General features: G+C 44.3%; 4 protein-coding genes, 1 long non-coding RNA gene and 1 pseudogene across 7 annotated transcripts; 2 read left to right on the top strand and 4 right to left on the bottom strand.

Annotated features, from left to right (window-relative positions):
• Positions 1-2,326: 2,326 nt before the first annotated feature.
• Positions 2,327-8,864, bottom strand: LOC136500625 (MADS-box transcription factor 51-like). 3 transcript variants are annotated; one of them, XM_066496023.1, is made up of 6 exons: positions 8,437-8,864; positions 7,062-7,158; positions 3,111-3,163; positions 2,948-3,015; positions 2,717-2,794; positions 2,327-2,619 (listed from the first exon to the last, which is right to left on the bottom strand). In XM_066496023.1, exons 1-6 carry the CDS (start codon positions 8,688-8,690, stop codon positions 2,519-2,521), a joined length of 651 nt encoding a protein of 216 aa, XP_066352120.1. In that variant the 5' UTR covers positions 8,691-8,864; the 3' UTR covers positions 2,327-2,518. The 3 variants fall into 3 exon arrangements, 2 of the variants coding, with proteins under 2 accessions (XP_066352120.1, XP_066352122.1); XM_066496025.1 differs by having other exon boundaries at positions 2,928-3,015; positions 8,437-8,858; XR_010770066.1 differs by having other exon boundaries at positions 2,558-2,619; positions 2,920-3,015; positions 8,437-8,862.
• A 32,495-nt stretch (positions 8,865-41,359) lies between these two features.
• On the top strand, positions 41,360-44,793 carry LOC136500131 (receptor kinase-like protein Xa21; annotated as a pseudogene).
• A 2,424-nt stretch (positions 44,794-47,217) lies between these two features.
• LOC136501969 (uncharacterized) lies at positions 47,218-56,811 on the bottom strand. Its single transcript, XR_010770391.1, has 3 exons — positions 56,227-56,811; positions 49,405-49,455; positions 47,218-47,737 (listed from the first exon to the last, which is right to left on the bottom strand). It is a non-coding gene; the product is annotated as an uncharacterized lncRNA (long non-coding RNA).
• Positions 50,448-51,463, top strand: LOC136501897 (uncharacterized). The gene is made up of 4 exons (XM_066497423.1): positions 50,448-50,573; positions 50,655-50,880; positions 50,950-51,146; positions 51,233-51,463. Exons 1-4 carry the CDS (start codon positions 50,448-50,450, stop codon positions 51,461-51,463), a joined length of 780 nt encoding a protein of 259 aa, XP_066353520.1.
• LOC136501895 (protein ANTAGONIST OF LIKE HETEROCHROMATIN PROTEIN 1-like) lies at positions 53,220-54,616 on the bottom strand. The gene is made up of 2 exons (XM_066497421.1): positions 54,381-54,616; positions 53,220-54,303 (listed from the first exon to the last, which is right to left on the bottom strand). The coding sequence occupies exons 1-2, from the start codon at positions 54,614-54,616 to the stop codon at positions 53,220-53,222; spliced, it is 1,320 nt and encodes a 439-aa protein (XP_066353518.1).
• Positions 56,812-60,668: 3,857 nt separating the features above from the next.
• Positions 60,669-70,192, bottom strand: LOC136501433 (5'-methylthioadenosine nucleosidase-like). The gene is made up of 8 exons (XM_066496970.1): positions 69,767-70,192; positions 69,582-69,651; positions 65,766-65,857; positions 62,499-62,605; positions 62,338-62,412; positions 61,922-61,996; positions 61,616-61,708; positions 60,669-61,223 (listed from the first exon to the last, which is right to left on the bottom strand). The coding sequence occupies exons 1-8, from the start codon at positions 69,810-69,812 to the stop codon at positions 61,026-61,028; spliced, it is 756 nt and encodes a 251-aa protein (XP_066353067.1). The 5' UTR covers positions 69,813-70,192; the 3' UTR covers positions 60,669-61,025.
• Positions 70,193-71,229: the final 1,037 nt, after the last annotated feature.

Below are 71,229 nucleotides of genomic sequence, written 5' to 3'. Positions count from 1 at the left end.
TACCTTCCCTATTGTTGTACTGGTGCCATTGGTGGCGGTAGGGTGATTGTGCGCCACCCTGACCCCTGTTCTGGTTACCCAGCAGCGTGAGCCTTTTGCGTTCGATTGATTGTATGATTGTTAGAGGTATAAGGGGGTGCACTGTGCCTCTCTTTATACAGGGAGAGAGGGCAGAGGTGTGTTTCTAGTCCTAGTCGGTTATAACAGAAGAGTCCTAATTATGTTACAGAATATTGCTTTCCTAGTAAGCCGACTAGGTTGATCCTTGAAGGCTTGACATCCACGCCACCTTGCTCCGTGTCCTTCAAATAGACCATGGGTCAGTCATGGGCCTAGCATAGAAGTCGACTCGATAGGGAACCCTTGAGGTCCTGTATCGACATCATCAATGATGCTGGTGTAGTGTCGATGGCCGTTCTTAGTGTCGTAGAAGAAGTCGGCCATAGTCTGAGGCGTTAACTTATTGTTGTGCGAGATGAGGCGTTTCCAGTAGCGACAGACATTTGCTGCAGAACAAGGAGCGGGCAGGGAGGCGGCGGAGGATCTCAACAATGACATCGTCCGTGAGGCTGGCTAGTGCGTTCCTCTTGTTGGGACCCTCCATTTCGTCAGTGTGCAGTAGGATGAGAGCTTGCTCAGTAATGAGATCACTGACGAGAAAAATAATCCAACAAAGAAAGGTATAAGAGGACGATAATTACAACGGTTTTGAAGGCAGAAGCAATGTCCCTATTTGTTTGTCTAGACAGATAGGTATAATCAAGCAAGCACATGACAATTAACAGGCCTAGTTGCACACAAACATTTACAGTAACAAAACTGAACATATGCAGAAAACCAATACATCAACAGAAAACCAACCAGTGCCACCTCCTAGTTCTTTTCATCATCATATCATTGGTCTAACTAGATCTCCAACGCTAGAATATTTCTTGTATACCTTATGTTCAAGCAAGGACAAAAACAATGAAGCGAACAGGAAAAGACGAGAAAGGAGACCTGAGGATCGGATCTGTCGTCTCTGCCGCGGCACACAACGGACACGAACGCTAATGCCATCGCGCTCCACCGGCAAGCCCCGCCGCCTAGCCTCCAAAAGGACGCTGGAGCCACCACAGCACACCGAGGATCCACCACCGCTGCTAGTCTAACGGGCACATATTTATTTCCACTTGAAGGAGAAATATCCAATATATATCAACCTGTAGGGCATCCACATAGAGAATATAATACTATTACGACTCCAAAGACATGTCAATACAACCAGACATCTAGCGCAATGGTAAAGACCGTGTATTCCTTCCTCCGGGTCCCGGGTTCGACTCCTAGACATTGAGGGTTTTTTTAATTTATTAAACCCCGACGCACAAAAGGTACAAGTGACACGCAAGCCGTTAGGTCCCACACATCGGATTGAGATGGAGAAAGGTCCCATAGGTACACATGACACGTGAGCCGTCGGATCCCACAGGTCACATGGTCCCACAGGTACATGTGACATGCAAGCTATCGGGTCCCACAGGTCGGATGAAGATGGAGAATGGTCCCACAGGTACACGTGACACGTAAGCCATCGGATCCCACAGGTCGGATGTTGAAGGGTCCCGCAGGTAAACGTCGAACGAAGAAAGGATCAAGCGAAGACTTTTATGACGAATTACAAGCGTCATGGATGAGTAACTGCAGATCCCACAGATACATGTCAGATGAAGAAGGGTCCCACAGATACACGTCACATGAAGAAAAGATCGAGCAGAGACTTTTATGATGAATTGCAAACGTCACGGATGAGTAACTACAGGTCCCACAAGTACACATCGAATGAAGACAGTATCGTACGAAGATCTATGACAAAACCCCACAGATACATGTCAGATGAAGAAGGGTCCCACAGATACACGTCACATGAAGAAAAGATCGAGCAGACTTTTATGACGAATTGCAAACGTCACGGATGAGTAACTACAGGTCCCACAAATACACGTCAAATGAAGACAGTATCGTACGAAGATCTATGACAAAACGTCATTCGTTACGGATCGAATATTGTTCATCACAGATATGTAATTAATTCAATGACAAAGCTCTGTTCATCACAGTATACAGATATGTAATTAATTCAATGACAAAGCTATGTTCATCACAATATTAAAGGAGATCATCACATATGAGTTACGCGAGTGATCTGTGACAAAACCCTATGCTCTTCTATGACGTTTTTTTGTAACAATACCTAATTTCATCATAGATAGAGGGTTGAAGGATCGTCACCATTGATCTTTGATGAAACGAAAATATTGATCATAAAAGCGCTCTTCTATGACGGTTTCAGATTCGTCATTAAGATTTTCGTCATAGAAATGGATATTTCTAATAATGTTTCTGACAGTTGCTGACCATGACCATGAATGGGCCCCAATTAAACCTGTTCCGAATTCCCTGCAGGCTTGGAGCTGGCAAGTATGTATATATACACATAGTCACACATACATATGGCTTATTTCCAATATATACACAGTCACACATACATATGGCTCATTTCCAGTTTCGAGCTACTCGTCTCTCTGGAGTCCACAGATATAGTCACCTCCTCCTTGTCTTCAGAGGCCTTCTGCTTTTCTGCTCACCAAAAATAAAGCACAACCACTCAACCAGCAGGATTAGGAATTTTAGTACTATATACGAGCTAGATATGGTAGAACTTTTTGAAACGTACCTTCTTTCTGCTGCAAAAAATCTAGTTCACACAAATGACAGGTTTGGGCAACCCAATCACCTTCATCATCAGTTTGTTCTGCAATCACCGAATTAAGATACTGTCAGAAATAATGTCATGTGTTCTGCACGAACCGTTGCATCTTCGTGATGCAGCAGGTCAAGTTCATGCGGTATATATACTACAAGACATATCTACAATACAGTATGACCCTTATAGCTGTCAGAGCACCGGTAATTGTTTCCTCCAAGCTTCTTATGTCGGCCATGCTCATCCCGTTTGCATTTGCTTCCATGGCCCTGGAATTTACTTAACCAATTAGATAGCAAGTAATGCAAAACATTGTACATCTTCCAAGAGCTAACCAAAGATTGTTCAAGTACATCATGTATACCATTGAGCAACGACATTTAGCTGATCAGGTAACCCTCCAGTAGATGGCTGCTCCTGAGCAAGTTAAGCAGGAGGGCAAGCACAAAAAAGACAGGCAATATTAGTGTATGCTGGGAGAACTTAAAGAAAGAAAGGTACTTGATCAGAAAGCCTACATGATATTTGACATATGAACTAGATAATATTCCCAGAATCCAAAATTAATTCTTATATCCACATTTTTTTTACAAAGGACAGCAAAAGCTTTGCCGCGGTATATACTAGAAGAAACTTATATGCACATAAAAAACTGTATCCAAAGTTGTGCAAATACTGGCCTTCCATCAGCACTAGATCAGCTTAAACAGAAAGGGAGGATTGGAATATAGATTCATAGTGCTGTAGTCTACTGACGGTCTACGGTCCTTTGAAAGGTCCTTGTGCATGGAATAAAACAAGAGCAATGCAAGATAGTTTCATTTTCAGAATCATATGGACCATTTGTGGAAGGAATTCATCAGTTAATTTATATGTAAAAAGAAAAACTTTATCCAAAACAGGCTAGAAATTCAATCTGCGTAGTACGTAGGCAGTAGCATTGTAGCATATATGCTGCAATTTCCTGGAAAGACAATATGCACAGTATGATTCCCCCCTCACCCGACCGAGAAGTGCAGATTTCTTTCCTTTTGCTTATTCATTTGGTTAATAACTTACTGCGTTAGAGTTTAATGAAAAAAACAAAGAGAACAGTACAGATTGAGAGTTTAATTAGTCGGCGCTGTAATAGGTTCATCATTTTTTTTTGAAACAAAAGGCAGGAGCTCTGCCACTCAATTAAGACGAAAGAAAGTAATAATGTACAAGATCGAAGGTTAGCCAACCGAGTAGCCAAAATGGCACCCGAGGGGCTAACCACCCCACGCGACGCGATTGAACACAAACACGACACACTGCCATGGATCATCGTTGCCGAGCATGGAAGCAAGGCTGCCAGCAGCTTGGACTCCCCATGGCAGACAACCCACTGGTCACCTCCCGACGGGTCCAAAGGAACAACCGCCACCGGTCATCGTTGCCAAGCTCAACCATCGAAGAGCAGCTCCGACTTCCAGTCGCGAACCCATGCCTCGCATCGAGGCCACGGCGATAATCCAGATACGACACCTTCAGGAAGGGAGCGACGCCGATGGCGCCACCGTCGTACGTCCAAAGTGGACCGGGTTTTCACCCTTGGATGACATGCTAGAGGGGAAACACGACGCCCCCAACAGGGAAGCGACGCCCAATGGCGTCGCCGTCGCCAATTGGCTTTCGCCCAAGAACCCTCTAGCACGAACGCCGGGTTGCGAAGCCGGACCCCCTGCCAGCCTTCACCGCCATCGTCGTTGTCCCGCCGTCCCACGGAAGCCCCTTCAGAGGAGCATCGACGCGCCGACTGCACGCAGCAGCCGCACAACTGCGTCGGCCGTAACCCCCTCCGTCCGGGTCACGCATAGCCTGACCAGGCTCCGCCGCTTGCGTCCCAGTGCCGCACGACGAGGCCGCCACTGACCATCTTCGTCGGCCCAGGCACCCGCCGATGTCGCAGCTGACCTCGCCGCCAGCCGCTACAGGGCGTGTGCCCCACCATCTCGGGCGCCGCCCCTGCCCTGGGACCGCCAGATCCGGACACCAGGCCCCGAACCCGGCGCCCCATGCCGCCGCCGCCGCCCCCGTCTTGTCCACAACCGCAGGCACCGCCCGCCGCCGGCCCCGAAGCCGAACTGGCCACTTGGAGTCCAGATCCGGCCTCCCGGGCACCGGATCTGACCTCACGTGGCCCGGACTGGCGGCCCCAGCTGTCGCCGCCGTCGCCGTCAAGAGAGGAGGAGGGGAACACGCGGAGGAGAAGGAGAGCCCGTTGTTGTCCCCTGCGCCAACTCAGGCACCAGCCGGCGCCGCCATAGCCGCGATGGCCCTCCACGCCGAGCTCCACGCAGCTCACGCGAGGGGAGGGGCCGTCGGCCTACTGCCGCACGCGCCGCCAAGAGAAAGGAGAAAGGCCCCGCCGCCGCCATCCCTGCCGGCCGAGCAGCCATGCCGGCGGCCAGCTCCGGCGGCGGGGGGAGGGGAGGGGAGGGGCTGCTAGGGTTTGGGGGGAGGAGCCGCTCACGTGGGAGCGACGCGGGGGGAGGGATGTGTGTGGTCCGTAATAGGTTCATCATGCTTTAGATTGTGTTTTCAGTTGCAGTGAAATTTTAGACCTGCTACAAATTTTAGGCCTGGTTATTCTAATAATTTCATGCTTCGGGGGACAATGGAAGATCTATCTTTATGGTGAAATTGTAAACCACATAGTACCACACATTGTGGTAGATAATATAAAATCTTTTCTTCGAAATGAACCTGTGCAGGTGAGCTAGGCCCAGGCCGGCAAAAGCTAGCGCTAGTTTAAATCAGAATCTTAACCTCAAATTTTTGTTCTTTAACCCTTTTGGTACTATAAGTTTGATGATTTCACACCTCGCAAGCACTTTTCAATTAAAATTTGCTTCATCTGATGACCCACTAGGACATCTGAACATAACTTTCGCATTTTATCACCACTTGACTACCTTCACTGCAAAGATTTTGCTAAATAAACTTTCACGTGCGTGTGACTGCTACCCTTTAATTTAAACTTCAAAATATTGTATTTGTCTATATATGTCCAACGTAACCATCACAGCAAGTTCACCATTGAGAAAGGCTTAAACAAGAATGATGGTTTCCTGAGATTTGAAATCGGAGAATAAAACCATTTCAGTCATTGGGTATACCTAACCTTTTGTGAATAGTGCGTACTCAATCTGAAAACGATCTAGTAGAAAAAATTCACAAAAATAGACTGTACGTACAAATTGTATGTGTGTTTTCATATTTTGTTCTTCAAGATGGAGGCAGTACGTTTAACAACCTTCCTAAGTAACTCTATCGATATATATAATGGGCATCTAGCTAGATCTAGAAAAATCATAAAACATAATGAAAAATCACAGAACAAATGTTCTAAAACCTGAAAAGAAAAATACTGGATGAAATATTATCGTTCTGGTTATTTAAAAATGGTGATTGTCGACCTTTTTGTATATCCTCTATACAAGTCTTGGGATCCAAGGTGCTGGAGACTCTATGGGCCATAATACTTGTTGTTTTAGAGTTAGCTAAGCACACAAGAATCATAAGGAGGTATATAAAATGACAATTTTACAGTCAATTAATCTCTCTAAAGTGTGCATCGATGGGAAAAGAAGTTATTAGTTAGTGATGCAATAAAGGAGGGTTAAGACTCCAAGGCCAAAGTTGCCTAGAAGTGTAGAACATGTAGTTTATAGAAGACTCTAAATATTTGGAAACAGATACGATGATGAGTTGATAGAGCTAGGGCTATGATCATCTAATGATCTTCATTGGAGTTGAGAAGTTTCTGGTCCTATAAGCTGGGCATGCGTATTTCCTACTACCTCCTTTTCCCTTTTTTACTTTTGGTGTATGTTTTAGACATTGACAGACTCATGTCTTGACTATTACGTACTCTTTTAAGCAACTTTTGTTGGAATTCTATGAAAATGTGTTATTACTCATAAGAAACCTCAGCTACCATATTTTCCATGTGAAAAGTACTAATAGTTCTGTGTATATTCGTGGCAAGAGCTTGTAAAGTCTGTCTGCATGCATCCATGTAAGCTCCATCTATATATTTGAGGTTGGGGGACGTATATGTAATTATGTTCACAGTACATTATATTTAAGATATATCATCATACTTTTTTGCGAAGGAGATAAATCATACAATGATGTGCTGATATTGGTCAAGTGTGCATAAATGAAATGACGAATTTGGTGTGTTGGTATAGATTTATGCATTCAGACAACTCATGACAACAGCATATATTATCACAAATAGCAATTGTCGATTGCTTATATATATTATCAACTATTTATGCTTGACCTGTATATTGCAGTCAATCCTTGAGTCTCGTGCTTCAATATTGAGATCGTTTAATGTGTTGGCAAGGTCCCAATATCGACCAAAAGTTTCTTCAATGCTGCAAGAGAGATACAATGCACAAAAATATTCTTATTAATTCAAAGAGAAAAGCAATTGTGGATACATAGCTACTGCAAAAACGATTTTCTAAGACGGGCCTTTAGCATTTTCAAAGCCGAGCAGCCTAACCGCCATGGTCTGTTTTAGTGGGCTATGTTTACAGGCGCTGTAAATCCATTAATAGAGGCAGACATCATAAAGGGCTCACCTCTGTTAATAGTTCTATATATGTTTCTCATAAAGAAAATACTATCGTAGCTCGATCATTAAGTAGATGGATGTTCCCTAAACTAATCACAAACTTCATACAAAATTAAAGATAATCTACCACTTAAAAAATATATGTGCATAATGTTCAAAGCACAAAGAGTGTTCACTACACAAAGGAACTGACTTACAAACAAATCACTTCAAATCTGGTTTGTTGTGAAAAAGCTCTCTATAATGCTTTGATTTGCCTCTAAAAAAAATGCTGTGATTTGCATTTGCACACATATTTCATGCACATGTTTTCGAACTAGCCATATATGCCATTTATTAAGAAAACATTGACCCTCCTCATGTAGTATGAGGCTATCTGCTTGTACAGTATCTATATTAGTTCCCAGTACTGTCGTCACTAAGTCATGTTGTTTACACAGTAGCCTTGGGCCCTTGGCTAATTAGAAGTTCTAGAACAGCACGATGGGATCTAAGCATGCAGTCTTGTTTGAGTGTTTCTCGTCAGGGCACTACCATATCTCATGATGAAGGTAATGTCCCACTGTGCATATACTGATATACAGTACTGGCATTTGTGAGATTGTTCTTGTTTGCTGTAGATCATTATAGCATGCTCTTTGCACAGTTCACGAGGCGTCCTGGAGTGGACAGATCCAGCTTGTTCTAAGCACTGCTGTCTGATAAGACATAGCTAAAAATACTGTTGGCTAATTTAGTGAGAGAAAAATATTGTTTGTCGACTAAAAATACAGCTAATAAGCGAACAGCGCGCGCCGGAACGCGGGGTTTCTAGACGAATCGATCAGCCGCGCGCGAACGCCGCAAAACAAAAAAATACAGCTAATAAGCGAACAGCGCGCGCCGGAACGCGGGGTTTCTAGACGAATCGATCAGCCGCGCGCGAACGCCGCAAAACAAAAAGAAGAAAACTAATTGACCCACAAAGAAAAGCGATCGAGCGAGCGAGCGATCTAATCGAAGGACGCCCAAAACCCCCACAGGAAGGCCAGCTTAAGCCTGCTGCATGATTGATTGTGTGAGAAGTTAAAATCACCTGGAGTCGGCGGAGGCGAACTCGTAGAGGCGGCCGGCGGGGGAGAAGACGACGAGCGCGACCTGGGCGTCGCACAGCACGGAGAGCTCGAAGGCCTTCTTGAACAGCCCGCTCTGGCGCTTGGAGAAGCGCACCTGTCGGCTCGTCCGGTCCTCGATCCGCCGCAGCTCCACCGGGCCGCGCTTCCTCTTCCCCTTGCCCTTCTCCTGCTGCGGCTGCGGCTGCCCCGCCGACCGCCTCGCCGCCGCCTCCATTATTCCTCCTTCCCAAGCCGACCTCAAACAGCAACCTCGCAATGAGAATGAACTTGTACCTTCGCTGCTGCGAGGAGCCGGACGGAAGGACGGATATAAAGAGAGGATCGGAACAAATCTTGGTGATGAGCGAGGCCGAGGCGGGCGAAGGCGACCCAGGGGCGATGAATCCCCTCCCTGCTGCGAAAGTTGTGGTCTTGTGGATAAGGGATGGCAGCAGGACTGCGGGAGGGGTGGGCTCCATGCCTCCTCCTGTCCTCCATCTCTGGCTCCACCTCGAGCGATGGGTAAAGGCTACACCGCCGCTCGCAGCCCGGCTGTTGCTGTCAGTGTCCGGACCCCTCCCCGGAAAGACGAAGAGCTCGGCGCAAGGACGCGTTTCGCAACGGTATTGGATGCTGCGAGGTCGCTACTGTGGACAGTGTGGTGTAGAGGAATTTGCCACCTAGAAATGGCAATGCAAGGTTGTGGCTTCATAGTTTTGTCTGCTTTGCCAAAGCCTCGTCTTCGCCCTAATGGAAGGGAAGCACTTCACTAGATCGACATGTCATCGAATAAAGCTGTGAATTTGTTTTTTTAGACGTTATTAATTACCTTTGTTGACCTGGTTGTGACGTTGACACACATCAACTGAGGCCTTTTCAGGATTAAGACAAGTGGTCACCGTATTACTCCCGCCGTCAAAAAAAAAAAGTATAGGATCCGTACTGGTCACACTAGTTTATGTTTCATCAAATTTATACTAAACAGTACTAGCATTTATATCTTCAAATAAATTGTTCTATAAATATATTCTATGACTAATCTAACGGTACTTATTTTGTATCATGAATGTTAGTGTTCTTTTTATATCAATTTAGTCAAAGTTCAGATTGTTTCGCTCCTCAAAAAGCTTGAGTTGCATTCTTTTATGGATCCATATTGTGTTGTCGTACAGTAACAGCTAGTTTGACATAGAGCCATTATTAGAAGGGCACCGGATTATATTAGTCTGGTGCTCGCTTCAAAGGGGGACCGGATCATCCGGTGCCGCCGATTTCTATGAGTAGGGTTCAAACGGCTAGTTCCTAGAGTGGGAAGTATTTATACTCCACCTCGACCGTAGCACCACTCTTGCCATTCAGAATAGTACGTGCCATACACGCATTGGAGAGTTCAAGCTATTGGAGTGATGAGGAATTGCTAATTGTAAGATTAAGGACTCCATTAGTGCTTAGGGAGTAGCAAGTGTGCCCCCACCTTCCTCATTAGGCTTATTTAGGTAAAGTGTGATTTTGTGCATGTTACTCTTGGTGATTGGCATCACTTACGAGACTTGGTGGTGTTGAGGAGCTTGGTGATCTCTTGGAGGCGATTGTGAGATGCCCAAGTCATGGTATAATTAAAGGGTTGTGGGTAATTCACCGTGCGGAAGCAGTGAAGAATTAACTCGTAGAGAGTACTTGGTCCTTGTGTGGATCAAGGGGCTCTTGTGTAGGTGCTCCAACTGAAGACTAGTGGAGAGTATCGACTCTTAGATATCTCGGAAAAATATCATTGTGTTCATAACCCTCTCTTTACATTGAACATTTACATTTGTGCAATCACTTACATGTTTTTACGTTCCTAAAATTGCATTTCCATATTATCTTAGGTTTGGAACTAGGTTGCAAAACTCTTGTGCCTAGGCTAGAAACACTTTTAGGCACAAGGGATGAATTAGGCTAAGGGATAGGTTTTAACTTCACGAGAATTTTATATTAGCCCAATTCACACACACCCCGGGCATCTTGATCCTTTCAAAATACAATTATGTATACTATATTAATCATGATTGGCGTTTTTTCGTTAACATTATATCCTTGTTGGCTCGACACATCTATGACTATTTAAAGTTTATGAAGCCCTCAAGTATCTTCTTTTGCAATCTAGTGTTCTTGCCCTACTTGTAGAGGGATCGATGATTTTACCCTTCCTTTTATAACTTTATGAATTTCCTATCCTGTTTTAAAAAAGAAACTGTCGTTTGCCCCTATTTTAGATAGATGTCGGTTGCATAAGAGCCTAACCCTCGAGGAGGTGTGAGATCTTTCATAGGGGTAGTATTGTCGTTTTTACCTTTTATCTTGGTTTTCATGTTAGATTCTAAAATGCACTCTCTTCGTTCTGAATTATAAATCACTCTGACTTTTTTATACAAATTTTGCTATGTATCTATAGATCTAACGAGTCAAAGCAACTTATAATTTGGAAGGCGGGTGGAGTAAGGGCCTAATTGGTTGGCTACCTAATTTTGCCATGCTGGGGATTTGGCAAACAAAAAATTGGGCGAAAAATTTACCAAAGATTTAACAAGCAAAATATGAGAAGTTGGTAAGTTTTGGTAGTCAACCAAATACTAGCCAAAATTATGACTTGCCAAATCTTTAATATGGCAAATTTTGATAGCCAACCAAGTGGACCCTAACTTATTTTGGGACAAAGAAGGGGCTACATGTGTATTTCTACGGTAACTTAGAGATCCGTAGTTTTGTGCATGTCATTAAAAAAATGGAAGGCGCGCGACGTGTGGTCATTTCTGCAATTATGAGGTTTACCATTTCCTGATGAAAAAAAAAACTTGCATGTGAACAACGTGCAAAGTACATCAGTCCATCACTCCCTGTCTCGGCACTAGACAGCAAGTAGGCAGCTTTTACGCGGTCAGGCTACAAGTGCTTGGTCCGCATTGCTTATTCCCACGTGCCAGAATGCTCCCTGTCTCGGCGATCAGCGTTGGACACCATCAGTCCATCACTCCATGACATGTACAGTACCAGTACCAGTTGTACCGATTGAGCCCATGCTTTTGCTTCTCCCCAGGAGGAAATGACGCTGTTGCAAGATTTTGCATTTACCACCGGACTAAAACTTTAGTTTATCGTTAGATAATATGCTAAATATAAACCAATTAGTTTTTTTAATGAGTTCTACTCATCAATTAGCCTCTATTAATTTTTATTAGTCCATGATTAATTCATATTTAGACTTTCTATTTGACAACCAAAACATGGTGGAAAGGGTCTGGAATAGAATTTGCTGAGTATTCCTAAGTCCTAGATAGAATATCGTTTTCTTTTATTTGATTAATTTTATATTAAATATTAACCGTATTTATCTTTCTAAATTCTAAATAAGTTTATTACAAATATATAATAATTAATCTAATAATATTTTTATGCATCATAATTATATTTATTATATATATTTAGTTAAAATTTAAAATATTTGAATTCTTAGAAAGTGAAAATGACACTTTTTGCAAGTCGAAGGGAGCAGTGACATGAACCATATTTTTCGAGGAATACTCTAGAGTGAAAAAAAAAAGAAAATCCTTAGAATCCTCTGAGCGTGCCAATAGCTTTGCTAGACGTCCATCTCCATCGATGTTCTAGACCATCAGCAAAGCAAGGGGGTGCCTAAGTGTTCTTTGAACACGCTGGGTGATAAGTCTTTTGTAAGTAGATCCGTGAATATCTTTTCTATTTTTATATGTTCAAGACTAATTGTTATGAGCATAACATACTGCTGGATTATTATCGCAGTATAACTTGAGTAGATTATGTATGTCGTCTACCACTTTTAACCTAGGCATAATTTTTTCAGCCAATTCACCTGCCCTGTGGTCTCATAACATGCTATAAACTCGGCATATATTGTGTACGATGTAGTGACGGTTTGCTTTGAACTTTTCTACGATATAACTCCTCCTGCGAGAGTGAATATGTATCCTGACATGGACTTTCTGTCATCTCCCACATAATCAGAATCTGTATACCCCTCTATGTGTAGGAAATCAGATCTTTTGTACGTTAGCATGAGACCATTCGTACCTTGTAGATAACACAAAACTTTCTTTACTAATTTTCAGTGTTCTATTCCTGGATTACCCTGATATTTGACAAGTAACTCGGTAACAAATACTAAGCCAGGACGAGTACACACTTGAGCATACTGTAAACTTTCGATAGCTGAACTATATGGAACCGCTTTTATTTGATCGATCTCATATTGGTTCCTAGGACATTGAAATTCCCCATATCTATCGCCCTTGACTATGGGAGCAGGTGAAGACTTACAATTTTACATATTGTATTTCTTTAGAACTTTTTCTAATTATGCCTTATATGATAATCCTGAAATTCTCTTTTCTCTATCTCGATGAATCTCTATTCCTAGGACGAACGAAGCTTCACCGAGATCCTTCATATCAAACTTCGAGAACAAGAACTTCTTTGTTTCTAGTAGTAGATTAACATCGCTGCTAGTGAGCAAGATATCATCCACATCCAAGACTAGGAAAATGTATTTCTCATTCTTGAACTTTACATAAACACAATTGTCATCTACATTTTCTTGAAACCCAAACTTTCTTATTGTACTATCAAACTTTAAATACCACTGTCTTGAAGCTTGTTTTAATCCGTAAATGGATTTCTTCAGGCGGCATCCCATACGTTCTTTTCCTTCCACAACAAAACATTTCGGTTGTGCCATGTAAACATTTTCTTCCAGATCCCTGTTTAGGAACGCCGTCTTTACATCCGTCTGATGTAATTCTAAATCGTAATGTGCTACAAGCGCCATTATAATTCTGAAAGAATTCTTACATAAGACTGGAGAAAATGTCTCATTATAATCTATAGCTTCTCTTTGTGTGAAGCCTTTCGCCACAAGTCACGCTTTGAATCTTTCTATATTTCCTTTAGAGTCATGTTTGGTTTTGTAGACTCATTTATAGCCTACTGTCTTGGCTCCTTTAGGAATTATTTCTAAGTTTCAAACACCATTGGTTTTCATTGATTTTATTTCATCTTCTATGGCTTCAAGCCACTTTGATGAGTGTGCGCTTCTCATGGCTTTTTCAAATGAAGTGGGATCACCCTCAATTTGAGATTCCTCACATTCATAAACTTCGTAGTCTTCAGGAATGGCTGATCTCCTGACTCTTTGAGACCTTCTAGGGGCCTTGTTAGATGACGCTTGTTCTATATGAGGCTATTATAGCTCCTCCTCATGTGTGACAATGGGTTATATGGGATCCTAAATGACAGGTTCCTCATGTTTATTCATTGTTGCCACAGGAGAGCTAGCAACAGGTGTTGTTACTACAGTGTCTTGTACTGTTGGTATAGCAACAACAGGTAGCTTAAAGAATGGTTCCTGAACCATTGGAGTGGGCACATATACCCACTTCTCTTTAAAATTAATTTTTCACGCTACCATGCTCTCCCTTATCATATCATCCTCTAAGAACACAGCATGTCTTGTTTCTATAAACTTTGTTTGTCTGTTAGGACAATAGAAGCGATAACATTTTGACTTTTCTCGATAGCCAATGAAATGGCAACTGACTATCTTGGAGTCTAGCTTCCCTATGTTTGGGTTAAAAACTTTGGCTTCAACTGGATAACCCCACACACGTAAATAATTAAGTGAGGATTTCTTTCATGTCCACAACTCATATAGTGTTTTGGGCACCGACTTGCTTGGCACTCGATTAAGGATATGACTGGCGGTTTTTAACGTCTCCATCCATAAACTTATCGATAGTGTAGAGTAGCTTATCAAACTTCTCACCATATCCATCAAGGTACGATTGCATCTTTCTGTTACTCCATTCTGTTGAGGCTCACCCGGTGTAGAGTACTGGGCAACTATACCATTTTCCTGTAAGAACCTTGCAAATAGTCTAGGAATTTGGTCATGTGGGGTGTGTCGACCATAGTATTCTCCTCCGCGGTCAGATCTTACTGCCTTAATCTTTAAGTTGTGTTGATTTTCTACTTCAGCCTTAAATATCTTAAATTTATCCAACGCTTCCGTTCTTTCCTTAATTAGATAAATATAGCCAAAACAAGAATAATCATATGTGAATGTTATAAATGAATCATATCTATCCACACTTTTCACAGGGAAAAGACCATAGATATCTGTGTGAATTATTTTTAAAATTCCTGCGCTTTGTTTGACATCTTTCTTTATTTTCTTAACATACTTTCCTTTTATGCAATCAATGCATTGTTCTAAATCTAAAAATTCTAAAGGCGGAAGAATTGATTTCTTAATCAATAATCAATCGCTCTATTCTCCTCCTCGAAATATGGCCTAAACGACAGTGCCATAATTTCGATGATACATTATAAACTCTCTTCTGCTTATTGCTTGCATTCATAGATGAGGAAGCATTCTCATTCTCAGTGCTCACAATATTCACATTCTCAGAAAGTGATAATAAATAAAGCTTGTCTTGTCGAAAGGCAAGACCAACACACTTATTATTATACACAATCCGACATTTGCCATTACTAAAATGGCAATCACAATCATCATCGTCTAGTCATGAGACACTTATCAAGTTTCTACACAAAGAGAGTACATAAACAATGTCTGAAAGTTGAAGTCTAAAACCATCATCTAATTCTAGAGAGAGATCTTCAATGGCCTCAACTTCAGCTTCAACTCTATTTGCAACTTTAATTCTTCTTTCTCCTCTTTATAGGGTCCTCCTCGTACAGAATCCCTATAATAAATTTGCAACATGAACAGTTGCTTCTGAATCAATCCACCAAGTAGATTTTGCATAACTTAAAAATAAGGATTCATCTATGAATGTAATGACATCCTCACCTCTCTTTAGAAAGTTCTTTAGGAAGTCTGGACAGTCCCTATGGTAATGTACATGCTACTTACACCATTTTCACTGATTCTTCTCAACTTGAGCATTGTTGTTCTTCTGATGGTGGTCATTTTGATGGGCTTTCTCTTGAGGTTTGGCATTCTTATTGAAATTCTTCTTTTTGCTGTCCTTCACAAGGTTAGCAGAGTCACCCTATGAGCTTTTCATCCTCTCCTTTTCTTGAATACACATTGTGATGAGCTTCTCTATATCTCACTTATCGGGCTGCATGTTGTAATTTACAACAAAAGTTTCATATTCCTTAGGCAAGGAAACAAAAATCAAATGAATCAGGAACTCATCCTTGAGCCCAAATCAATTGGCTTCAGCTTGGAAGCCATATTGCTCATCTCCAATATGTGCTCTCTGAGACCGCCACGAGTGTATTTCTCATTGAACAATTTCTTGATCAGAGTACTGGCATAAGCTTTTGAAGAGCCAGTAAATTAACCCTCCACTTTGTTGAGGTATTCTATGGCAGTGTCACAATCTAGGATAGACCCTCTTATCGCATATAAAATAGTAGACTTAGCCACCATCAAGCACTTACGGTATGAAATGTCCCATTTCTTGCGTTCGAGATCATATTTCATCCGCACTTCTGCATGATCTCGCTTTCGAGCAGTGAAATCAGCATCAGACTCATTTTCTTCCCTCACCGGATCCACTGGCTCAGTAGGACACGGGAAGGTAAGCGTTAGGTCATTCTCAGACAGCGCAAGTGCTAGTTCATACTTCTCTCGCCATACCCGATAGTTGCCCCCTTCAAGAGGCGGCATATGCGAGATAAATGCCATTGGATTAAGTCCTGAAAAACACAATCAGAGATAGTGAGAAAATATGTCATAATAATTGCATGCCTTAATTTAACGTTGGTCAAAATTAAAACATACAACATACTTCTACACTAATTCTACATCACCGTTGGGCAGAAATAGAATTAATGCATGGAAAAACTCATAAAAATTATTATAATATTGCTATTATCAACGTTGGTCAGAAAAATAACAATATCATAATTTACTGAACAAAAATAACTGCTCTTCAAATTAAATTCTCTCGTTGGTTCGAATTTAATTAGAAGATAATAAACATTAACTTTGCAGTGGAAACATGAAAAAATAATTTATCTACTTTTCAGAAGCATTTTACTGTACTCATCTACCCTCTGAAAAAATTATCCCATTGATTCAAATTTTGACAGAGATTTAAACTAGACAAAAAACATCAAAATTTGCTTCTAAAAATAATAAAACAAATTCTAATCGATACTGTGCAATTGGACTGAAACCACTCACGCGCTGCGCGCTGTCGTGGCCCAGCAGCAAGAAACCGGCCCACGGCGGCCGTTCGCACCACGGTCCCCCGCGCCCAGGCCACAACCTAGGCCTAGGTCGGGATTTCCCTCGCCCGCCTGGGCTGAAAGAAGCCCGAGCGCTTAGATTCGTTCATCTTGATCCGACGGACGCTCGTCGTTCTCGCGCGGAACAAAACGGCGACCGCGGCGGTTGCTCCCGAACCCTAATTCATTCTCGCGTCTGCCACCCCTCTCTACGCCGCAGCGCAACGAAAAAGAAGGAGCAGCAGAGCGGCGCCACCGCCGATCCCCTCGCCACCGTGCGCGCTCGCCGTAGGCTGAGTGTGCCGCCGTCGAGCGGTCTGGGCGATGGTGCCCTAGTCCCCCACACGCACTGTGGTGGGGCTCGCCCTAAACCCTAACCTTTCCTTTCTCCCCTTTCTCCGTTGTCAGCCTTCAGAGCAGCAGACATCGGAGAAGAAGTGCGACGTCGCCGTGGGTCCCCTCGCCGGAGCACGCGCTCCCTACTAGGTGAGCGCACCGCTGTCGAGCAGTCCTGTGACGGTGTCCTCGGTCGGGGCTCGCGCGCACGGCGACGAGCGTGGCTTGGTCGTCTTCCCACGTGTCGGCGAGGCGGCAGCAGGGTCCTTCTTCCCGCCCGCGGTGGTAGCAACGGCGGCGAGAAAACCAGGTAGGTCCTCCCCTTCTCTGTCCTTACTTTCTTGGGTTAGGGTTAGGATTTGGGGTTAGGGTTTCAGGTTAGGGTTTCGATCCGTTTCTACAAATCGAATCCCCTCCTTCTACTCTTCTACTCGGTTTTATATCCTGATCTGGATCTACACACTAGATAGGCTCTGATACCATTGATAGAAGCTTAGGATCACCTAGTTGCAGATCTAGCGGGTGCTTACTTGAATTTAGAACATGAGTAAACCCTAGAACATGATCTAGTGCGAGGAAACAGAGAGAGATGGGGTTGTGGAGGTAGCAAACCATCGGCCGCCTTGGAGGAAGACGAGATGGCCATCGCGTCGATGTCGGTGACGCACTGGAGGCGTGGTCGCAGAGCGGCGGTGAAGCCGGTGGCAGTGCTTCTTGTCGCTGGCAATGCCTCCTCTCTAGATCGGCTAGGGTTAGGATGTCGGTGGGATGTCTGGCGGCTCAGGTGAACCTCGTGCCTTGTGCTCCGGCCTCTACCTCCCTTTTTTTATGGCGTTGTGCGACGGGAGCCCACCAACTATAGTTAGGATTGGGTGTCCCTGATCAGGACGCGGATCAAGGCCCAATTGACCGTTGGGCCAACTGGTGGGATTAATCTAACATCAAGTAGCTAAGTTATTTTAAATTTAATAAAATCTATAAGAAAACTATTTAAAATATTAAATAGATATTATTAGGTCAACTATTGAATATATCCACTGAAGATGTAGATATTGATACTATTTTCTATAGATTTGAATTTAACTTGGTTCAAATCTAGAATTATACCAATACCATCACACGCTGTTAAGCAAATGGATATATACAAGACTGACCTGTGCTCTCTACTATTTATACAGTTTGACGCAGAATAATTAATTTTATCTTGATTGCACGCAAAACAAAGATCTGCTTGACTGGTTCCTTTTCAGTGATGGCGTCGCTGAACCAAATTTCAAACTTAAAGGTGGCAATCAACAGGGACACCGATTATGAGAAGGATAAGAGTGGACGGCAGGTACTGATTTCTTAGTTCTTGTTTACTGAACCTTCATCTATTGTTGCACGGTGCACTTTACTTATATAGATGAATCATAGTTTCCTTTTGATTTTTATTTGTGCTGAATGATATGCAGGTTAATGCTTCCTCACAAGTAGCTGTTGTTTGCTTGAGAGATTGAATAAATGTGTTAAATTAATAATAAGGAAAAGGTATGCATGCTGAGAGCTCTAATTGTTAGGTGGTGTTTCAATATATCTGTTGAATTAGGAGATGCTGTTTGCAGTTGTGTCCAACCAAACGCGAACCAAGGAAATCTATTTACCGGTGTAAATTGATTACGGACCAAAAGATCCAAACCAAACAGCACCAATATTTCTTTGGCATCGGGCATGCATGTAGTTTTTATACTTTTCATAAATCCAGGATTCTTTGTTGGCATATCACCTCAACTACATTTGCTAAGATATAACATGTTGCTAACATTTTGCATCTGCAAACCCATTTATCCGTTACCTCTCTTCACGCTCTAGCAAAAATTTGCTAAGATATTATTGTGATCTTTCTTGCAGGTAACGTGAACAAGCACGGGAGGTTTTTGTCGGTGCGGGACCCACGGGATACCCCGTAAGGAAGGGTGAAGATCTAGTCTAATTAGGATTCTTCCCCTGTAATTTTAGTAGCAGTATTACTATGTAATTCTACTAGGAACTCTCATTGTAAACCGACTAGAGATTGGAAGACAACAACTGTACGACAAAACACTTTACGATCAATCCAACGCAAAGGCTAACGCCGACTGGACGTAGGGCTATTACTCGATCAGAGATCGAGGGTCAAACCAGGATAAATCGACTGTCTCTTGCGTTAACCGTCGAGTTCCGCATACGCTGAAGCCCGAACATACTGCCCCAGGTACCCTCGTGGCAGGCTATCGATGGTCAAATATCGACAGCTAGCGCACCAGGTAGGGGCTTTCGGCGAATTTACATCCGAGAGCTCGACGGACCTCGTCACCGAGATCAATCTACTTGGCACGGCATGGTTGCTGTTATGTGCCGACAATCACAACTCGCCGGCTCGGCAAGATTCTCCAAAATACAAGATCGATCTACGAGAGAAGTCGCGGGTCCATGTACAAGTTGAATCCAGCGTAATGATGCTCCATACGAGATCGATCGGCGGATCAGCGCGCGTCTGCGTCGAGTTCAAGTCACGGTCTCCCACGCTCGCTTGTCCGTCGAGTTCAAAGGCATCTATTGAGGCAGTCCGCTTTTTGCTCGAGGCCGAGCGCTGAAAAGCGTGTCACAAGCGGACAGTAAGGGGGTGTTTGGTTCCTGCAGTAAAATTTTAGTCCCTGTCCCATCGGATGTTTGGACACATACATGAAGTATTAAATATAGACGAAAAAATAACTAATTGCACAGATTGTGGCTAATTTGCGAGATGAATTTTTTAAGCCTAATTAGTCCATGATTTGACAATGTTGTGCTACAGTAAATATGTGCTAATGGCGGATTAATTAGGCTTAATAATTTCGTCTAGTAAATTAGTCTCCATCTGTGTAATTAGTTTTATAATTAACTCATATTTAGTTCTTCTAAATAGCATCCGAACATCCGATGTGACATGGACTAAAATTTAGTCCAGGAAACCAAACACCTCCTAACTCAGCAGTCCGAAGCGGAGAACGAGGCCTGTTTAAATTGAGGCTACGAATCAGTATTTGATACTGTAGTACTTTCGTTTGTATTTAATAATTATTGTCCAATCATGGCCTAACTAGGCTCAAAAGATTTGTCTCGTAATTTACAATCAAACTGTGTAATTAGTTATATTTTTATCTATATTTAATACTCTATGTATATGTCCAAAATTTAATGTGATGGAGAGAGTGAAAAAACTTACAATCTAAACGAGAGCCAACTCAAGATCAAGGCGGTGGTGTCAGCTGGCCTGTTGTATCTGTCAGAAAGTGCGTTGCCGCAATCCAAAAGAGAGCCATCAAGACCATGGCAACCAGCTGTTCCCCACCGCTGCAAGTCAAATTAATGGAATTTGACTACGTACACTTCAAAAAGGCACTAGAAGGTTACGAATCATCCAGGCCTACGGGATCAAAGCCACGAGCTACACAGCCACAGTATGTTCAAGGAATCAAGCAACTAAAGGCTGCTCTACCAGAAATTTGCATCAAGTCGACATCCGGCCGCAAACTATCTCGTCATTGACTACTTCGATTTCGCGAAGAGAACTCGTCGACTACTCATCTCGACTAGAAAACTAGCCGGGGGCAGGCTTGACACCATTGGCAACTAGTCGGAATCGACTCCGACTAGTCAGCTTCATCAACGACCTGCCACGGCTTCGTCGACAATCGTTCATGAATCAAGCTAAGTCATGGTTTATTATTTTTTCAAATATTCTTTAATCATCATATATCTCTGGATATTATCCATATACCTCCGCGGCTCTACTACAGTTGCATCCCCGACTACTCGAGTCTTCTCTTAACGGTTGTTAATTTACCTGGGTTGCTGAGGCCTTAATCCGTGAAACCTACTCGTCGGAAAGGTACGAGAGGTGTTTAAACGTAACTGGCTACCTACCTAGGGAAATTACATGGCCTTGTAAGAGCAAGACGCGAAAAAATTTAATATGCATTTTATACTGTCTTCTCTTAATGGTTGTTAATTCACCTGGGTTGCTGAGGCCTTAATCCGTGAAGCCTACTCATCGGAAGGTGCGAGAGGTGTTTAAACGTAACAGGCTACCTACCTAGGGAAATTACATGGCCTTGTAAGAGCAAGACGTGAAAAAATTTAATATGCATTTTATAATGTTTTCTCTTAAACGGTTGTTTATTTACCTAGGTTGCCGAGGCCTTAATCCGTCAAGCCTACTTGCCAGAAAGATGCGAGAGGTGTTTAAACGTAACAGGCTACCTACCTAGGGAAATTACATAGCCTAGTAAGAGCAAGACGTAATTTTTTTTAATATGCATTTTATAATACTGGGACATACTTCCAACTTGATATCTTGTGTATCAATTATTACATACTTTCGTATGGTTACTTTGCAGGGAACCATTTTCTGGACCACGTCATCAAGTAAGGAGCTCGCCCATCGCAGGCTGCCTTACTTGGCCACTACTTCATTGGGTGAGACACACGCTCCACGCTGTCTTACTTGGTTGCTGCTCTACAAGTCGCTAGGACGTCCGACTACTCGGCCACAGTGATCGACTACTCGGTTGGGGTGATCAACTACTCGACAGCTAAGGCCGACCTTGTTGCGGTGATTTGAAAATTCTAAGGTGGGGGTGATACGGGGTCTCCGGTGAGGGGACTGCACACCCAAAGCCTTTTGACAGATTATCCAGGTTGCCTTACTCGGATCGGATCATGGTCGAACGACGGACTATCGAGGCTGACTTTTGCGTCAGCAAGATGAGCACAAATATGAGGATGCACGTGCATGTTTATATGTGCTTTCATTACTCAAGCGAAACAAAGGAAGAGGCACGGCATCCTCGAACAGAAAGCAGGCTACTTGAGAATATGACAAAAGATCCTATATCCGAGTTCTTCTTGAATCAAAAGAACCTGGATATATGCTCGGGGACTGTAGAGTACATATCCTCGGAAGAGATTTTCAGTTTTTCCAATGATAATGATTCAAGACCCTCCAACTCTTTGTTCCAAATAGCAAGAGGCTCGAGGGCTACACTCAGTGAGTGCACTTTTTCTTTGGAAGAGCGCACGTCACTCAGAAGACTTCTTCAAGACAGGACCACTTCAAGGCTTCACAGTCGAAAGAACCCGGACCAAGCTTGATTCACCAGGCAAAGCCTGGAAACAAGGAGGCTTTTGAGTTAAACCATGAAACGCTCGGGGGCTTATCGATGCGGGAACCATGGGGTACCTCGTAAGGAAAAGAGAAGATCTAGTTTGACTAGGATTCCTCCTATGTAATCCTAGTAGTAGTGCTACCCTATAATCCTAATATGACTTCTACATTATAAACCGACTAGGACTCTTGCCTCCTAGGACTATATAAAGGAGGACAAGGATCCTAGATCGGAGGTCAGGTCACAATGAACATAACGCAACAGAACACTTTACAATCAATCAAACGCAAAGGCTAACGCCGATTGGACGTATGGCTATTACTCGATCAGAGATCGAGGGTCTGAACTAGGATAAATTGACTATCTCTTGCGTTAACCAGTCGAGTTCCGCATACGCTGAAGCCTGAACATACTACCCTGGGTACCCCCGTGGCAGGCTATCGGTGGTCAAACATCGACAGCTGGCGCGCTAGGTAGAGGCTTTTTGGCGATTTTGCATCCGAGAGCTTGATGGACCTCGACAACATGATCTTCCCAAAGGGATCAATCTTCATCTTTGGTTCATGGATCTGCGAGGTGGGCGATGATGGCAAGCTCCAAGGCCGCCTCCTCAAAGATTCAGATCATCATCAGGACTCTTTTAGTTCGACGACAACGACAGATCAGCTTGTTGGAAGAATCACGCAGCTCACGATTTCCAATCCAACTCGGATTCCGCGACTTCACACATCCGATTCGAACTCAAGTTCCGCTTTCGAGATGAAGTCTTGTCCGAGTTCTTTCGGAAAACCGAGTTCTTTTCTGACAAAGCTCCAGAACATGACGTCAACCCATCAAGAGTACTACTCGGAGTTCACTGAAAGTACTTCAAAGAAGTCAGGTCCTCTTCTGTTCGAACTCCACAACATGGCAACACCTTATCAGATATAGACGAAGGATCCACCTATCCCGTGCTTAGAATGCCACTGAAAGGAGCCCAGGAAGGTCTCATTTTAACTATAATATCTCAAGACTACATCGTTCACTGGCTAGAAACCATTCCTAAGGATGACGACACCCAACTAGTCGACGATACGACAACAGCAATCCTACTCTACCAAGAAGGAGATTCGATCTACAACCTTGAAACCTCTACTGAAGTTATCAACAGTTCTAGCTGTACGGAAATCAATGACGATGACAGAACAACTCACGCTAGAGAAGTATTGATGATTCGCCGTCCTCGATCACCATTGATCCCCCTAGAAGCACCTGACGTAAGATCTTCAGATGAATCCGAATCTAACATATCACCATTTATCCAGGGGCACAATGGTGAAACTAAAAGTCAAAGGCAAGTGAGGGAAAGAAAGAATAAATTGAAACAAGGATGTCAACGCCGTGCTAAACAGCGAAAGGACATTTGGATCAAATATGAATTAGACCTAGCCGAGTACAATAGAAGAAAATTAGAACGAGAGGTCGAAGAAGGACGAGCAGCGAATACACCCTACGATAAGATCCGAGAAGCATTAGAAGAACTCAGAGCAACTTCACATTCAAATGAAAAACAAGAACAGCTTCGGGAATTCCTCCGATCAATAGTCCTTAGGACGCGTGATGGAAGAGCAACATCTCATGAATAGGAAGATCAAAATCAAAGGAAGTCCGCTTTCGAAAGACTTGGACCAAGTGGAAGTCACAATAGAGAGAGTTAAAGAAATCACAGTTAAAACAACCAAGTTGAGCAACCAAGAAAGGCCAGGAGCAAAGCACCTACTCAGACAGTCACGCAAAACTACTCCCATCAAGACGACAGTTGGCAAGAAGAGGGCGCAGAATCAGAATATACGGAAACCAGAACGCACGATAGATTCCCCTGTTTTGCAAACAGACTTGCTTCAGTACGACTACCTCATAAGTTTAAACCATCCAACCACTCCAAGTACGATGGCAAGACCAAACCAAAGCAATGGCTCAGGATTTACTCATAATCGATTGAGTTAGCCGGGGGAGACGATGACATCAAAACCTTGTTCTTTTCCATGGCCCTAGAAACCATGCCACTTCAATGGTTTGACAAATTGAATCCAGGATCAATCAGAAGTTGGGAAGACTTGCAAAGAGCTTTCTGTGAAAAATTCGCAGGAATTATTACACATCCAATCACCCATGTAGAATTAAAAGGACTCAAGCAGAAAGGAGATGAAAGTCTCAGAAATTACTATCGACGATTTGGCGAACTACGAGCTCAAGTACGTGACATCACACAACGAGAAGTGATCGAAGCTTTCTCTCATGGAATCGTGGCTAGGTGGCAATTTCAAGACTTCTGCAAAGAAAAACCAAGAAACAATGAAGAATTTAGAAGAACAGTAGAAAAGATGATTACTGTAGAGGAAAAAACAAGGGAAAGATTCCTGGATAGAAACAATAGAGACAACCCGGACAGGCAAATCCTCGAAACAATAGACATCAGGAGAGAAAGCGAGGTCCAGACAACACAGTAGCAATGGCTGACAAATCAAAGAAATTTACCAAGCCTAGAAGATATGATGACATTGAGAACATACGTTGCCCCTTGCACCCCAATGGAAAACACACCATCGAAAATTGCTACACCTTCAACGAAAGATACACTAGAAAAGATAGCAAGGGAAACAATAAAGAAGACAATCAGAAAAAAGGAGACAACCATGAAGACAAGGGATTCCAAAAATCCAAAGAGATAGTGGTAGTAGTCTTTGCCAGAGTTCTAGATTCCAGAAGCAAGCATCAAGAAAAACTAGCGTTACGAACCATCATGGCAGCAGAACCTGCTACTCCAAGATATCTCAATTGGTCAGGAATACCTAATCCAATTTTCAAGAGAAGACCAATGGACCAGTGTAGGAAATGCAGGGCATTACCCATTGGTTCTAGATCCAACCATTGCCAGCATGACTGTTATGAAAGTACTAATCGACGGAGGAGCCGGACTCAACATCATTTTCTCAGAAACTCTAAGGAAGATGGAACTACAACTCACCGGAAAGATCACACCAACAAGCACGCCTTTTTATGGCATAGTACCCAGCAAGGCAGCAATGCCACTTGGACAAATCACTCTACCGGTTACTTTTGGGACTCCCTCAAACTACCACACAAAATTCATCAAGTTTGAAGTCGTGGACTTTGATTCATCATATCACGCAATCCTCGAGCACCCAGCACTAGCAAAATTCATAGCAATACCGCATTATCTGTACCTATTGCTTAAGATGCCAGGGCCTAACGGTGTTCTTTCTCTTCGAAGTGATTTAAAGCGTGCATTTGACTATGATGTTCAAGCAATCCAAATTGCAGCAAAAGCACAGGTAGACAACGGAAGAAAAGAAATAGCCACCATTGCCGCAGAAATAAGCTAAGAAGAACTATAGATACCGGCTAAAAGACCAAGCATCCTAGCACCACCAAAAAAAGCCGACGTCAAGCAGATCGACCTAGGCACCGATGATCCCTCAAAAATGGCAACCATCAATGCCCACCTATCAGCAAAATAGGAACTCGCGCTCACCAACTTTCTTCGGGACAACAAGGATATCTTCGCTTGGAAGCCGGCCGACATGCCAGGGGTCCCAAGAGAGTTGGCTGAGCACAGAATTGATGTCAATGAAGGCTCCAAGCCTATAAAGCAACGACTACGATGATTCTCTCCCGACAAGAAGGCAGCAATAAAAAAGGAAATTATAAAACTAATGGCAACTGAATTCATCAGGGAAATCCTCCATCCAGATTGGCTAGCAAATCCAGTTCTGGTATAGAAAAAGAACATGGACGAGTGGCGCATGTGTGTTGACTACACGGATCTCAACAAACACTGTCCAAAGGATCCGTTTGGACTACCACGCATTGATCAGATAGTTGATTCAACAGCAGGATCTGCCTTATTATCCTTTCTTAATTGCTATTCTGGATATCACCAAATCGCACTAAAAGAACAGGACCAAAGCAAGACATCTTTCATCACTCCATTCAGCGCCTACTAGTACAAGACCATGTCGTTTAGACTAAAGAATGCTGGAGCCACCTACCAAATAGCCATCCAAACATGCCTTGGTGATCAGATCGGCGAAAACATAGAAGCATATGTGGATGACGTGGTTGTAAAAACAAAGAGCCCAGATACACTGATTGAAGACTTAAAACAAACCTTTGAGAATCTGAAAAGATGGAGATGGAAATTGAACCCAAACAAGTGTGTATTCGGAGTTCCTTCAGGACAACTACTCAGATTCTTGGTCAGTCATCGCGGAATACAAGCAAGCGCCAAGCAAATTCGAGCCGTAACAGAGATGGGCCCACCTCAAAGCATCAAAGACGTACAAAAACTAACAGGCTAGGCTGCATGGCGGCACTTAACCATTTCATATCAAGACTCGACGAAAAAGGGTTGTCTTTCTTTAAACTGCTAAAGAAGACAGACAAGTTCGAATGGACGGAAGAAGCCAATGAAGCTTTCAAGAAACTTAAGGCATACCTCACCTCCTCACCAGTCCTCACACCTCTAAAGAAAGACAAAGATATGATGCTATACATTGCAACAACTTCTACTGTAGTCAGCACGGCAGTAGTAGTGGAAAGGGAAGAAGAAGGGCGCATGTACAAAATACAACGCCAAGTATACTACATCAGCGAAGTACTGTCAGAATAAAAAATTCGGTACCCACATGTGCAAAAACTACTCTACGCTCTGCTGATTACTTCACGCAAGCTTCGTCACTATTTTGAAAGCCACAAGATTACCGTGGTAACAGATTTTCCACTAGGAGACATCTTACATAACAAAGATGCAACAGGACGCATATCCAAGTGGGCAGTTGAACTCGGTGCTCTCAACAACGATTTCACCCCACGGAAAGCAATTAAATCTTAAGCCCTTGCTGATTTTGTTGCCAAATGGACAGAAATTCAACAACCCATGTCAAGCGCCATCCTTGATCATTGGAAGATGTACTTTGATGGATCACTCAAGCTAGGCAGAGCCGGTGCAGGCGTCCTCCTAATTTCTCCAGATAGAAAACAACTAAAGTATGTCCTTCAGATATTATGGCAAGCCACCAACAATAAAGCAGAATATGAAGCTCTCATACACAGGCTAAGAGTAGCTATTACCCTTGGAATCAAGCGATTACTCGTATATGGCAACTCGGCAGTAGTCATCAACCAAGTCAACAAAGATTGGGATTGCACTAAAGAGAACATGGGTGCTTACTGTGTAGAAATCCGAAAACTCAAAAAAACATTTCCAAGGATTAGAAATTCTACATATCCTGTGGGATTCCAACATTGCAGTAGATGTTCTTACCAAGCTTAGATCCGATAGGGCAAAGGTCCCACCCGGCGTATTCATAGAAGAGTTATCAGCTCCCTTTATCAAACAACAAGGTGAGATAACCACAGAACTCACAGCCAAAGGCAGCCAAATTCTAGTGATCAACACTTCATGGACACAGGTTTTTATTGATTACATCAAAGAAAATAAGTTGCCAGCGGAAAAACAGGAAGCCACACAAGTCGTTCGCAGAAGCAAGAACTACGTCCTAGTAGGGGACAAGCTATACAGAAGAGCTGCATCATCAGAAGTACTACTAAAATACGTCTCATTTGAAGAAGGCAAACAAATCCTAGACGAAATACACTCAGGTTGCTGTGGAAATCATGCTGCTTCAAGAACACTAGTCGGCAAAGCATTTCGCACTGGTTTCTACTGGCCAACCGCTTTGAAAGATGTAGAAGAACTCGTCAGAAGATGCAAAAGTTGTCAGATGTTCGTAAGACAGACTCACGTACTAGCCCATGACCTCATCTGCATCCCACCCGCTTGGCCTTTCTCTTGCTAGGGGCTGGATCAAGTAGGACCTCTCAAGAAAGCAAAGGGTGGTTTCGAGTACATCTTTGTAGCAATTGACAAGTTTACCAAGTGGATCAAATACAAACCACTAGCAAAATACAGCGCAGCCAAAGCAGTCGAGTTCACCCAAGACATCATGCACCGCTTCGGCATGTCCAATCAAATAATCACAGATTTGGGATCTCCCTTCATAGCTATAGAATTCAAATGTTGGGCACTGGATTGTGGCTTCAGCATAGATTACGCGTCAGTCGCACATCCAGAAGCCAACTGATAGGTAGAAAGGGCTAATGGACTCATACTAGCCGGATTGAAACCAAGACTATATGAAGAACTAGTAGACTATAGATCAAAATGGATTAAAGAATTACCCAAGGTTGTATGGGGGCTACGGACTCAAATAAGCAGAGCCACCAGATACTCACCTTTCTTCCTGGTATACGGATTAGAAGCCGTACTACCCGCAGACTTGATCTGGACGTCACCAAGGATAGAGCAATACGACGAAGGAGAAGCATAACACACCCGAAGATTAGAACTCGACAGTACAGAAGAAGTCAGAGTAAACGCTACCCTACAATCAGCAAGATACCTCCAAGGACTAAGACGCCACTACAACAAGAACACCCAGTCTCGATCATTACAAGTCGAAGACCTAGTACTAAGAAGAATACAAAAAACCGACGGACGCCATAAACTACTCAGTCCATGGGAAGGTCCTTTTATCGTCACAAAAGTCATCGGACCAGGCACATACAAGCTCATGGCTGAAGACGGGAAAGAAGTCAATAATACATGGCACATCAGTCAGCTACGAAGATTCTACGCATGAAAACAACTCAAGGGAAAATATGTATACAAGACACAGGAGATCAACGTTCATGATCAACAAAAACAGCGCTATGTATCATTGTAACACATCAATATTCATGATCAATAAAGATGATTATTTCTCGACAAACATATGTCTCATGGCTCTCTCTGAGTTGTTTCTAAAATGCAAAATGGCTGAAAATACGCCTGAGCATCCTGGCCAAGAGCAAAATAGATGAAAAGACGCTTGAGCCCGCCGATGAGGGTAGCTAACAAGCTAACACCCAAAATAAAATGCAAAATGGCTAAAAATACGCCTGAGTATCTCGACCGAGAGCAAAATAGCTGAAAAGACGCTTGAGTCCGCCGATAAGGGTAGCTAACAAGCAAAAACTCGAAATAAAATGCAAAATGGCTGAAAATACGCCTTAGCATTCTAGCCGAGAGCAAAATAGCTAAAAAGACGCTTGAGCCCGCCGATGAGGGTAGCTATCAAGCTAACACCCAAAATAAAATGCAAAATGACTGAAAATACGCCTGAGCATCCTAGCCAAGAGTAAAATAGCTAAAAAGACGCTTGAGCCCACCGATGAGGGTAGCTAAGAAGCTAACACCCGAAATAAAATGCAAAATGGCTGAAAATACGCCTGAGCATCTCGCCCGAGAGCAAAATAGCTGAAAAGATGCTTGAGCCCGTCGATGAGGGTAGCTAACAAGCAAAAACCTGAAATAAAATGCAAAGTGACTGAAAATACGCCTGAGCATCCTGACCGAGAGCAAAATAGCTAAAAAGATGTTTGAGCCCGCCGATGAGGGTAGCTAACAAGCTAACACCCGAAATAAAATGCAAAATGGCTGAAAATACGCCTAAGCATCCCGGCCGAGAGCAAAATAGCTGAAAAGACGCTTGAGCCCGCCGATGAGGGTAGCTAACAAGCTAACACCTGAAATAAAATGCAAAATGACTGAAAATACGCCTGGGCATCTCGGCCGAGAGCAAAATAGCTAAAAAGACGCTTGAGCCCGCCGATGAGGGTAGCTAACAAGCTAACACCCGAAATAAAATACAAAATGGCTGGAAATACGCGTGAGCATCCCGGCCAAGAGTAAAATAGCTAAAAAAACGCTTGAGCCTGCCAATGAGGGTAGCTAACAAGCTAAAACCCAAAATAAAAGCAAAACGACTGAAACTAAGCCTGGGCTTAGACCAGAGAAATTTCAAGACAAGACCCTCCAGCTACTTGTTCCAAATAGCAAGAGGCTCGGGGGCTACACTGGAGATACCCAAGAATACAAAGACCTACATATAATGAGTTGTTTACATGGCACAGAAGAAGGCCAGACAAGCACTTGACAGATCAGCAAAAACCTACATATAACGAGTAGTTTACATGGCACAGAAGAAGGCCAGACAAGCACTCAACAGATCAGGAAGGGTTGTCAGCACAAAGATCTATATATATAACGAATTGTCTATATGAGACAGAAAAGTACTCGACAAATCAAGAAAGTTTGCCAAAATAGCGCGTAGAATTGTTTACAAGGCTAAGACGAAAGCAAGACAAAGTACTCGGCAAGTCAAGTAACTCTAGCCAATTGGACAAATCATCCAAGGAATAAACAAGGCATCCAGACAGAGAAGACACCAACAAAAATCTTCATTCAAAAGAAGCATAATGTCATATTACAAGGCACGGGCCTAAAGGTCAAAAACATCAAGCCTCATCATCAGGAGAAGGGAGAACAATGTTAAGATTATCTACTATTCTACTAGCTAAATCTTCAACCTCAGGCTCTATCCTCTCAACGGCATCAATGTATTCTTGACTATCAGCTTCCTCTGCTATCTTGGACAAAGGAACCGCTAGAGAAAGAACCTGGACCTAGGCAAGGACATTCTTGGTACACAGTTGAGCGCACCTCTTCACAAACTCTTGGAAATGAGTCAGAATTCGAGGAATCAACTGAGCCCAAGATTGCCCGTCATCCGCTGGAGTTCAAAGAACATCAGCTATAGAACGAAAGGATTTCCACAAAGCCTTCCAGTTTTCAGTAGCCGTCACCAACTTGCCAGACAAGTCTTCAATAGTTTTTTGGGCCTACACAAGATCTCTATCAGCCCCATGCCTAATCAACTTAGCAAGCGTGAGTTCCTCCTCAGCATGAGTAATTACCTCCTCAGCCTTGTTGTGACTTGTACGAACAAGAGTCTTCATTTCTTCAACTCCCTCCGAGAGCTTCTGCTTTTCAACCCGGAGAGCTAGATGAGACAGCAAACAACAAGTCAGCAGAAAGGAGAGTTTGAATGTAGAAAGAAACAAAAAGAACCCTCAATACCGTTGCACTCCTTCACGGCCTCCAAGTTCTTCACGACCTCCGAGTTCTTTTGAACCTCCTGAAGAGCGGCATCCCTCTGATTCTCGATCTCAACAGCCCGGGCACGAAGAGATTTTTCTTCATCCTAATGCGTTTGACGCTCAGCCTCCATCTCGGCCCGGAGGAGGTCAAGATTAGCTTTCAGGGCGCTCACTTCTGAAGACAACTTTTTCTCGTTTTCAGACGAGAAAAAAAAGCCGGTATGATCATGAGAGAAGGACTGAGCAAAAAGATACAAAGAAAAATAAAGAATGAGGACCAAAGAAAAGCGAACTTCCAAAGAAGGAACGGTGAAAAAACTTACCTGAAGCTTTTCTCCAAAAGAAGTCGCAAGGGATGATAGGCTTCCCCAGGCAGCAGTTAACTCTGATAACCGATGAGTGGCATCAAACTACTGCACCACATCATTAGCGAAAGGAGGACCACCGGAGGTAAGAGAAGGAGAAGGAGAAGCCAGCTGAGGCGAAGAGGGCACGACCAGAGCAATCTCCCAGGAAGCCGGGGCCAATCCTTTAGAAGGACCCGCCGCCATGGCCACGGTCACCTCCGGGGCAACCAAGTCTGTAGCGGCACTGTCACCAGAAAGCTTCATCGCCCCCGCAACCACTTCACCAACAGTACGTTGCGAGTTCTGAAGCTCAGTACTTGGTAGCACAATGGAGGGCTCAGAAGAAGTCAACGAAGAAACAAGAGAAGACGAAGAACTGAAAATTGATAAAAGAAACCGCCAATGAGAACAAGAGAAAATGAGAACATAAGCAAAAAGGTGAAGCCATAACCCACTCACCCAGCCACCTTCTTCTTTGCAAAACAAAAAGAGGACCTCGCAGGAGGGACCACGGCGGCAAAAACATCCCCGCCACTTGGTGGCAGGAGCGGTATAGCCGATACTGGAGCCCTAGAAGAAGCTGGTATTGGAGCCTCAGAAGAACTCGGCACCAGAGTTGCGGAAGAACTCGGTACCAAAGCTACCAAAGAACTCAACACCGGAGCTTCAGAAGAAGCCGGCGCAGGAGCCTCAGAAGAACCCATACCCGACGTCCGGTTACTACAAAAAGATCAAGACTAAAAGTCAAGACAAAGAGGAGAAATTCAATGGCAGGGAAATATGAAAACAACTCATCGCCGCATGATAAGGGGTACTTCATCATCCTCTTCCCCCTTGGTCTCAACCAAGGTCACCAGGGCACCCGCTAAAAAAGAACAAAAGTACTCGGTTCAAGATAAAAACAAGAAAACAAAGGGATAGAGAGTATTAAATATGCTCACCTAAGAGCATGCTAGCTACAACTGGAGTACCTGGATGAGTACTTGGCTTGCGAGACTTCTTGGAAGCAGGTAGACCAGATGAAGACCCATCCGTTCGCCCCCTCTTCGAAACACTACGAGGACCTCAAGGGACTAGACGAGGAACATATTCTTCATATACATCAACAAATCCAGAAGAAACCCTAGGAAACACTGTGGAGATTGGGAACTTACTGGTTGCACAAGCCCCCGCAAGTTTCTCCCTAGTGTTCACCATGGCAGGGAGAACATCAAGAGGGATCGGGTCAACAAAGTTGCGCCCAAATTCCTACAAAAAAGAATGAAACAACAAAACAAGGAAAAGTTAAGCAAAAAATGGATATAGTCGAAATACAGGAAGTACCCGAACGAAGACAAAATGACTTACAGCTGGAGGCGGGTTGTTGGTAGAGAACTCGGAGACGGTAAGCGGGACAATGCTTGCTCCTTTCAACATCTTCTGGAGACGCTCGAGTACCTCTTCATCGGTCAACTCAAGGGCTAGGACCATGCATGAAGGATCCTCAGCCCTAGAGTACTCAAAGCCAAGGTGCTCTCGCTCTTTCAAAGGCTAAACTCGACGACGAAGGAAGCTCGAGACAATACCAAAACTGATCAAACCCTGCTGTTTCAGCATACTAATCCTATCAAGGAATGGCTGGATTGCCTGAACCTCAGTAGACGTCACAGGGTTCTTATCCCATCGGTCATTGACTAAGGGACTAGGTCTAGAGTGGACAGCAAGAGAAGGGATTAGATTGGCGGCATAAAACTAGTCAGCACGCTAATCTCTTACAGAATCAACCAGGTCATAGTCAAAGAACTTGCTCTTAAGACCCTGGCGAAATTGAATCCCACAACCACCAAGAACACTGGTTTCTTCACGGCGGGGTTAGGGTTTCAGGCGAAAGAAGTAACGAAACAGAGAAAGAGAAGGGGGAATTCCAAGGAAAGCTTCACAAAGATGAACAAAGACAGAAAGGTGAAGGACTGCATTAGGAGCAAGATGATTCAGGCAAATCCCAAAATAGTTGAGAAATTGATGAAGAAAGGCAGAGGCAGGAAGACAAAGTCCATCGTGAATGAAAGAGACGAAAAGAACGATATCACCAGGACCTGGGGCAGGGACCCGATGCTCGCCTAGAACTCTCCATTCAGCAAAGGCCTTGCTCTGAATCAAGCCGTCGCCGACAAGCTCGTGAAGCTGCTCTTCGGTTGTTGTCGGAGTCGGCCAAGACTTCTGGGCAGCCCTCATGGCCACGAACTCCTGATTCTCAATCACGGAGAGTGAGGACTCCTCGTCCATGAAGGTTGACTGGGACTTGCTTGCAGTTTTCTTCTTATCCATGTACTAACGGAGGCAAAAAAGGAACTAGGGGAAGAGAAAGCTTGGACGGCGGCGCTAAGACAGCGGCGGTAATGGCGACGATGGATGTTTGAGAGCTAGGGTTTCAAGGCAAAAGAAGGGCAGTAAAGAAAAAGAAGATGAAGGGTCTTTAAATAGATTTTTATAGCGATAAAAACGGCCCACCAGGCCCGTTAAAGCACCGTGTGAAAACGCAACGGTCCATTTACCGACATAGCTAAAATGACGGAGGGCACAAATCCACACAACGGTACAATTCAACGGGTAGATTTCAGACTTATCCATCTAGCACTACGGCAGAATTATCAGATTACTGCAAAAAACAACCCGTCAACCATGAAGAAAAGAAGGGCTGCCTCACAAAGAACATAAGAAGTCGGTAATTACGGAAAGAACTCAGTAATCTCATGTACGATAGGGATTACAGCACAAAAGTAAAGAACAACTCAGAAGACAAGATTCGTTCCATTACAAGCGACTTAAAAAATAGAAGATTACAAATCTTACAAGACCCAACGAACTCGGTACCACGAAAAGCAAAGTAGCAAATAGGAACACGGACACGGCTAGGCTCTGGAACGACTATGTGTCCCAAATTGCTACTCGAAAGGACAAACCGTCGTCGGCTACACTGTTTTCTTCAAAGGACGGATGCAGTGCATCTAAGGCAGAAATCAGCAGCATGGCAGGACAACATGGAGCAGAGAAGGCCGACAGGCATCTGTCTACCCAAGACCAATGTGATGCTGGATATGGTGTTGATCTGCGTTGGACAGTCTCAAGACAGACGACGAGGGTCAACCCAGAACTGCCAGATGAAGGAACGAAGCCCACATCATAAGACTTCCTCCAACTACCGCCACGTACATCCTAGTACAATGCTGCTGTAGGATTAGCCTATCTCTAATCCCTATCACAAGACTTCCTCCAGCTACGACAAGACACACAGGAACTATAAAACACGCCCGAGGGCTGCTCTACTTCACAAACTACCATATTCATGACCATGAAGGTTTCAACAGAATGTTCAATGGATGAAAACAAGCACTCTAGGAGGGTATTTATAGATCAAAGGAGCGGTGCACATGGACCAAGAGCATTAATGAAAGCCTAACAAAGGACACAGTGAAAAGACAGAATTCAATGAAAGAGGACTCAGACATGAAGGAACAGTAATTGAAGACGAGCATATGCGAAAGAATATACCAACACAGTACAACCCATGAACAAAAGGCATTTACACTCAACCATCACCATACAACTACATATGACAACAGCAGACTACCAGAGAACACGCCAAGGCTCTGCATCTGATTTCTTCCTGAATAAAACAACCTGAATATATGCTCGGGGGCTACAAAAGGAGAGGTATATAGTCTTTTCGAACAACTCCGATTCAAGACCCTCTAACTTTTTGTTCCAAATAGCAAGAGGCTCGGGGGGCTACACTCAGTGAGTGCACATTTTTCTTCGAAAAAGCGCACGTCACCAAAAAGGCTACTTCAAGGACTCATGACAAAAAGAAGTTGGACCGAGCTATATCCGAGTTCTTTTTAACAAAAAACCCGGGTATATGCTCGGGAGCCTTTCGACGAAGAATCGGGACGATTTCAAGAAAAGACCCTCAAGCTCCTTGTGCCAAACAGCCAGAGGCTCGAGGGCTACATCCAAATAGGAGCACTTTTTTCTTCAAAAAGATACACACCACGCAAAGATCTCATGAAGCGCTGTACGGTTTCGCTCAAGAAAGCACTCGGACGACGCTTGTTCCTACTCAACGAGACTTGAAGGAACAAGACGAGGCTTCCAGAACTCAACCATGAAGTGCTCGGGGGCTTATCGGTGCGGGACCCACGGGATACCCCGTAAGGAAGGGTGAAGACCTAGTCTAATTAGGATTCTTCCCCTATAATCTTAGTAGCAGTATTACTCTGTAATCCTACTAGGAACTCTCATTGTAAACTGACTAGGACTCTGACCTCCTGGCTATATAAAGGAGGGCAGGGCTCCTTAGATCGGGATTGGAAGACAACAACAGTACGACACGACACTTTACGGTCAATCCAACGCAAAGGCTAACGCCGACTGGACGTAGGGCTATTACTCGATCAGAGATCGAGGGTCTGAACCAGGATAAATCGACTGTCTCTTGCATTAACCGTCGAGTTTCGCGTACGCTGCCCGAACATACTGCCCCGAGTACCCCCGTGGCAGGCTATCGATGGTCAAACATCGACAGTTTTCTTTTCACAAAGTTTGCCTTCAGCTAAGCACTTGTTAATTGTTATGCAATGAAGAATTCTCTATTATGCAACAGATTTGATATTTGTTATTACCAAAATTAGACATGTGGTTCACTTGCAACCAACAAAGGAGTTTCAAATGTCTAACATTATAGTAAATAAAAAAAGGGCTTGTTAAGGAAGAGAATGATTAATGATAAATGTTTGTTTCATAAATTTTTAGGGCGTTCGGCTGATCCAGTTTCAACATATTCTCTCTCACATAACACTATTGAATCAACCGAAATCAACCGAAATCAGCTAAAACTGTATCAGCCGAACGCAGCTTTTGTCTGCTAGAGAGTCGACCTTGCAAAGAAACAAAAAAAACTCTAGCAATGAAGGATGTGCAAATGTTGTTATTTATAAAGTATAAAGTATTCAACATATTTATGCATATCGCAATGATCTAAGTGAAATATGAAGTCATTATAGCCTTGTAATGAATGTTGCAATTAAGTTGACCTTGTGCACGTACTCAGCTTCGATGTAATTGGTTTTTTGTTCTTATTTTGATAATTTGCATTGTTAGAAAAAAAAACTAAGAATTGAGAGTTTTTTAATATTGCTCTATTATAAAAAATGTTTTAATATATACATGTACCGCACATGTGTATATTTACTAGTACTTTATAATAAATTAAATTTGATATAATAAAACATAACACTGTTCTGGAATGGTATTCTATCCGGTGCTCTATATATTTATCCGGTTTTACCCGCCAGCCGAGGCCGAATCGACCAGCGACCTTGCCGCGAAGGCACCTGGAAAAGAGCAGTCTCTCTCTCACCGTAGTCCGTACAAGTCATGTCCTGTGACATGACAATTGACATCAGATAAGCTCTGCTAGGAAGGTCTCGAAGTTCACAGCCGTCGGTGATCTATCCTATCCGTACTGACGTGGCCTTGTTTAAATCCACAACCTAAAGTTTAGGTCGTACTCGTACCACAGTTTTGCAGTAGTACCGGGGGCACTGTGGCGGAGCGTGGCACCAGCCCAGAGAGCAGTAGAGCAGGAGTACTATTTACTATGCAGTCTAGTATGCTTGACGCCAGTGCATGCAACGCACGTCACGACACGGCACGCCCGCCGGCCGGCCGGCCGGGTGCCGGGGCTCGCGCGTGTGGCCGCGTCGACTTGGTGGACACCCGTGGCGGCGTGTCCTAACAAACGGACGTCCGTCGTCGGCTCGTCGCCGTGGCCGCCTCCTCGGCGCTCCGCGACGACGCGTCGTCGGTGGTGCCCTGGCGCGTGGCTGTGCGCTCCCGGCCCCTTCGGTGGATCTCAGCGGTTGCGATGCGGCGCCGCGGTCTCGCGGAGGCGCCAGGACAGAGGCTTTTACCTGTGTACATTAAAAAAAAATGTCACACTCTTACGTATTCCTTAAAAGTTGATCGTCACCTACATACCCTCGCTCGAATTTTTCTTTTCCCTCACGCCATTCCGTCGGCATTTGCTCCTAACGGTGGATAACGGCTCTAGAGAATGACTCAATTGCCCTTGGGCTTGTATGTGCGTCTGAACTTTTTCGTTTCTCCTGTGCCATTGCCAGACCAATTGGCTTTGGCGCCAGACCTAGCACAGCGTATGCACGCACGTGGCGAATTCGGCAGCCAGCGCTTCCATGGGCGCGCACGTTATCTGGGTCGTGATTGCTGGTGTCACGGACCGCACAATGAAGTAGCGGTTAAAATGTCACTATCTAATTCACTCATGTCGTCGTCTATTCTGGATAATGTATCGTTTAATTTTCTCTTTGTTTTCCTTTTGCAATCTATAAATGGCACAATTCTACCGGTGATCCTAGAGAAAACCTGCAGGCCGGTAACGTGCTGGCCCAGGACAACGGTCAAACGTGTCTGATGTAATAAGTATAGATTTTGGCGTGTTTGACTGGACCAAAGCAAGCATACATCTATATCGTTGAAAATAATACTAACGCCACGTCCTTTTAGACCAAACCATAGTCTAATTCTCATGCAGATCGGCGGCGTTGATTAATTATTTATTTATTTTCGTGTCTTCATTCTGGGCTAGTTCTTCGTCGTTAAAGAGAGATGTTGACAGCAGTCAGCGTAGGGGCAGATGATACCGGGAAGCTAGCTTAATTTGCAGTCACCGCCGTCTGGAGGATTATACTATTTATTTATTTATTTCCATACGTCGATCACAATCACAAGTGAATTCTGCATTGAAGATTGAACCACCAGCAGCCGTCTTCGTTCAGTGACCGGGCTCGAGAGAAACAAAATATCTAGACATTGATTAATTTTGGTAATGGATATGATATTTGGTTTCTTTAGATTAGAAAAGGCGTATGAAAGTACAAGCGCGCGGACTACAATGCCGTCGATTGACAAATTAACCAAAAGGATCGACAGTGCAAGAAACGACGACGACACCAACTCATTTGATATGCATAAACTTTTTTCATTGAAGATCGATTAGTTTTGAAAAGAAAAAACTTGGAAAAGAAGGTTTCAACCAAGCACTTTCACACCTTAATTGTATGGCTGTTGCATCATTGCATGCATGCATGCCTTTTTGACGTCGTACCTACCTGCACTTACAATACGAAAAAACAAAAAACAAAAACATATGGATCCATCCATCGCCATGCATGACGACCAGACGATCTCCGTGTCCGCGATACACATACATATGAACCGATCGATGCATCGCCTTTTGCGACCACCTTTTTGTTCGCATTTGCCGGTTGGGTCGACGACACGGACACGGCCCGATCCAATGGCGATCGTCGTCGATCACGCGTTGTTCAGTGGAGCCCAAAGCAAGACAGCAAGAGCGAGTGGTTTCATATATATATACGAGTGAAACGACACAGAAGAAGCAGGCAGACATCAGAAAGTGGCTACGCCGTTGTTTAATCCTAACGGACCGACTCGTGCTGTGCCGCTTGCGCGACAGCAAAATGCCAAACTCAACTCAAGGAGGGGCCCTGGTAGTGGGAAGCTACGCGTAGTACGTTGTTGAAGCTTCGCGTGTCAGGGGCCTTTTGCCTTTCTGTGTTTGGCGTCAGAGGTGAGCGCAAAGCTTTTCTCGACAGGTTTGAACTTTGAACCGGATTAGAGTAGTGTGGCCGTGGTCGTGGTCGTGGTCGCGCCGACAGCGTAGCTAGCTAGTCCCGCGTTCCCATGGAATTATGAGAAAATGTGCGTGCGTCACAGGCCCAATTCTATCCGTTTATCTCCTGGTTAATTTAAACCCATATATAATTCATGATTAGAGAACATATATAATATACTACCCCGTTCCGGTATACCAGGCGTGCTCCCATTTTTTGCTTAGACCGTTTTAGCAGGCGTGCTCAGTACTTTGAGGTGTGATTTAATGTAGCAAGCTAATGCATGCATACATTAACGTGCGCACGCGTAGCCCACGGACCGGACACGGGCGGCACACCCCGCCCACCATCCTCCGCGGTCTCCGCCCCTGTCACCCAGACCCGCGGTTCGTGACACCAGCAATCACGGCCCAGATAACGTGCGCGCCCATGGAAGCGCTGGCTGCCGAATTCGCCACGTGCGTGCATACGCTGTGCTAGGTCTGGCGCCAAAGTCAATTGGCCTGGCAATGGCATAGGAGAAACGAAAAAGTTCAGACGCCCATATAAGCCCAAGGGCAACTGAGTCATTCTCCAGAGCCGTTACCCACCGTTAGGAGCAAATGCCGACGGAATGGCGTGAGGGAAAAGAAAAATTCGAGCGAGGGCATGTAGGTGACGACCAACTTTTGAGGGGTACGCAAGAGTGTTGCATCTTTTTTAAGGGTACACAGATAAAAGCCTCACGAGGACAAGGGCGTCATCAGAAACAGCCCAACAGCCCATAGAGACCCAGAGCAGGAGTTTTATGGGCTGTGTGGTGCCACCAACTGCAGATGGGCCGTAGTCAAGCGCGTTTCAGCTGCCCTCGAGCATCTGGAAGCTCTCAAAAAAAAAAAAAAAAATCCAGCAACATCTGGCATGTGGTTCACGCGTTGTGAAGCCATAAGGGAAGGTTAGCTACGAGTACTCCTAGTTGACAATATTGCCTACGGTGAAATGATCGTGAGACGCGTCCAATAAAGACGGATGATGGCATATATGGACAACAAGTTTGGGTGAAAACTTGACCAAGCGTATGGTGGTCAAGTTGGATGAAAGATTCCCAAGGGTGCGTAGGGCCGGCATAATTTCTTTCTCGTTTCGCAGGAGACCGACGACGACCTCAAGTCAACTGCAAACACCGGCCGACGTATATGTGACGGCCATTCATTAGCTAGGCAATTAGCCGGTTGCATTGGACCGGCCGCTGATTTGAGCTCATATTTTCAGCATGGATCGGTGCAACAGAGGTCTTCTCTTCGAGGCTCCTCTAGAACTGTTCTGGCTCTTCTTTTTATTTTAAAAAACAGCTCGTTTGTTAGAGCTACTTTGAAAGCGGAGCCGAAGCCAGAGATGAAACCTACCAAACAAGGCCTCGTTTAGTTCCGCAGAATTGGCGCCGCCCAAGTTACTGTACCAACATGCGGTGCACTGTATCGTTTTGTTTTTATTTAGTAATAATTGTCCAATCGTTGACTAATTAGGCTCAAAACGTTCGTCTCGTAAAGTACAACCAAACTGTGCAATTAATTTTTGATTTCGTCAACATTTAGTACTCCATACATGTACCGCAAGTTTGATGTGACGAGAAATCTTCTTTTTGCATAGTGCCAAAGTTTGAAATTTGGGGTGAACTAAACATGCCCCAAGACTAAGGGCGCGTTTAGTTCTGAAAATTTTTGGCTTTTGGCTACTGTAGCACTTTCATTTGTATTTGATAAAAATTATCCAATTATGGACTATTTAGGCTTAAAAGATTCGTCTCACGATTTCTCGGCCAACTGTGTAGTTAGTTTTTTTTTCGTCTACATTTAGTACTCCATGCATGTGCCGCAAGATTCGATGTGACGGAGAATCTTGGAAATTTTTAGTTTTTGGGTTGGAACTAAACGGGGCCTAAGTCCCGAGTTGGGGGCTTCATGAGCTGAAAATTAAAGCAATTCTCATAAAATATAGTTGTAGTACGTGTTTCAGTTAGTGCATGTGAGCATGTGGCGGCTGAGGCGCGGCGGTGTCTCGGGAATGGCTCTCGGTCTCAGCCGGATACAGGATACTGACCGGTCAAGTCATCGGATACAAGTTCTTTAATTATTCACGTATTTCCGCCACGGTTCGCTACTAGTACTCCCTCATACCCATCGATATGATCGATCGCGCGCTCAAGAAGCACCACAAGCTAGAAAGAAATCTGCACGGCAGTAATGGGCTCGGCGAGCTTACTGCTGTTGCCGCTCCTCCTGCTGTCCGCCTCCGTGTCCATCTCGGTACCCGTGACCGCCGGACAATCCGGCGACGAGGCCGCCCTGCTTGCGTTCAAAGCCGCGGCGATCAACGGCGGTCATGGTCATGGCAACCCGCTTGCTTCGTGGAACAGCAGCAGCGTTGGTGACTTCTGCGGTTGGGAGGGAGTCCTGTGCGGGGCTAGGGACCGCCGAGTGGTGGGCCTCAACCTGACCTCCCGTGGACTCACCGGCACCCTGTCTCCGGCCATCGAGAACCTCACCTTCCTCAGGACACTGAACCTGACCTTCAATTGGTTTGAAGGGAGCATCCCTCCGAGCATCGGCCACCTGGTACGTCTTCGTAAGCTTGACTTGAACAACAACATGCTCTCCGGAGCACTGCCTGCCAGCCTCAGCTCCTACGTCAGCTTAACTTTCTTGGGAGCCAGAACTAACCAGCTACATGGTCGTATTCCTGTTGAGCTTGGCCGCAAGCTCACAAACCTTCGAATCCTCTCTCTGGGAAACAATAGCCTGACGGGCTATATCCCAGTATCACTAGCCAACATGTCATCTCTACACATTCTTGATCTGCGTAGAAACCGGCCAGCTGGAAGGCCCAATACCAACTGAACTTGGCAGCATTGGAGGCCTAAGACTCCTTTATCTCCAAAATAACAACCTCTCAGGTGTGCTTCCACACTCTGTACAATTTGTCTATGTTGCAAGATTTCTTTGTAAATTCAAACTCGTTGTCTGGAACTATCCCTACTAATATCGGCGATAGGTTCCCCAACATAGAAACTCTCAACTTTTGTGACAACAAGTTTCATGGAACTATCCCAGTTTCACTATCCAACCTCTCTGCTCTCATGAACATTCAGCTTTCTAAGAACAATTTCTGGGGACCCGTTCCTCCTACTTTGGGGAGATTGAAAGGTCTCCGTTCCCTAATGGTATATGACAACAAGATAGAAGCGAATGAGGAGGGGTGGGAATTCATCACCATGCTATCGAACTGCAGTCAGCTTCAGGATCTCGATCTCAGCCATAACTCCTTCAATGGAAAACTTCCTAGTTCAGTTACAAACCTATCGACAACTCTCAGATATCTTATGTTAGGAGAAAATAGAATTTTCGGGTCTATTCCGACCAACATTGGCAATTTGGTTGGTCTGGAAATATTTGGCATTGAGAATACATCCATATCAGGAGCGATTCCAGAGAGCATTGGTAGGCTTGAAAACCTGGTTGATTTATACCTTTACAACACTAACTTGTCAGGCCTCATACCTTCATCACTAGGAAATCTTACACAGTTGAATTTGTTTGGTTTATACAATGGCAACCTAGAGGGGCCAATTCCAGCAAGCTTCAGGAACTTAAAAAATCTGGTTGCCCTTGATCTTTCAACGAATCAACCGAATGGTTCAATCCCTAGAGAGGTTTTCAAACTTCCTGCGCTCTCATTCTACTTAGACTTATCATATAATTCGTTGTCTGGAGTCTGGACCACTTCCTACTGAAGTTGGTAGCCTGACAAGCATTAATCGACTGCTTCTATCAGGAAACCAGTTGTCTGGCAACATACCTGATAGTATTCGAAAATGCGAATCATTGGAATGGTTATTCCTAGACCAGAACTCATTTGAGGGCAGTGTACCGCAATCTGTGAAGAATTTAAAAGGCCTTGATATACTCAACATGACCATGAACAAGATGTACGGGAGTATTCCTGATGCCCTTTGTAGTGTTGTTGGCCTACAAGAATTGTATCTAGCACACAACAACTTGTCAGGTTTGATCCCCACATGTCTTCAGAAGTTGACATCATGGTCAAAATTAGATCTGTCCTTTAATGATTTACAGGGTGAAGTGCCAAAAAAGGGTGTTTTTTTAAAATGGAATGAACATGTCGGTTCAAGGGAACGATGGGCTTTGTGGCGGAATACCTAAGCTTCATCTAGCTCCATGTTCCATATTTGCTTCAAAAAAGAAGAAAAGGCATTTATCGAAATCCCTTATGATTACCCTAACATCAATCAGCGTGCTTGTATCTTCAGTTTTAGTAGTTATACTTATTCAGCTGATCCACAAGAAGCTCAGAAAAAGGCGTGAAACTCAACACATATCCACAACTGAGGAACAATATGAAAGAGTTTCTTATCATGCATTGTCAAATGGAACCAATGGGTTTTCCGAGGCCAATTTGGTTGGACAAGGAAGCTATGGCATGGTTTATAAATGTACTTTACATGATCTGGGCACTACAATAGCTGTAAAGGTTTTTAACACAAAGCAGTCTAGGACTACTAGAAGCTTTGTGGCTGAATGTGAGGCACTGAGAAGCGTGTGTCACCATTGTCTTATTAAGATAATCACTTGCTGCTCAAGTATCAATCACCAGGGTGAAGAGTTCAAGGCACTAGTTTTTGAGTTCATGCCAAATGGTGACCTGAAGAGTTGGCTCCACCCAGAGTCTGACACACTTGCTCAGACAAATACTCTTAGCCTTGAACAAAGGTTACACATTGCTGTCAATATCTTCGATGCTTTGGACTATCTTCACAATCACTGTCAGCCATCAATCATTCATTGCGATCTCAAGCCAAGCAACATCCTTCTTGCAGAAGACATGAGTGCTCGAGTTGGAGACTTTGGCATATCAAAAATCCTTCCAGAAAGTGCTAATAGAACCCAACAAAATTCAACTAGCACAACTAGAATAAGAGGCACCATCGGTTATGTTGCTCCAGGTAATTGATATAGTTATTTTGGTATCTGCACATTATTCCTAGTTCTTTTATGAACATAGCGTAGTGACTTTTGTTCTTTTGCACATTCATAGAGTATGGCGAAGGTTCTTTTGTCTCGACACAAGGTGATGTTTATAGCCTCGACATATTACTTCTTGAGATGTTTACTGGAAGGAACCCAACAGATCAGATGTTCAGTGATTCATTGGATCTGCACAAGTTTTCAGAGAATGCACTTCCAGAGAGAATATGGGAGATTGTTGACCCAACAATTTGGATGCACATAGATGCTAACAACAGAGCTACAAGAAGTAGAATTCAGAATTGCTTGGTTTCTGTTGTTGCTCTTGGAATATCCTGCTCGAAGAAACAACCTAGAGAATGGATCCCAATACAAGATGCAGCTATTGAAATGCATGCTATTAGAGATTTGTATCTTAAATTTGTCGGATCTCATTTGGTGGATCATGAAGAGTAGCACCTTCACGCTGCTCGGCTACTGGAGGAGGCCGCGTTGCGTTTTTTGCGTCGTTTGGTTGGTTATCTATTTGTCCGATTGGTCTCCATTAGTGTTGCTCTGGTATTTGTTTAAATTCAGCTCGTGTTAGATATTCGTCGAATATGTGTACAGTTTGGTTACGCTACGACTTGAGTTGTATTAGGGGCTAGGATAGAGTTGGAGTCGAACTCTGTATCCTAGCAGGCCATAAATATGAGGCAATCCCTGTTGTAACCATGATATGACTCGGCAGCTGGTTTGGATGGCTACGAGACCGCGGGATCGCCCGGATGCCGGTGTAGCCGCTGTTTTATGGGGAGGAGCGCCCATAATCATTGCCCCGAGGATTAGGCACATCACCGAACCTCATTAAAAAACATCGTGCCTTGGTGTCGTTCTTGTTTGTGTATTTTCTTCTATGGTGGTTATGCTTCCGCGTTTATCGGTTAGTAGATCCGTTTGGGTCTGGAACTAACCATGCACTCTAACAAGTGGTATCTACAGCCAGCTTCATAGAAGAAGATCATGGGAGGTGCAATGTATATGTTCCACACCGCGCAAGGCTTGCACGAGTGTCCGAGAAAGGACGTACATGGTGCAAGGTGGAGCATAGCGGCAATCGACGACACAATCGGTGTAGTTGGAAACTTCGAGCGGGTGGCTCGGACCGCCCAATGGGCTGCAATCAACAGGGATTTGTCTAGACATAGAGATCGGGTTGATGACGGCTGGTGGCAGCTGTTCGATAAGGGTCGGTTAGATGTGACAGCCAAGTTCGACGGTGCGGCTGAAAGACGTCGTGAATGAAGACGGCGGCTTTGACTCGTGGTCAGACTAACGGGTGGTTGATCTTGATCGGAGTGGTCATTGCATGATTAGCAATGATGGTGGTAAAAGCCACGGTCATGGACTGTGTTGTTTTGATGGAGCGGTGGGTGTACTTTTGGTGCTGCAGATGTCCAGGTATTGGTAGGCGGCAGGCCTGATGTGCGGTAAGGAGTCTCTTGGATGGATCTTGTCTTGGGTGTTTGCATGGTGGATCAACCCGATGTCGGTGTAGCTGCTATATTATGAGAAGGAGCGCCCATAGTTATTGCCCTGAGGATTAGGCACGTCACCGAATCTCATTGAGAAAACATCGTGCCTCGGTATCGTTCTCGTTTGCGTATTTTCTTTTATGGTGGTTATACTTCCGTGTTCATCGGTTAGTAGATCTGTTTGGGTCTGAACTAACCATGCACTCTAACAGCTCGGACGCGTTTGTGTTTGGGACTTGGGCTAAGATAGTTTGTAATAATGTGGTCTTATTCTACCCTGAGTAGATGAAGCCGGATTTTTATCCTTTATCTGATTATCTGAAAAAATGAAGAGTAGCAACAGTTCACAATGATTTTCCACTATAATGAATACGTAGAACTAGAAATGGGAACGATGCCTACAGACGATCATTTACCTAAAACTAGTATAATGTCCGTGCTAACGCTATGGTGATATTAGATAATTCAAATCATACTCAAACATGGAATGAGATTGACTTATGATTCAAAAAAAATGATACGAACACACAAAAAACCCAAGCCAAGCCTCATATCTATCCAAGCTGACAGACTCAGAGTCCGACTCAACAGAAGTACGAGATGCCAAGCTTTGACAAGCTCGTTTATAGGCATGTTTCATAGAGGATTTAAACATCAACATCTTTTGTTTCACATGCTTGATCTCTATAGCTTGGGAAACCAAGGCAATGATCCCAAATATACAGGAAAACACATCTTTGAGAAAGCATGCTTAGGAGTCAAAATTGTTTGACAATTTATTAAAGGCCACCTGGTCACCACAATCCAAGTTATCTCCATAGTAGCAGGACACTCATAGTAGTACCAAAGCCATGATATCTCTTGGACAAGTGTCATTCTCGGTGGGGTTTTCAATTGCCAACAAAAACACAATGGTATGATGGTTGCTTCCTCCAAATAGTTGCTTCAAATGCTAGGGTGGCATTCAGTTCCAGTAACTCTGGGTGGTTCAACATATCATGTTTTAAACTTTTGCAAGAGTAACCAATAATGACACAAACTGATTTAATATTGTATACATCAAAGCAGGTGATGGCCAATGAAAATCAGTTTTCATACATGTCTATATCAGAATAGCATGTTGATCTGCTTGTTTCATAGCACCTTGTCACTTTTCAGATTCTAAAGTCACTATCCTCAAGCGCAAACAAAGGCAAATCAGGGCCCTCAACTTGCACTAGTGTGCTGCCACTCAAATCCTGAAGCGTCTCTAGGTTCACATCTTTGTCTTTTTCTAGTTTGAATAATGGTAGCCATCATTGAAAGCAACATCTGTGCAGCAGCTATATAAATTTAAATTTCCCTCTTGTCCATCTAAATGAAAAAAATTACTAAGCTAAAAGTCATTCATCTCAATGCCACGTAATAAGCATAGATGGCAGTCACTGCAATGCCCGTACACACATATCATGTATATGTTCATCTCAAAAAAATGTCCTTTTAGAAAAAGTAAATTTATTATAATTTCCATGTCCACACAAGTTACATCATTCTTCCAATATTTTGTTATTTAGATGCTCAGATCTCATTCTATCTCTCTAATCTATTGGACCACATAAGTAATTCTTTCTTTCTCTAGGTTCGCATCCTTTTCTTTTTCTAGTTTGAATAATGGCAGCCATCATTGAAAACAACATCTGTGCTGTAGCTAAATAAATTCAAATCTTTGCCCTCTTGTCCATCTAAATAAAAAAATACTAAGTTAAAAGTCATTCATCTCAATGACTTGTATTAAAAGTCATTCATGTCAATGACTCATATTAAGCATAGATGACAGTCACTGCAATGCACCAAGACCCTAACTGCAGCTAAGCTTTGAACTGATACTCCTGCTTGTGGTAGTCTGGCTGGAAAAGAAACTCTTAGAAACAACTTATTCCAGAAAATAAGACCATGGCTTGGAATATGAAGACAGCTATACAAGTATAAATTTTTTGTTTGCAACATAGATCAGTTTCAATGAAAATATCTTTTCACCAACAACCTGAAACCCATTACCAACCGTAAGAAAGCAACACATGCTATGAACCGGCAACTTCATGGTTGATAAACTTTGAGTAATAGGCAGCATGAATCAATTGAAGCAAATTAATGAATACAGACAAAGAAAGTATCTGCTGGGAATTTTCCGATGGCAATAACTTTGCTCTATGTTACACGGATACGTCCAGGAAGGCGCGTATCGCGTACCCGATACATATCGGATATGGATACGTGTCCGATACGCCAAGGATACGTATCGTCGGAGTATCCGAATTTTAATAATTTTTGTGAATATTGGATACGTGGGCTGATACGTATCGACCTTATGGGATACGGCCCGGCCCAATAACAGAGTCACATATCCTTTGTCCCCGACACCCTAGCCAGCGATGCCCGCACTCTTGCACGCCCGTGAGGCCACGACTCGCGCTGCAACACTGCGCGGTGACGGCGCATCCCCCGCTCGCCGCCCGTCGGCCGCCAGCGACAAGCCTCCGCCTCGTGCTCACCTCCCATCCCCGTCCCATCCCCACCCCATGCCGATCATGCCGCTTCCGCCAGCCCCTCTCCACCACCTGCCATCGGAGCGAAGGTCGCCGCGCCGACCGCCAAATCCTCCTCATCCTCCTCCCTCTCGTCCCCATCCGCCGCCGCCGCCGGCTGGGCTGGTGCGGAGTGGACGGACGGACGGAGATCCACACGCCTCCGGCTCTGCTGCGTCGTCGCTACGCCGGCTCAAGGTCAGTTCCCTCTCCTCCCCCACCGTGGCCCAAGTCTCCAGCGGCCCAACGACCCACCGCCACCGCCGCCGCGTGGTCCATTGCGTACTCGCTAGCTGCAGCTTGCTTCCCGGGGTTAGTTTTTTTAGATGGATTTGATGCGCTGCTAAATGTATGCAGTTCGTATTGATGAAGTTAGTCTTATTGATGAAGTGCAGTGCTTGTTGCTTTGCTTGTATGGAGTATTAGTCTATACTCTGTTACTCCTGTTAGTGAAATTGCTAGTGTATGCAGTTCGTATTGATGAAGTTAGTCTTATTGATGAAGTGCAGTTCGTATTGATGAAGTGCAGTTCTTGTTGCTTTGCTTGTATGCAGTAGAGAGTAGATGGCGTCTCCAAATATGAGCAGTGCTAGTACTTGGAGTCTTGGAGAACTCGAGAATGGACAATTGAAGATTTGAAGAATGGAGATGCTTCTGAAGTTCCGGTCTTTGCTTTGGCTAGTACTTGCTATTGCAAGGTAATTTACTACTTTCACTCTTTCACAATTTTAATATGCGCTATTATCTATATTTATTAAAAAATAGTAAAACGTATCCGCGTATCGGGTTTCTTAGGAAATTGTTGTATCCGTGTATCTGTATCCTTCCGATACCGATACACGTATCCGTATCCGTGCAACTTAGACTTTGCTTATTCTTTTGTCAAACAAAGCATGTAGTATGTTTAGTTGTTTCTTATTTGAGAGTAAACATCATCAGTACGTATAAAAAAAGAACTTACAAAGTAAAGAACAGACTTGGTGACATACCTGGAATAATAGCAAGGCTAGTCTCTAGCAAACTAAATTTTGCATCCTCGCCTGAAATCATTTTGAAAATAAAAACAAATGCATTCATTTTAGTGAAAGAAATAAGCAAAAGCTTTTCCCCTAAGCATAAGACTGTCTCCAACCGGGTAGCCATTACGGCACCCAAACCCATTTTGCATCGTCCAGGAGGAAAAAACGACGTCCAACGGCGTAGGCAAATGAACGATGCATTTTGCATCGGCAGCGAGTCGAGACCCAAATATAGGTCCTCTGTCCGTCTCTCTCTCTCATCGATCGCAAGTCCGCAACCGTTTCGCGGGAGGGGAAAGAAGAGGAACGCGCACGCGCAGGCGATTGGGCCGTCGGCGTCTCGGCCTCGGCGGCATCACCGAGCTAGGCTTTGAAGGTACGACTCCAACCCCACCGTAGGCAGGAGGACGACGTGAGGCCGCTGCGGCTCGCCTGCGGTGTCGCTGCGGCTCGCCTGCGCTGCTGCTGCCGCTGCCGCCGCTGCTCGCCTGCGCTGCCGCTCGAATGCGCCTCCGTTTCCTGCCTCTGCGGCTCCGTCCTCGCTGCTCGCTGCTTGGCGGCACCGCTCGCCTGCGCTACTAGGGCCGCTCGACTGCGCCGCCGCTGGCCTGCCGCTGCCGCTGTCGACTGCGCCTCCGTGGCTCCGCTCTCGCCGCTCGCCACCACCGCACGCTTGCGCCGGCAGCTGCAGCTCCCTGGGCAGCCCGCCTTGTAGGTGATGGATTAATTTAGTGATTCACTGGTTTGGGGATGGATGGGGAACCAGCTGACCCTGCTACTTGTGTCCTTGCCGGCTCTGCTGATTTGAGGATTTGGGGATGTATTGGGAACCTGCTTGTGATTTAGTAGCAGCTTATCCCCCTGTGAAACAGAGAACTATGTTTACATAAATTCAGTACCAAATCCCTTTCTCCTATGATGCAAAGAATCATGTACCATGCATGTATGCCTATGTGTTAAGTTCTATGCATATTTTGTGCCATGTTTAATTGTATCTTTGTTGCAATAGGAGGATGGATAACATTTTTAGTGGCTCAAGTGGGCACCCTGGCGAATCTGAAGAAATGTTTGGGGCAGATCAATGGGCTTTTGGTTATTCTGCTGCTTTGCAATCTCTAGATGTTCATCCAGACCCCCAGGTTTATTGCAGCCATGAATCTGATGGTTTGTTCTATTTATATATCAATGAATCGATGATTAACAATTCTTCTTATGACTAGTTCAACATGCATGGCTCCTCCCAGATGTCTGGCCCACCTATGAATGGGCAACCTAGTCAGGGGTTCTCCATTGACAAGAACCATGTGTCTCAGGACGCTCCAACATTGAAAGCACAGAGGCCTCGAAAAAAGGGAAAAGTGGCTAGGAGAGGAACTGCATTCACCAACGACGAGGACATTGTGGTGTGTTCAGCATTTCTAAATATTAGCAAAGACCCTATTACTGGTAATAGTTTACAACGTTTTTTAAGAAATCTTTGTCCCTTTGGTGCCCAAATAACATGGTGTCTTGCAGGTGTGAATCAGACTTCGGGTGGTTATTACAAGAGGATGCATGATTATTTCAATGAGCATAAGCCTGAAGGGTCCAACCGTAGCCAGATTGCGATTCAACATAGGTGGGCATTGATCCAAAGAGCGATGAACAAGTTCTGTGGGCTCAAAGAATCTATTGATAGGCTGAATGAGAGTGGAAAAAATGAGCAGGATCGGGTATACTTTCACTGATGTTGTCCTCCATCTCTCTAATTTGTATATGTTTATTTTCTAACCGGTGTAATCTATATTCATATGCGCAGATAGATGATGCTGTAAAAATGTACGAGAGGACAGAACCTTTTACCATCATGCATTGCTGGAAAAAACTTCACAAGGAGGCCAAATGGAACAATAAGTTTCTTGAGCTAAACAACTCTACATCACCTGATGTAATGCCATCTCCTGCAACTCAAGGCCATGCAAAATCTGGGAATGACAATATAGACACATCACGGCCTGAGGGCAGGGATAGTGCAAAGAGGCGTAGATAAAAGAGCTTCGTAGAGACCTCATCATCCAGTATGGCTGTTGAAGTCCTGCAGCGGTTGCAGGAGAAATCAGAGAAGACCGAACAGAAGCAAGACCAGCAAATGGCTGAAATCCTTAGCAGGAAGGATGAAAAAATTAAGATTCAAAGGGATCTTTTCAACCTTCAGAAGAAGCATATGAAGATGAGTATGCAACAACAAAAGAAGGAAAATAAGATTAGGGAGAAGGAATCAGAGGCTAAACTGATCACAGCTGAGGCTAGTATTATGTCGGTTGACATTGAGAAGGTCCCCACTTATCTAAAAAACTATTATCTTGGCATGCAGCGGAAAATCATGGAGAGCAGAGGGTTCATCGGTCCCTCGAACAATGAAGACTAAGGAACGTGTGTGTTGAATATATGTTCAAAAAAGTTCACTTGAGTTAAACTTTTGTATCATGTGAATCTATTCCTGTTATCTGTCGTGAACCTTTGTACTGTGTGTGCAACTTTCGTTCAGTTGACTAGAACACATTTGCTATAATCTGGCAATGTCTATTTGTGGCTTATGGTAATGTACTGTGTTCAGTCTATCAGTTTCACTTTGCAGCTGAATGTCTATTTGTGGCTTCTCTTTGCAATATGCTTGGTTGTGATTGGATTTGGAATCACTGTCAGGCTGGGAGGTGGTGCTGCAATATTTTTTTGGCTGGGAGGTGGCCGGCTAGGAGTTGGTGCTGCAATAGTGCAGATATTGCTTGAAAAGCCACTGGATAATGAAACTCTGTCAGTTTGTAACGTAAAATTGATGTGTCTGAAAAACCTTGATTAAAGTTTGAACAATTATTTATTTGACTTTGGTATACCTTGCTGACATTATATTTCCTGGATATATCAGCTGTATTATGGCATCATTTTTTTTGTTTCCATTTTTGACACATTTCTGAATTCTGATGTATTTACAGATCAGAAATCCTTTGTTTGCCTTTCTGTGTGATTTGAAATGTCTGTGAATGTTCACGCTCTTCGTCACTTCAAATATCCTGTAGTTTGTAAAATTCTTTTGTTGATATTTATGGCCAGATGAATTTAATATATAATTGCTTCAGTGAATGTTAACCTGTTTGCAGGGTTAGTCCAAATAAATAAGAAACATGGTACAGACTCATGTTGATGAGCAACCAAAGGCGATGAAGTGAGATACTCCTTCCTTTATTCATATAAAAGCTACTGCCACACCATATTATGAATGATTATTTTACCCATATCTTTATTTTCATGATTCCAGTTAGCTCTATTAACTCATAATTTGAATGGTTCTATCAACCACCTGTAAAAAGAATATGAGTACTATTCATCTATATTCCTGACTTATTAAAATCTCCCATTGTATTTTGGGTTCAAATGGGGTATTCTTTGATGTCAGGAAAAGGTTTATCCTGGCCAATTCCCAGTGTTGACCTGGGAAAAGCCACTGGATAATGAAACTGTTAGTTTGTCATATAAAGAGTAAGAATTATGCAAGTGATTAAATACATACGGTAAAAATAGGGGGAAAATGGGTAGCTTAGAAATGTAATATATTTATTATAATTAGACAACAAAATACAAAAGCTCCTGTAATTAGGATCATCAGGCAACTAGTATATATAGTTCCTACAACTACACACTTTAGAAACACGTGAGCTGCCAACAAAATACATCAGGCAACTGAGCCTACACTTACAGACTCTATGATCAGTCTGCCAACAAAATACTTCAGGAAACTAAACCTACAACTACAAACTTATGTTTCTGTGATTAGGAGCAAAAGGACCAGAGCATTGGCCGTATAGCTTCCACAAGTGTTCCATCAGGTCGTGCTGAAGCAATGCTGCCGTCTCTCTGTCCTGAATAATGTTTTGTGCATCAACAAGTTTCTCAACTCCCCGGATTTCTCTATCCTGGTTAATAGGTGGGTCAGCCACTCCAGGCCATTCTGATGGGTGCACAATCGGCAGCTGAACCCCGCGCTCATCTTCAACGACCATGTTGTGAAGTATGACACAAGCACGCATGATGGAATTAAGTACTTTTGGATTCCATAAACGAGCTGGCCTATGCAAGATTTTCCACTTAGCCTGTAGGACACCAAAAGCTCTCTCCACATCCTTTCTACATGACTCTTGTCGCTCTGAAAAAACCTTTTGCTTGTTGCTAACTGGCATTGGTATGCTTTTCACTAGTGTAGCCCAATCGGGATAGATGCCATCTGCTAGATAGTATCCAAGGGAATAGATGTTGTCATTGACATGGAACTCAACAGAGGGTGCCCTCCCGTTAGCCAAATCATCAAAAACATTCGAACGATGCAAAACATTAATGTCATTGTGAGACCCTGGTAAACCAAAGTAAGCATGCCAAATCCTAAGATCCTCTGTTGCCACTGCCTCAAGTATTAGAGTTGGCTTGCCTTTATGCCCTCTATACATGCCTTGCCAACCAGTTGGGCAGCTAGACCATTCCCAGTGCATGCAATCGATGCTGCCTATCATTCCCGGGAAACCTCTGGCCAAATTGACGTTTAATATGTGCTCTATCTCCTCACTTCTAGGAGGACGAAGAAATTCTTTGCCGAACACCTCTATCACAGTCATAACAAATTCCTTCAGGGTCTCCAGGACAGTACTCTCTCCCATTTTCAAATGATCATCCAACTCATCAGCTGGGCCTCCATATGCTAGCATCTTTACAGCCACCGTGCACTTGTGAAGAGCAGAGAATCCTAACTGTCCAGCAGCATTTCTCCTCTGTTTGAAGAAGGTATTCTTGGCAGTGACCTCATCCACTATCCGAAGGAACAATTCTCGTCTCATGCGGAACCTACAGCATAAAATCAGAATTGTTTATCAAATTAATTCAATGTGTCATGCAAATGGAAACTAGGCCAAAGATTGTACCTCCTTCTAAAATGTTCCTCATTGTAAAGTGGACGTTCAACAAAGTAGTCCTGATTTAGTTGCCGATCTGCTGCAATTCGATCACGCTTGTAAGTCTTATGGCCTGGCACCGAACCTCCCCAAAAGCGCTTTTGTGGCGTCTGGGTGAGGACGACCACCGCAGCCATGATCTCATCGTCCCTGGAGTATGTTGCGGCTGTCCCGAACATTGAAATTTTGACATAATTCCAAGCCATGGCAACGCAACTGCAGTCCAGGTCTAAAGCAAAGCTGATTGGTCAGTGTCTAGTGCAAAATAATCTGTGCACCCCCAAAATAGGTAAACAAAACAACCAGGCAAACATGGTCAGGTAAATTCAGTAGCAACCTGATGCAGCAGCAAAGGTTGCAATGTTGCTGGCAACGCTGTGTCCAAACTCCAAAATCAATAGCTCCTGGAGTTTTCAAGCACCAGGAAAGTGTTGTGCTGTTGTCAGAGTTGCTACTTTGTGATTGTGTAATCAAATGTGGCAATTTTACTTGATTCTCCATGGGCTTGCAAAAATGAAGATACATGATCATCAAGACCAAACACAAACAGAGAGAGATGCATATTTGATCAAACAGCTAGAGTTGTCTGTACACTATGTGGTGTTGCAGATTTTACCTAGGCCAAACTCATGAATACAAGTAGATTGTAACATTATCATGGATAAGATTCAGGGAGGCAAACAGGGCTAAAAAAGCAGAACAAGAAGCATACTTTTGGGTTGACAAAAAATTAATTTCCACCTCCCGACTTTGCCTGAACCTTGCTGGGATGCAGTGGCGAATAAATTAGAACCTGACAATTCACAAGGATAAGCTGACCAGCTTTGTGAAGAAAAAACTGAAACATTCCCATGGGCTTCAACTGAGGTCGTTGTCGCGCGATCTAAAGAGGAAGGATAACCCAATCCAATCGGGCAAACCCTTGGATAAATGGATTAGATTGCTACTCCACTCCACCAGGCGGCAACAACAGGATCAGGTGACGGAAAGGAAGTATGATTTGGACCCGATTGGTCGTTGCTCACAGCATGTATAAAAAATAAGAGCGCGTACAGCTGAACTCATTACTAGAACGATTCCATCCAAGCAGGTTAGGGTTGGCTTACCAGCAAAGCAGAGGAACTCAAATGTTGAATCTCGACTCCATCCCTAGCAGCAAACCCACCAGCAGCACCGCCGCCTGGCTCGCCTGCTCCGGAGCAGGGCGGACCTCGATCTCACGAGGAAGGCGAGACGGATGCCTCTAATTTCGTTCCGAGTCAGTCGAGCTCCCAGGCAGCAACGGCAGACAATTTGGTCCCGAGGCAGTTGAGCTCCCAGGGACGCCGCTCCGCCTCCGCCGCGCCGCTTCCGCAGGGATTCCGCCGGCTACCTCGCTGCCAGTTTGACTCCCTTCTCACACGCAGCCGGGGCGGCAAGATAATCCCGCCATGGAGCCAAGCCCGCAACGCACGATACCCTCCCTCCGTTTCCCGCGAAATTTTCATGGTCCGCGCGCGAAGGAAACCGTCCGTGTTCCGACCTTTCCTTCTGCGTTCGTTGTTGGAGAGGGAAGCTTTTAGGTGCGTGACCTTTTTGGTTGAGGGCGACGCATATCGCGAATAGGTCTCCTATTTTGAGTCGGATTGTTGGAGATAGTCTAAGATGGATGCAGATTGGAATGACTACCACATATGTGAAGATCTGACAGAGCCAATTAAAAGGCATTTGAGAATGCATGTCATGAAAAATTGGTCTGGATAGCTTTATCTAAAGTTTATTTTTCATCACCATGGATTTTCTATTTTTTCTAAAAATCTGATAGCAATGTATAGACCTCAAAGGATGAAAATGTAGATCTTAAGGAATTAATGAAGTCCCTAACTTCAGTAGGGCCCGTCAACCTCCCTTCCTCTCAACATAAAAGACATGCAGTAAATCATTGCATTCGTCATTTTCTGTAAAACGGATACATGGTTTAGTTTCATAACTGATATGCAAAGGTCAAATATAAACAAATGGCTAGCACTTGTTTAGCAAATCAAACAAATTTCTTTATAAGCAACACTGTAAGCAGCGGCACCTGCGCCACCTGGTGTCGGCGGTGTGCAGCTGGAAGTCTAGGACGGGGTAGCAGAGTGCTGGGGCTGTGAGCCCCTGGCGGCTAAGACGGAGGACGACCAGAGCGTGGGGTACTGGGGTTGCAGAGCTTTTCATTGAGGTGCCGCTGCCCCTCCGCTGGTAGCTCGTGCCGCTTCTGAGGCCATTGGCTAGCCTCGCCGAAACCCTAGCTACGTGAAAGCCCTTCCTGATGTCCTACCCTCCGCGCATGCCCGCCATCCACGCATAGGGTGTGCCGCTGACCGCCCGTGCGCTGCGCTCCGCAGCTGCCGTCCGGACGCCCACTTCGCCTGTTGCCGTCGTGGCTAGGAAGATGGCTGAAGGAGTTCGAGCATTTTTTTCAGGGAAAAAGTGACGAAGGAAATTGAAAGGGATGGGCAGATCGAACCAAGATCGTGCGCACGAAGGGGTGGACGAGGACGGTGGAGGAGACGATGGAGCAGGAGGCGCTGATCTGCCGATGAGGCCGAGATCCCTGCTTGGTCGCCGGTCCTAGCCGCCGCCGCCTCGGGATCTCGAAACCCTAAGCGAGTCAAAACATGGGAGGGAGCGTAGGTCGGGTGGAGTGGGGATGAGCGTTGTCTGAGCTTTTTTCCGAAAAAGGTAAAAAAATATGGTTCGTGGGAATCGAACCTAGAGAATGGGGGCTTAGGGACGGGGAGCCGCGGCATGGAGCGCGTTTGAAGCCTCGCGTGAGAAGCCTGGCATCACATAATAGTGGCCATAGGATTTGGTACGGGTGATTTATTAGTCCTTTATTTTAGTGGAGACGAATTCATGCATGTATTTTCTTAGATACACAATGGTTAGAGGCTCTCAGCGGGGGATGTTTTTCTGGAGAGATCTAGTATAGTTTTGATTGCTCCATTATAGTAGAGATAATTGAAGATGTATATGAAGCTTTAGCTCTCTAATTGTTTGCTCTATTTTCTTACATTAGTATATGCAAGTATAAAGAAGTTTATAAATGATACATTTTGTAGAGAAATTAGTAAGATTAACCCTGGTATTGCATTAAGAAGAAGACCTTCTCACAGAGATCGATAAAACCTCTGAACCCCTGTCCCATCCATAAACATCGTAGTCCATGTGAGAACAACCACGACCAGGGCCGGGTCTTAGACCTGTGCTTTGACGTGACACAGATGAGAGGATTTTTTTACAGAATTGCTATTAAATAACCGACTGTTTTGCTAGCCCTGAGCAACCGATTTTCAGGCCATTGGATCTTGTACGTGGTGTTGTTTGGTCTGTCCTATCTTGTTGTCTCTGGCTCCAGTTGTGTCTTCGTTACCTGCCGGTCGCTGTTGCGCCGCCAGGCCTTCTCCCTCCGCCTCTAACGCGGCCAGGCTGGCCACCGACGCCGCCCCTAGGCCTGCTCCATCCGCCGCTGACACCCCTAGGCCGCCCCCACGCTGGCCGCCGCCCCCAGGCCTGCTCCCTCCACTGCCACTCTGAGGCCTGCTTACTCCGACGCTGCCACCCCCAGGCCGTACTGTCGTCGGCGCACGGCCAGGACGGAGACATTGTTTCCTTCAAAGACATGATTTCTTCTTTTTTTCTCCTCTATCTTCAATAAGTAGTGTGCCACCTCAGTAAATTACTTATGTAGCAATACATTTAATATCTATAGAAACTTCTATGCTGCGTTGTTTTTCTCGATCATGCAAAAGATTTGCTCGTCTTTGTATTAAAGTAGAGAAAATGTTCGTTAGAACACACCTTAATGGTGTCCTAGGGGATCAACAAAGTTTTACATGGACGTCCAGACCCTCTCTAGTGTACTGAAATCTAGGCTATTACGTTGGACATTGAAGAACCCAAATTTACGGCACTGGCAAGGAGGCCTATGCCCGGGTTGCCGAGCAGTGTCACTACTTGCACGTGCCTCTCTTGCCATCCGCTAGGAACAACTCACGTAGCGCCTGTATATGAGCAGGGTACTATGCTGCGTTGTGAGTGCCCTAAGGGCATCTCATCATGACGGGGGTTCAGAGATTGACCTTGTCGGTTCCTCCGTTTCGCTGTGTGACGCCTCTTAGAGGCTTCTGTGATGGTAGATGGCAGAAGTTGCTATTTGAGCAAAGGATTCACAGATGCCTTACTTTGGCTTGCAATAGCCGATTGCAATAGAAGAGGGCCGGCTAATGCTTGGTAATTTTCTACCCTCACATCTAAGTTAGGTATTTTTTTAACTGCTTTCATGTTTCCATCAATTATGCTGTGGATTTAAGTATGGAACTGGAGATATAATTTAAAATTATACATTTACGAGCTAGTTTTGTTACCAATTAGTATTAGACCTAGTGCCGGTGGTATTTTAACCTGATGTGGGAAGTATATACGCTTTGATAGTGTGGGCTTTGTGACCCTAGGCGTCAAAATTGACGAGCTCCGCCATTGCTTACCGATATATTTTGCATGGAAGGGATTCAAGAGGGGAGTTGAGGAGGATGTTTGATGAAGTCATTCCAACTCATCATTTATTGGAACATGAAGAGCATTTGTTGTCTAACACAAGTGATGGTAATCATGGTCCGCTCACACGAAGTCACGCTAAGAAACTATAAGAACAGGTGAATGCATTCCTAACTGATTATGATTTCAACACCTCTAACGATGTTATACTATCTAAATGCTCTACATTGATGTTACTTAGGTTTACATATGAAGAAGTAGAAGATACATGGCCCAAGGTTTAAGATACATTTCTACAGAGCAGAAAGGACGACCAGACTAGTCCAACAGAACCGCCACAAAGAAACAAACATATCTCTTGATTTCCGAGGGCTATGGGGGTAAACAAGTACTTGACGGAAAACTTATCAAAGTCTAGTTTCCAATGTCACCAATTCTGAGTACTTTGAATACCCCACTAATGAGATCCGACTAGTTTAGTCAAGACTACTCAGTTCTCTCAAAACTGACATTATTGTCACAAAGAAACTAATATAACTCTTGATTCACGAACGCTATGAAGGTCAACAAGTACTTGATTGAAAGCTTATGGGAGTGTAGTTTCCAATGGCACCAGGTTCGTGTACTTTGTATTTTTCAATTTTAAAATTTGACTATTGTAGTGCAGACTGGTCAGAAAGTCAATAGTCTTCTCAGGAAGTGATATTGGTGCCACTTCTCATTCGATATTGTACCATCCCCGTGAGTTTCATGGTGCATGCTATATATGGTTGGAAAGATAATCAAGTTAGCTTTCCAATGCAATAAACAACACATCTTTTGGACTTTCCAATAAAGAGTTATGGCCAGATCAATGGAGACTATTCAGGAGGCTAACAGTCGCACGAGACCTCGGGAATTGACCTCGTGTAGACCTTCCGCATGACCTATCTTCATAAACTTCATTTCATTTTTACACCTAACTAGGAGGGTTGTTCCTGGTATAAATATCCCTTGTCCTTAATCTATTAGGGACTTTTTGATGAATTGGCCCTCATATTGCAGCCGAGTTGCTGAGTGTCTTATTCAAACTTTTGTTCTTCCTTGTTCTTCCTGGACTTGTGAAGAGATCCCTCTGGGACCCTCTAATTTATGTTCTAGACTCATTGGGTCTTCCGGATTGTGGCTCTACCGTCATTTAGAGATTGTGTTGAAGTCTTCACGGTTTCGGTGCCTCTCTTCTCGTCGTTTGGTCACATCCAATCTTTGTTAGGTATAAAGCTAGTTACCCCGTAATTCGCAGAGACGTGTCAATCTGGCTTTAGTTGAGTATTCTTTTCTTTTTTGCGAAGGCTTCAGTTGAGTACTCTGGTTATGATGATAAGAAACCTCCTTGACGGTGATCCGATCTTCATGACAGTAGGTCGACAATTGTCACCGGAATTGGCAAAAAAACTTGATATAATTTGTTTGGCTACACACTAATTCACCCTAATCCACATGAGTTGAGAGGGATTTGGTAGATTATTAGTTATTTTTTCAACCTAATACCTCTCTTAGGTCTTGCCTAACTGGTGCGAGACGTTGGTTATCAGAAATAGATGCTGGAGGTGCTGAGTCCAAAAAAAAAAAACAGGGTAGGGACTAGGGAGAGGCCGAGGGCGCAAGGTTCTTGCTCGCTCGATGTAGATACCCTGCATCAGCATTTCAGCACTGACGGAAAGCCTCTCCCCTTGCTCTTCTTGGAGTAAGGTACAACCACCATTGCAAAAAGTGCTAGTATGATGAGTCATGACAGTACAGTGAGGCAGTCACACTCTTTCATCTAATCCCACGAGAGATCCCGTCGCCCCAGCATACTATATATCAATATTAGCACCACAAAGTACATTTTGCAAATTATTCTACAAAATTCCACACAATGGCAGGCCCATAGCAGTTGCCAGGAATTTTGTACACAGGGTTAACAAGGTAAAACCTCACATATAAAACACCTCGAAAATTTCATTGACCCAATGTTGTATTGTATCCTAGCCTAGCATCCTGCATCAGAGCAGGGGGGGGGGGGGGGGGGGGGGGGGGGTGATGTTGGATTTCATGTTTCATGACCATGAGCTTTCAAAGATCAGAAATGCTTTTCCCGCTGATGAATTCCACCACTCTGGTGACTGCCAGGTCCAGTGCTGCCGTCACGGCAATCAGGTTCTGCAGAAACTCCTCAGACGTTGGCTTCTCCCCATCCACGATATCAGTCACAGCTTTCACAAAGATCGCTGGGGTTGAGAACATGTCAGCGACATATGCTACAGCAGCTCCCTGCAAAAGGTAAACGAGGGGAAATCAGACCACTTTTGAAGACTCAAGATCACAATATACCGTTAGCAAAGAGGAAGGAAACAAAGTAGGCAACATAGTTGCCTGCTAAACTGCACACTGAGCACCAGTGCACTTGACGCAATTGCTCAATGCTGATTATTAAACTTTGCATCTTGTGCTAACTTCAAATGATCTCAGCTAACAACTAAACCCATTGCACATGGCTACCTACTTCAACTACGACAGATGTAAGGTTTGTAGTAAACAGTCCTAGAATAAATGAAGGATGCTTTTTAACAAGAAATGCTACGCTAGCCGCTAGCATAACTCCATTTTCAGGCTGTTTGCTTGTATTCATAAACTGACTGCTTGAGAAAAAAAAAAGTGCAGACCTCCATATCCTTTATTGTAGCATCATTGCTCAGTATCACCTCCTCATCATGGGGAGACATATCCAGAGAATCCCCAGTCGACAACTTGCCAACCTGAAATGGAGGAAGTGCTCGGTAAGACAAGTCCTATTCAGGTTTGCCCATATATTGCTACAAGCTCAGAAGTGTGCCCATAGAACTACAAATTTATCACAGAATTCATTCCCACTTTTAACTAAAAGGAAATAGCAAGAGGAATACTTCTCTAAGCACCACATGCAAGAAAATGACTCAGTAGTTTGGCAACAGGAGATAGCTACAGCTCACCTTCAAATTGAGTTCCTTCAAGATATTAGGAGCTGTAAAAGTTTTCCGTGCTCCAGTTCCATACATGTCAAAAACCTAATGCATACACACCACCAAGTCCATATTAAAATGGCTGAAATTTTAAGAGACCGAAAAAGAGCAATAATAGCTACAGAAGGCATCACATTAAAATAAAAAAGGAATCCATAATTATAGGCACAACCATGAACAAGTGTATATACATGATAGATTTAAGTTATTAATCATGATGGTGCAGCAGGGCAAGGAACCCCAATTAGTTAGAGAAGATGAGGATTATTAGTTAGGTCAAATTAGTTATGTATTGTCTGGCACATAGATGACTTGCTCATCTCTAAGAATAAAATGGATATAACCCCAGCACAACACATACATGACAAATGTGAGACAATACTCACAGGTATTGGTATCCTCCTGTCATGGAATGCAACATCTGATGCTAGGAATACATCTCCAATGCTTGCTCCTTTGGCCTAAACGCAAGAAAGCAAATGTTCAGAGTATTAAACTAGAACATAGAAGGCAAACGTCAGCAAAGTTCTAGACTTCTAGTGCATACCTTGAAGCCACCAGCAGTGCCAGCATTAATGATAAGGTCTGGCTTCAATGTTTGAATGGAAAAACTAGTCACAAGAGCTGCCGATACTGTACCAACACTGTCTACTCCTGCAAGGATGCAGTTCTTAGTAAGAAATGAAGTCGATTCACACAGAGTTATCCTGAAGAGAAATGCATACCATGTAGGCATGCAGGTTCTAGTGGGTCAACCCAGTGACCTACTACCCAAAATGTTTAGGCTGGTGTAAATACCCACTGGGCTGGCCCACTGAACTTTGGGGCTAAGTGGTGCTGAGCACTCTGGGTTACTGTCTACCGTACCCCAATCTCTGAGTTCCCTTCCCTGGCCAGGCCGCCTCGTCCCACCCATTCACACCACCCCGCAATTAGCAGGTCATGTGCTGGATTAACAAAGTGGTGGACAACTGCTAGGGATGCTTCGGTGACGGCCCCTGAAGACCAATGCTTGATAGTTGGGGCAGCATTATTTGATCGCCAAGACGCCAGTACTGGACCAGTCTTCCCTAGCGATCAAATAGTCAGAGTGGTGGTGTCACTGAAGCTTGAGACAAATAGGCCATTGCCACGACCACGCGCCACAGAGACTTCTGTATGGTCCATCCCCAATGCAATTTGCAGGTCATGCACTGTATTAACAAGGCAGGGGGCAATGCTTCCCTACTTCGATCAAATAGTCAAAGTGACTAACAGTCGAGTAGCCTGTACATTGTCATCTTACTGCATATGCCCATAATGTCTATATTGTGCTATGTCCTTATGGTTTAGCAGCTACATCTGGTGTGTCAGTGAGGTTCATGTTTCTTCTTGACATGCAGATTGTGTAATTATTGCTTTTGGTGTTTATCCTAACTGTATGACAAAGCGAGACAGGGAATAATATTGACCGATCCCTTGATTTCTTATTGACTATTTTGCTGTTTCATTTCCTAAACATAGATCAAACTGTAAAGCACCTATAATAGTTTTCACTTCTAACTATGAAGTTTCTAACTGTGAGATGGCCTTAGTGTGTGCACAATGCAATGTGTTCTCCATTTCATCCATCTTGTTCGGGACTCTCTCTAAACAGAGCTCTAAACACCAGAGATTTTGTGCTGCAAAAGCTTAACTGACTGGATAACCAAGCAGATAACCTAAAGACTAGCAGATGCCTAACAGCTTGATCATGCGCCTAACTGACTTGATAACTGCCAGGGACTAGGAGTCTCGGACTATGAACGACTGATCCTGAATGACTCCTACTGATCAGGACTCAGAAGTGAAACAAGACACATGCAACCCATTATTCTAACATTCTGTCATGTATTACTTAGCATGTTTCCTTTCTTTCTTGCTGAAAATATAGAGATCCCAATTACTTTTGATGCAGTTAACTAGGATTCTAGAGTTGTAGTGCTACTGCTGTAGTTGCAGGTTCAATGAAACAAGAAATGGAACTTTAGCATTTGTGAAAGCTTCTAGCCAATACTTTCAGAGAAGATGCTGAGATATTTCAATGTCCACCGCAGCTCTCTCTCTGCTTTGATATCTGAACTTGCAGTTTGTCAGTTAGGCTCTGTGGTCTTCACTTCTTCAGGTGCAGGTTTTGTGGTTTGATAATTATGTCATGTAATCTCCAGGTTCAGGTTCAAGACTTGATAGTTATGTCATGTGATCTCCAAGGTTCATGGCAAGCAGCATCAGGAAACCGCGTCACCTTCTATAGCTCCTCCTTAGGTCACACCAAGCAGAAGTTATATTCTCTTATCTATATTTTTGGCAGAGCTATATTAGCCTCTCGCGTAATTTTCCCCATTCCACTTATACAAGTCATCAGATAGTGTTCTACTGAATCTTATTGAGTTGCTCTGACTTATCCTGGAATTCAAAACTTTTCTGGCTCTGGCAGAGCAATATGACAGAATTAGTTTTTCTAGTGCCATGTAATGTTGTGAAATTCAGTTGCACATTTTATTTGCTAAAGACTTCAGATCTTTTGATGGCGTTACCGTTTGTCCATGTGATGTGACAGCAAGTGCATAAGTTTGTTTTGAAGTAGAAAGGCCACTGGCAGCAAGCAGCAGGTACTTGTTGAGTCAACTGGCTTGGGGATTGTATTGGGTCAAGTCAGCCCAAAGCCCAAAAATAATTAATTGGGTAGCATGGGTCGGGCCTTGGGTCAACCAATTCCAACCCACCTGCAAGGTTAATCACACGGAGTAAAGAAAGGAAGCCGCTGAAGTATTATTGCTGGTAAGCCTGGGCGTTCAGGTTACCCGAAAAATTTGGGTTGGGTAATTCGGGTTTTCAAAAATGCTAACCGATGTTTGTCCCAAAACAGCATTACCCGAATTTTCGGGTACCCGATATTTCAGGTTCGGGTAGTACCCGTTATACCCGGAATTATAAAAACATCAGTTCCTAACAACAGTAGATTGAACTATCATATTCGGTGCTCAGTAAATATGCCTAGACAAGAATAACAACAGAAACAGTTCGTATGCTAAAAAATATTGTGCCCCCATTAGCAACGAGAAAGCAGTCAACAAATCAATTATTAAGTTACCTTAGATCTACACTGACAAGGGTGCTGTCATTCAGTCATTTTATAGACTCGTGAGGGTGATGCAGCTCACGGCCGGCGACGGCAGCACGGCATCCGGTGAGGGCGTCAGGGCGGGCGGCGAGTGAGGGCAGTAGAGCACCTCGCGGCCGCGGATGACGTCGTCGCGCGGGGGGAGCTCGGTCGGCGGCAGCCCGCGGTGTGGGTGGCGTGCGGCGCCGCGGCAGGAGAAGGAGGTAGGGTGTGGGGCGGCACAGCGTCTCGCCGTCTCCCCTCGCGAAGTCGTGAGTAGTCGAGCACTACTGGAGTCTGGATTCAAATGTTTTCTTTCTGTGTTATTTCTGGGCCACGCAGGGGAGTTTGGTGGGCTGGGTCATGCCCGTGAAGACATGGTGGGGACTGGGCCTTGGGGAGTTTGCGACGCCTTATATAAAATTCAGCTTATATGGGTAGTTCGGGTACCCAGACATATAACCCGAATTACCCAAAATAATTTCGGGTTTTCAGAGTTAATATCCAAATTAGTGATTAGGTATTTCGAGTTCAGGTATTTCGGATCCGGGTTCAGATATTTTGGGTTTGGGTAATGGGTAACGGGTAATGTGCCCAGGCTTAATTGCTGGACGTTCTACGAGCTACTTGGGGGAATGATAAGAATGTAACTTGACAACCAACTAATGGAAATATAAACCATCCAGAACTTACCAAAAACAGCATCCTTTCCAGGCAATACAAGGTCAATGTGGAGGTCTTTGTAGTTGCCATGGTACCTAACCCATGGGGCACCTTTAGGAAAACTGCAAGGTATATATAACAAAAAATGGCATTAGCTTCAGGATATCATTCAGGTAGTATGTATTATTGATTTATGATAATGGATGACATCCCAAGTCCCACCACAGAATGGCTTAGTTACTTCCTTTAGGAAAGCCAGGTACTGGCCAAATGCTGACACTTGATTCATGTATCCAATCAAAGAAAGAACAGAAGCATTGGATAAATTTAAGATATTTAAGGCAGAAGTTGAAAACCAACACAATTTAAAGATTAAGATAGTCAGGTCCGACCGTGGGGGGGAGTACTACGGTCGGCATACCCCATATGGCCAAGTTCATGGACCTTTTGCAAGGTTCTTACAGGAGAATGGCATAGTAGCCCAGTATTCTACACCGGGTGAACCTCAGCAGAATGGAGTAGCTGAAAGACGCAATCGTACCCTGATGGATATGGTGCGTAGTATGATAAGTTACTCCACCTCACCGTTGAGCCTGTGGATGAAGGCGTTAAAAACCGCCATTCATATTCTCAATAGACTACCAAGTAAGTCGGTGCCCAAAACACCATATGAGTTGTGGACAGGAAGAGTAGCCTCACTAAACCACTTACGTGTGTGGGGGAGTCCTGCTGAGGCTAAAGTATTTAACCAAAACATTGAGAAGCTAGATCCCAAAACAGTAAGTTGCCATTTCATTGGCTACCCAGAAAAGTCAAAAGGTTTTCGTTTCTTCTGTCCAGACAGACATACAAAGTTTGTGGAAACGAGACATGCTGTCTTCCTAGAGGATGAAATGATGAGGGAGAGCATGGTAACTCGAGAAATTAACCTTGAAGAGAAGCGGGTGTATGCACCCACTCCGATGATTCATGAGCCATTTTTCTCACTACCTGCTGTCGCTGCACCGACAATGCAAGATAATGTGATGCCAGCACCTATTGTTATTCCGCCCGTGGCAACAATGAATGATGATAAGGAACCTGTTCTTCAGGATCATGTAGAACCTATTGCCACAAATGAGGAGGAGCAACAACAGCCTCAAACAGAAGATGTGCCAAATGTGGAGGCCCCTAGAAGATCTCAAAGAGTTAGAAAACCAGCTATTCCTGTTGACTATGAAGTATACAACACTGAGGAATTTCAAATGGAGGATGATCCCACCTCATTTGAAGAAGCCATGAGAAGAGAAGTGATCATTCATCAAAATGGCTTGAGGCCATGGAAGATAAAATGAAATCTATGAATACCAATAATGTTTGGGACTTAGAAATAGTTCCTAAATGAGCCAAAACAGTAGGCTGTAAATGGATCTACAAAACAAAACTTGACTCTCAAGGGAATATAGAGAGATATAAAGCGCGATTTGTGGCAAAAGGCTTTACGCAAAGAAAAGACATTGATCACAATGAGACCTTTTCTCCAGTCTCATGTAAGGATTACTTCATAATCATAATAGCATTAGTGGCACATTACGATTTAGAATTACATCAAATGGATGTAAAGACGGCATTTCTCAACGGGGACTTGGAGGAAAATGTTTACATGGCACAACCAAAAGGTTTTGTCATGGAAGGAAAAGAACGAATGGGATGCCGCCTAAAGAAATCCATTTATAGATTAAAACAAGCTTCAAGACAGTGGTACTTGAAGTTTGATCAGACAATAATGAACTTTTGGTTTAAAGAGAATGTAGAGGACAATTGTGTCTATGCAAAGTTTAAGAATGGAAAATTTATCTTCCTTGTCCTATGTGTGGATGATATCTTACTTGCTAGTAGTGATGTCAGTCTACTACTGGAGACAAAGAAGTTTTTGTCCTCAAAATTTGATAAGATCTTGGTGAAGCTTCGTTCGTTCTAGGGATCGAGATTCACCGAGACAGAAGTAAAGGGGTATTAGGACTGTCACAAAAGGCATACATAGAAAAGATCTTAAAGAAATTCAGTATGCACAAATGTAGTCCCTTACCTGCTCCTATAATCAAGGGCGACAGATATGGGGATTTTCAATGCCCCAGGAATCAGTATGAGATCGATCAAATGAAAACGGTTCCATATGCTTCAGCTGTCGGAAGCTTGTAATATGCTCAAGTATATACGCGCCCTAACTTGGCATTTGTTACCGGGTTACTTAGCAAATTCTAGAGCAATCCTGGAACAGAACACTAAAAATTAGTAAAGAAAGTCTTGCGTTATTTGCAAGGAACGAAAAGCCTTATGATGACGTATAGAAGATCAGATTCACTACATATAGTGCGATATTCAGATTCTGATTATGCGGGAGATGATAGAAAATTCACGTCTGGATATGTATTCACTCTCGCAGGGGGAGCTATTACATGGAAAAGCTCAAAGCAAACCGTCACTATATCGTCCACAATGTATGCCGAGTTTGTAGCGAGTTATGAGACAATGGGGCAGGTGAACTAGTTAAAGAAGTTTATACCCGATTTAAAGGTGGTTGACGACATCTATAGACCACTTAAGTTATACTGCGATAATAATCCGGCAGTACAATATGCTCACAACAATAAGTCAAGTGGTACTGCCAAACACATTGACATAAAGTATTATGTTGTGAAAGATAAAGTCCGAGATCATGTCATAAGTCTTGAGCATATAAGTATCGAAAAGATGTTCGCGGATCCGCTTACAAAAGGCTTACCACCCAACGTGTTCAGTTGGGTGTTCAGAGAACATGTAGCCGACATGGGTTTAAGGGAAAGCCTATAATTTCTGGACAAAAGAAGGTCCAAAGTTAAGTATCTATTCCAGAACAGAGTGGTGCGTTGTAGTTGTTAAATCTATCGGCAATTGACCGTGACAATGAAACATGCTCTATGCGCTAATCTGTAATAGAATGAACAAAAGTAAATGATATAAAATTGAAAGATGGTAGGAGATCAAGGGGGAGATTGTTAGGTTGATCTCTAAACCCAAACTGGGCCCAACAGCCCAGTTGGGCCTTTGATCCGCGCCATGATCGGGGTCGCCCAGCCCACTATGGCTGAAGGGCCTCTGTCACACTGCGCAATAAATAGAGGTGGGGGCCGGCGGCTCTGAGTACGAGTTTCGCCTGAGCCGAGCTCCCCACCGATAAACCCTAACCCGATCTAGTGAGGGGCGCAGCCAGTGACAGGAAGCACCTCCACCACTGCACTGCGCCGCCATCGGTCTTCACCGCCGGTCGCCACCGCCCATCACCGTCACCGTCTTCACCGACCGTCGCTGCCCTCGCGCAGACACCGACACAACGACCATGGCCGACGCCGCTGGATCAAAGCCCTACGACGGTCGGTAACCTAGCACTACTCCTCTCTCTAATCTGTGTCTAGAAGACGTACTGGGACATGTTATCCATTTACAAGAGAACTCGCTAGATTTATGCCTAGAGATCCTGCTATAGGTCTAACACATAATGCATAAAGCTAGAGAGCATCATACTAATAATATTGTGTTAGCTCCAGGGACCGTTCGCATTCTTGTACAGAATGACATAGTTGCTACTAACTGCGTAGTTATCCATGTTGCCCGCACACAGAAATCTGAACCAGAGACAGAAATACCCAGAGGTACTAGCAAGTCCATCCTGTTCAGCATGCAGCAGAAGGGGGGAAATTGCCTATTATCCATTGAAATCACCCTAATACATTCCACAGAAATCGCACTAATCCATTCCACTGAAATCGCACTGAGAGCACATACGCAGAACTGAAAGAGAAAAAGATAAAGGAAAAGGGCACTGACGTGGATTCGTGGGCGGGCGCCTCGACGAGCTTGAACTTGCTGACGAGCGGCATCGCCTCCGTCTGCATCGCTGCAACGAGACCCGAGCAAAGCCACGATACCCGCAGATTAAGCGAAGCGAGAAACAGAGCAGAGCAAAGCCTTCGGAAGGAGGAAGCGGAAGAAGCAGTAGGGGATCGGGTTACCTACGACGATGAGGACCTTGGAGATTGGGCCAGCTTCGGAAGCCATGGCCGGAGGTACGAGACCTAGCAGGCGGATTGGGGGAGCGGCGGATTGTCGCCGACGGGGTGGGGATGGAATCCGATAGTCAACAGTGAGGCGGCGCTTCGGTGGACAGCTGGGACCGGGTTGGGACCAACAGTGCGGGCGGCATGACTGGTGCCGGCGGCCGGCTGACGCCCCTGGACCGCACCTCCGCCACTCGTGTCTTGTGCTGCCAACCAAGGCGCAGTCCACCTGTTCGGCGCCGTCCCTCCTCCGAGCTCCGACAATGCGGCGTTAGGGCTACGCTGTCAGCTAGAGCCTAGAAGGGGCGACCCGCGACCGGGCGATTGACCGTGAGATGAGAGACAGAGAGGGAGGGCGAGACGCACGCCGCACGGGCAGAGGTGGCCGCTGGCGCTAGCATACTGCTGGCTTGGTGGATTCTGGGCCGGCAGGTGGAAGGCTTATTTTGGGCTGGGCCAGAAACTTCGAGGGGTGGTAGGATTGCTCACTTGCTTTCCACCGCGCCATCTGCAGACATCCACTCAAAAAAAAACTGCGAAAGTAAATTACTTTTTTTCTCTATTCTCTATGGGAAGTTCATACATTGGTTTTTTCGGCATCCGTGGCTGTGGAAAGTAGAGGATGTCCAATTGGAGACGGCAAGGGCAAAAACTCATGATGCTATACAAAGTTTATAACTTTTTTTTAATCCATGATGCCGACGGCGGTAGATGTGGTGGAGAGGAAGTAGAAGGATGTCTGGTTAGTCATGATGGCACCCTGGTGAAGACGGTTCAACACGACAACAGGGTGGTGACAGATTCGACATTTCAAACCATCGAAGACAAGCAGAGGGCATAGTGAGAATGAATCTCTAATGTCAATCTCATAAGAATTTTATATGGACATCAAATAAGCTGACATGGTACTGTATTAATGAAGAGAGAGATGATAAAAGTTTTATAAGAGTAGAGAGAGTTTTATAAGGATGAAACTTTTTTACACTGTTTTTAAAATATAGGTATGTTGGAAACTAGGACATAAAACCCCTACTGAGACCGTCCTAAGGCAAGGGAGAAGGGTAGCGGCGGAAGTCGGGAGGGAGGATTGGAAGTTGAGAGACCATTGCCTTTTTTATATTCACATGAATAGATATGGGACATAGGATCCGATCAACACATGCAAATTCAAGTATTTAATGGCCCACAAATACCATGAGGTTACTTAGATGGGTCATTTTTACTAGCTATATTCCTTCTAATACTGTCAACTATAGACTAAGATGGGCCACTATGCCCACACTGCACTACATGTTTCAAGTGTTGCTATGAGCCCATACATGGGGTTCTCCAATGGAGAAACAAGAACCGTCTGTAAGACGGTACATGTCATAATTTATCATATGTGGATGCAAATTAATGAAGAGAGACAGATAGAG

The sequence above is a fragment of the Miscanthus floridulus genome, chromosome 13 (assembly GCF_019320115.1).
Source record: "Miscanthus floridulus cultivar M001 chromosome 13, ASM1932011v1, whole genome shotgun sequence".
Lineage (NCBI taxonomy): Eukaryota > Viridiplantae > Streptophyta > Magnoliopsida > Poales > Poaceae > Miscanthus > Miscanthus floridulus.
The sequence above is the reverse complement of the archived record's forward strand: the minus strand, read 5'-3'. Positions and strand labels throughout refer to the sequence as shown.

Coding starts and splice junctions, on each gene's coding strand:
- LOC136500625 (XM_066496023.1), bottom strand. CDS start 8,690: ATGGAGGCGGCGGCGAGGCGGTCGGCGGGGCAGCCGCAGCCGCAGCAG. Junction 3,016..3,110: donor CTAAATGTCGTTGCTCAATG/GTATACATGATG, acceptor AGTAAATTCCAG/GGCCATGGAAGCAAATGCAA. Junction 2,620..2,716: donor TTTTTTGCAGCAGAAAGAAG/GTACGTTTCAAA, acceptor TTTGGTGAGCAG/AAAAGCAGAAGGCCTCTGAA.
- LOC136501897 (XM_066497423.1), top strand. CDS start 50,448: ATGGATAACATTTTTAGTGGCTCAAGTGGGCACCCTGGCGAATCTGAA. Junction 50,574..50,654: donor ATGTTCATCCAGACCCCCAG/GTTTATTGCAGC, acceptor TCTTATGACTAG/TTCAACATGCATGGCTCCTC. Junction 50,881..50,949: donor TAGCAAAGACCCTATTACTG/GTAATAGTTTAC, acceptor GGTGTCTTGCAG/GTGTGAATCAGACTTCGGGT.
- LOC136501895 (XM_066497421.1), bottom strand. CDS start 54,616: ATGGCTTGGAATTATGTCAAAATTTCAATGTTCGGGACAGCCGCAACA. Junction 54,304..54,380: donor GAGGAACATTTTAGAAGGAG/GTACAATCTTTG, acceptor TTTATGCTGTAG/GTTCCGCATGAGACGAGAAT.
- LOC136501433 (XM_066496970.1), bottom strand. CDS start 69,812: ATGGCTTCCGAAGCTGGCCCAATCTCCAAGGTCCTCATCGTCGTAG. Junction 65,858..69,581: donor GCGCCCGCCCACGAATCCAC/GTCAGTGCCCTT, acceptor TATACCTTGCAG/TTTTCCTAAAGGTGCCCCAT. Junction 61,224..61,615: donor CTACAATAAAGGATATGGAG/GTCTGCACTTTT, acceptor TACCTTTTGCAG/GGAGCTGCTGTAGCATATGT.